The sequence below is a fragment of the Lonchura striata genome, chromosome 27, assembly GCF_050655825.1.
Source record: "Lonchura striata isolate lonStrDom1 chromosome 27, ASM5065582v1, whole genome shotgun sequence".
Classification (NCBI taxonomy): domain Eukaryota; kingdom Metazoa; phylum Chordata; class Aves; order Passeriformes; family Estrildidae; genus Lonchura; species Lonchura striata.
The window spans coordinates 4,424,867-4,496,955 of record NC_140729.1 but is presented as its reverse complement, the minus strand read 5'-3'; positions in this window follow the sequence as shown (position 1 = coordinate 4,496,955).

Here is a 72,089-nt window from a genome sequence, read left to right as displayed (position 1 = left end):
GGTGCTCTAGGGTTAGTAGGAAACTGATCCTGACAAACTTTATTAATTTTCACCTTTTACATTCCACCTTCCTTCTTGTAGGTAATTGCTCAGAAACTTCAGTTGAATTATCTTAATTCTATTACATTTTACTCCTATTTAAATTATTTTTATGTGTGAAACAGGTATGACAAGATTTCAGTCACTGCTCTGTTGAAAGCATGCAGCTGAATTACCTGAGTCTTCTGAAAGCACTGGCATGGCTTTGTTCTTACTCTTAGAGACAAATGTTCAACTTCAACCAAGAAGATTTTTCTTCTTTCTGGACTGTGGTTCAGAAGCACTCCTGAAATGAGCAAACATAATACCTAAGCTCAAATATGCAAGAAAAATGTCAGGCATGTAAAAATAGCATTTTTTTTAGTTTTCAGTATAACCTGGATCGAGCAGAGTTCTGCAGTTATTCTGCTGTGCAAGTAACAATGTAAAATACTAGGTTATGTAATGAAATGTAAGTAAAATGAAAAAATACTAGGTTATATAATAACCATATTGTATCTTGGATAAAGCTGAGGCTGAAGAGAGTAGCTCTCAAGATAGGTCTAAATAACCATCTGAAAAAACAGAAGGGAAGGGATGTTTGAAAGCACTGGAAAACATCACGTGCAGAAACAGAGCATGCAGGAAGATGTCACACCACCAGATGTTCTGGGGCTTCCTAAAAGCTCATCTCAAAGAAATGTCCACATCCCTGGGATTCTGAGGAAACGAGGGTACACTTACATGCAGCTCCTTAAAGCTGGCAGGACTGGCACTCTACCAACCCTGGTCACAGGTACTAAGAATGTTATAAAAAATAAAGCTACTTCCACTGCCCAGAAATTGGTTTGGATATTTCTCTTGCAGATAACTCTTGTTACCGAGAGCAAATTACTCCAGAGAAATATTTTTATTTTTATTTTAAAGAAAATCAAAACTGAATCCATGTATGTAATTGCCAGTCCAAGAATAAACATGTTTCAGGGCACTTACAATCTTTTACATGCTTATAAAATTCATTGGAGTAGTTTATAAAAATAAACCTCCGTAACAGCACAACATACTCCAGCTCTTTGCTGAGTACAAAAAAGGATGCTCCTTGTGTTTCTATTTGTAGATAAGTCTCTCAGAGTTTTATTGTATGAAACAAGTTTGACGGTCTTCCAATTCAAATTTTCTTGATTAGCTGCCTGAAAATACCATAGTACTGCATGACAAATTAGCATTTACTTATTTAGAATTTTCTTGATTCTAGAGTTTCTCTACAACATAGTGATATACTAAGCTCAACAGTCAGCTGTGTTTTACACCCTGTATTTTCTACCACTACAATTAATTAATCCATCTGGGCATAGGTGGACTTCTCTAAGTAAAGGAACTGAGTGTTGAAATTTCACTCTAATCCATAGATTGTGCTCCAGTGCATTATATATACTATACCTTTATTTAAACACTCTTATGACCTATTGCTTAGAAGAAATAAACATTTCACTCAACACGCTTCATGCCAAAGGAATTTATAGGCAATTCATTCGACTGCTTTGGTTCCTTGACTATGGCATTTCATTTGACATATATTTAAATCATCTCAAATTATTAGAAAGAACTTTAATTGCATGCTTCATCTTTGCAACAATGTGGTTCTGTTAGAGGGAAAATGCCGCGGGAGACAAGACTCATGATATCATGATCATCAAGTCTCAGTTTATTGTGACAGATTACACAGTTTATATATGTTCGTTAATTAGCTCATACATATTGCAAAAGCCAAGCTCATGATTGGTTGCTATGTGACTTGTACTATTATCTTAAAAGTATCTTTATGATCGATACATGCCTGTCCAGCTGGCCTTGCAGTTAGAACAGCTTAGTACTCTTTTGTTCTTCTCTATCTACTTCTACATACCAAGCAGTTTCAATATCCTGTTTTCTGCACACTATCTACTCTTCAGGGCCATGCAAACTTTGCAGCAGTCACGTAGCCCTCCCTATTTGGATTAATTTTACAGTATCATGTCCCTTGTCGTTCAACCATTCCTCTGTCAGGCTCTCTTCATCTCTCCCGTTTTCCTTTTGTACAAGAAGGTGTGCATTCAGCATTTTCTGCAAAAGCTGCTGCATCAAGCCTTGCAAGCAAGTAAACACACAGGGCAAAACAAGCAAAAGTATCACAATTATGCTTAGAACTATTATGCCGTATTTGATAATGTCTCTTAACTATGGTCCGATCCCCAATCCTTTTAGCTATCTTTTTAAACCTAATCTATCCTCTACCTTTAACTGTTGAGTTAGCTCGGTCAATTTTCGTATTTGCTTATGGATAGATGTAGCGTGATCAGATAAGTTCATACAGCACATTCTTTCAAATTCTTCACAACTATGACCTTGGGCTAGAAGAAGTAAATTAGTGGCAGCTGCTCTGTTTTGCAGAACTGCATGACAGATACTACCTATATTTGTGGCAAGCTCACTTAACATTTTAGATGAAATATTAATTTATTTTTCTGTCCAGTAGGCTAGGATTTTTAATTGTGTGAGAGCTTGCACTGAAGCAACTCGTGGGGTGAAAAATGAGGTTAGTATTACAGAAGTGCACCCCACTTCATATTTCTCATGGTTTTGATTGTTCTGTTTAACATGAAAGGAACAAACTTAATTCTAAATACAAACTATATTTATGATAAACTTAATGTTATGCTTTTGATTATTTAATTGATTGTCCCTCTTTTTCTTTTGCCATTGAAAAGCAATGGTAAAATGAACAGAAAAATCACAGGCATTACTAAAACTCATTAAAACTTAGTAAAAAAAGTCTATAACATAATTAAAAACACACTTATGAAAAAACCTAAAGTCTACAATTTTCTGTGGGTGAAACACAAATCTTTGCACAATCCACTTTTGCTGTGCATCCTCTGATTTACTTGTGGAGAGATTAGTGTTCTCTTGAAATTGATAAGTTTAACATTCTTCAATGAAATCTATCCAGATTCTGCACCTGCTAAAACACAAACAAACTCAACACTCCCCACAGGGACTGGAGGGTCCTCTCTCAATTCTGTTTCCTAAAATTTGCATGAAGAAATGGAAATATCAACATCTTTATAATAAACATGAAAAAACATCAAGAACAAAACAATGCATATAGTAAAGAAACTAACAACAAATAAAAATCAATCAGATAATACACAATTAATATTACATATAAAATCACAGTTACCAAGTGCTACACTATCAAATTGTCATCCCAGAGTCTGCAGCAGCTGATAAACCTTAAAACAACAGAGATTTGGATAAAACATGTCCGGATCATGTCTCTCCAAAACTCCCTTTGAGGCTCAGCTGCCCTACATGGTCAAATTGTCAAGCCAAAAGGACTTGAATACTTTTTGATGCAGAAAACACCTGGGTCAATCACACCATCCACGTAGAGCCAGAGCTTGGCCAGAGCTCAAACTCTAATTGGAGGATATGTTTTAACACATTATAAAACAAAAGTCCTAGAAATAACAGTTATAAGTAAAAAACCTTATTATTAAAACTTTATCAAACTATCAAATAATTGAACCTGTCTAAAATCTCTTTCAAGACAAAAATTCTCTAAATACAACAAACCCTTTCTTCAGAAATCTGAAAATTTGAAGTCTGAAATCTTGAACTAAAATTCGGACAATGAATTTTTAAAGGAAGATGAATTGCAGCTGCATAAAATATTGGATAAAGAAAACACATGAGTAGTTAAAAAATCAAAAACACAGGATCCTGAAAAAATATCTTGTAATCAATCACCTAAAGAGACAATAAAACATATGAAAACTGACTGTAAATACTATAACAACACCTTAATACCTTAATACCTTAATAATAATTCTTATCACAAAAATCAGACAACTCGCATTTTATGATCAACCTATTAACAAGAAATGTTTAAAATAGTTTAAGACAATCCTTTTAAAGCACTCATATAACATTAGTAACAATCACTACTTATCATTACTTACAAAAACTTAACAATCACTATTTATCGTATTATCTATAAAACTTAAAAATTACTATTACTTATATTATTATCTATAAAAACCCAAAGACGGAGATTACAAACTCAATACTAAAATTCCATCAGATGACATTTTCTTAACTCTTTGTTTTCAGAGACATTTTTGGTAATTAAATAATTACTAAAATTTCTATCTTTATACAGTGATTTTTATCTATATCATATTTGAAATAACATTGATTCACATAATGTTCATCCTTCTTGGTATCTTGGAAAACACTCGGTATTGCTGTACTTTTTCATTACGTCTCTGACTCTTGTAAGAAATTGGGAAGATGCTGTTGAAATTTTTGCTGTAGTGTTGCGATCCCGCCACCGGTGGCGCTGCTGCTCTCGGCGTTGTCGCTGCCATGGCAACCAGGACTGTGCCGCCATCTCCGCCGCCATTGCTGGGCGCTGCGGGGAGATGAGGGGCGGCGCCGCCTCGCTCCCGTCCTTGTTGTGTCACCTTGTGGATGGGAGAAGAGACACCCCCGCCACGGCCGCGCCCCGCCTGCTCCGGCTCCAGCGCGGCTGAGCCCCAGGAACGCCCCTCTCCCCCCTTGCGCTGCTGCTCGGCAGCAAGGAGCCTTCCGTCTCTCGGCTGATGTCCGCTCCGCCCCGGGCTCGCCTCCGGCTCGGTGCTGGCCGGCCCCGCTCTGTCTGGCCCCGCGCCCGCTCCGTTCTACCTGATTCCCGTTCACAAAAAGTGAATTTGGGATCCCAGTCCCGTTGCCATAAAGCAATTTGGATCTCAATTTCCAGCACCTCAATGCTACTAGTGTCTATGGGAGGTACAGGCATTTCAGAAGCAGAGATGGGAATGGGAAAATTTGTGAGAACCGGAGGGTTTGGCTCACTGGAGAGAAGCGAGGGTTTACATTCCTTATTTTTCTCCAGAGCTGTCCGTATCACTTCCACCGCCCTCTTTTCTGCCTGACACATTAACAATTCGTTATCAACCACTCTCCAAAGTTTACTCATTTTCTTGCCCGGTTTATCCTCATCTAACACTAATTCCCACAACTTATCCCTATATCTTCTCCATTTTGAAAGTTTATGAACACTATGGGGGTTAACGAAAAAGCCGTAAGACTCAGCATGATGCAATAGCGAAGGGAGATCCTTATCTAAGTCAATCCCCCTAATCTGCCTTTTTCTAAGAGAAGCACTAAATAAATCATATGCTGCTTGCCTTTCCATGATTACGTCCGTACCGTTGCTGGCTCCTTCAGGCTTCGGCAGCACGTATCGGCTGAGCCCGCTTCTACGGTCACTCAGGGCGCGGAGCAGAGCGTTTCGCCTCTTCTCTTTATTTTCGCCGTCCTTCCAGCCGCAGGACCCGCACTCCAACGCAGCACCCCTCTCGCCTTAGGCTCGGATCAGGTCCCTGCTTTCGGGCGCCAGTTGTTAGAGGGAAAATGCCGCGGGAGACAAGACTCATGATATCATGATCATCAAGTCTCAGTTTATTGTGACAGATTACACAGTTTATATATGTTCGTTAATTAGCTCATACATATTGCAAAAGCCAAGCTCATGATTGGTTGCTATGTGACTTGTACTATTATCTTAAAAGTATCTTTATGATCGATACATGCCTGTCCAGCTGGCCTTGCAGTTAGAACAGCTTAGTACTCTTTTGTTCTTCTCTATCTACTTCTACATACCAAGCAGTTTCAATATCCTGTTTTCTGCACACTATCTACTCTTCAGGGCCATGCAAACTTTGCAGCAGTCACGTAGCCCTCCCTATTTGGATTAATTTTACAGTATCATGTCCCTTGTCGTTCAACCATTCCTCTGTCAGGCTCTCTTCATGGTTCCTACAGTCAAACCTATTTTGCACTAAACCCCACGAAAAGCCAAGATATTTTCTAGATTCTTAGTGAAAAATAGCCCACACAGGAACCTGGAAAACACACATTTCAGCATCGTAAAAACCTGACAGCAAACTCAGGAGTATCAGAATTAGTCTAGGCACAGCAATCAAAATGGAGACTTCCCCTAGAGGCATCTTCCATGCTCTGTAAAGATCTCGTTACACAGAACTGCCTGGAATGAACACTCCAAAGAATGAAAAGCATTCCATACCCAGGGCTGGCTTCAGAGCTATGACAATCAGCCTCAGCATGTGGTATTTTGCAAGATGGGTCTCAAAACCACAAATCACTGCAGCATCAATAGGCACAAATACATTTTTCCTCTTTAAAAATATCTACCTAAAAGTTAATTCATTTTTCACACAAAATGTGAAAAATGCTAAGAGCTAAATAAAGGGCTAATAAAGAGCTAAATAAACCCAACTGATGCTTGCCATAGGGTCAAAACAGAAGATAAAACAGAAGTGTAACATGATCTGGCATATCCCTATTAACTTGTAGAATAAACCTATTGTGGTTCACAGCCTAACACTACATAAAGCTTCTGTAATCCAGATTGTACCATTCAAAGCACTAGTTGCTTTCAGAAAGCATCTGCAGTTTAACATTTTACACGACCCTAGCGAATAGGTCAGAAAATCCATCAGTATCCTGACCGGGCCATAGGTGATAGCTGACGGCCACACAGATTTCTCCTCCTGTCAAACCTGAGCGATGCTCTTTCGCGGGGTAGCGTAGGTACTGTAGCAGGGAAAAACTCTACTCTGGTGCTGCCCGAGCACAGACAGAACCGCGCATCCCTGCTGGGCACCGCGGGCCGGACTCTGCCCCAGAGCCCCACGTCAGGGGCGGCCCCGGGCTCAGCCGGGCAACCCTCGGCCGGCCCGGGGCCCGCCCGACACCCCACGGGCAAGGGCTGTCCCGCCCCAGGGAGAGCTTCGTGTGAGCTCCACCGAGCCGCTGATTCTGCCGGAGGCGACACCCGAGGGCCCAGACCGCCTCACGGCCGCGTCCGGAGGAGGCTGCGCTCCGCACGGAGCGGACAGCGGCGGCCCTGCCCGAGCTGCTCGCCGAGCCGCGAGGCCGCCCTCAGCAGCGAGCACATTCCCGCACCACTGCGAGGGTGGTGGAGGGCCGTACGTGTCTGGCAGGGCGGCTCTGAGGCGCTGGTGTTCCCCTGGCCGCTGCAGACCCTCACGCTGAAGTTTCCTTCTCTCGTGCCCTCAGGGCTCCCAGAGCCGCCCTGGGCTCTGGTGGAGCAGGCCGGGGCTGCTCCATCCCGGGGCACTGGGCAAAGCCATTCCTTGGTGTGGGTTTGATGTTCCCCACACAGACAGCGCCGGGCTGTTTTGGGGGCTGTTTTGGGGAATTGGGGCTGTTCTGAAGACTCGGCTGCAGCCCTGCTCAGAGGGACCGGGAGAGGCCCAGCAGCACGGAGCCAGCCTGTCTGGAGCACTGGGGCACCGAGCAGGACGCAAAACCTGCTACAGAGAGGTGCCACTGGCCACAGCAGCAAATGAGGAAATCTTCCTCTGGCTGCAGGTCAGGGAGCAGCGGGTGTGATCAGCGGCGTTCCATGCCCCTGTAAGGTGGAGGTGGAGATTGGAAGAGCCTCTGGAGGGACTGGCTGGACGCTGCAGTGGTCAGTGTGACACGGAGCTGTGGCCGGCCTGGTCAGTGCAGGTCACTCTGGCCCCTCTGTTTGGAGGCACAGGTCACCTCGGGGCTGGAGCCCAGCTGGAGTCAGGAGAGGCTGCGCTCAGCAGTGCCTCTGGAGTTGATAATCTCTCTCTGATTCCCGTGTGGTTCATGTGCCACTTCCCAAACAGCACGGAGAAGCCCACCTCTGCCTTTAGTGTGCTTTGAGAAAGCCCAGCTCAAACCTGCTTAGTTTTCTAGTGAGGGAATTTGTCTTTCTCCACAGGCTGCAGAACCCAGGAGTAGGTTGCCAAGTGTGGACAGTTGGATGTTTTCCTTTCACTGACCACTGGGGCTTTGGGGTCCTGTGTAAATCCATGGGGCAGAGGGATGCTGGGATCAGGTGGCAGTGCTGGCTGCTGGAACGTGCCAGGATCCTTGTCTGCAAGCTGCAGTTGAGTGCATTCTGTAATTCCTGAACCAGAGGTGCTCACCTGCCTCTCCCATCGAGTGGGTTTGTTTTTTGGGGTCCTGTATTTCTTTCTTGTTGTCTTCCACAAATCCAGGGAAAAACACGCATTTTATTTCAGTTCTTCTCCTCACCTAATCCTCTAGCTGCTCATCTAGAGGTCTCTTGCAGCCCCTGATACTGAAGGAGTCTTTTCAGGGTTACCTAGGGGCTCTGTGGGGTGAGAGCTCATGGATGAAGTGCTGCTTGTGGCCAGGGAGCAATGGAATGGCAAGCAGCTGGCTCTCTGGGTAGAGAGGTCTCATTTCTAGCTAAGGGAACCTATTTCTGGCTCTGATCCACAAACTGGGTCAGGTCCAGGCAGTTCTCTCTGGACTGCCCACACTGGTAAATGCAGCTGCCTCAACTTCTAATTTTTCTTTTTTTCAGACTCCATTGATGATGTGTCTTATGACCTCCTGGAATGCCATGGCAAAAGGAACCTTCTTTTCAGCTGCAGGGGTGGCACCTTCATCATGTGCTGCCCTTCTGGAGCAGGAGCTGCTGGCACATCAGCCATTGATCTGAGGGAATGAAGCAGGGTGCACAGGAGAGCATTTCTCAGAGCCAGAGGCCATGGAACAGGGTGGATGCAAGCTTGGGGAGTTCACCTCATATTAAAATCCTCTGTGGCCTATGGGGAAACAGCAAATCTCTCTCTGCAAAGCCTAAGACTGGAATATGCCAGCACCCATCATGCCAATATGTCCCTGTCTTGTTTCCAGACAAACCTCCTGTTAAACCTGCCAGAGTTGCCAAGATGACCAGAAAAGTGAGGGCCTTTCAGACAAATCCTCTTCCCCTTGAAGACCTCTCTGAGCTCCCCAGCTCCTTCTGATCTCTGCCCCATCCTTGGCTTTCCACCCCTCTCCCTGCCTCAGGAGCCATTGCTGGGAAGGATTTACCAGCTTTGGGAACTGGGAGCTTCAAGATTGAAGACTTCCAGCAGGAGCCCCAGTTCCCAGATGTACCCAGTACATCTGTAAATCTCCCCCACAACTGTTATTTGCTAAATGGAGCAGTCCCAGCAGTGCTGTATTTCATCCCAGCATTTATTTAGCTTTATTTTTTGTGCTGTACAATGTGGCTGCTTCAGTGAGGCCGTGGTCCCCCCACCTTCCCCTGCCTGGCCTGGCTGTCCCCAGGGCACCTTGCTGAACTCTCCCATGGTGCTGCTTACTCCTGGGCTTGTGTCACATGTCCTTTCTAGAGGATGATTTTATTCAGCAAACTCCTGGTGCAGGACAGCAAAGCTGCAGAGATGAGCACAGACGCCAACAGAGAACCTGGGTGTGCTGAGGCAGGACATGGAACTGATGCAGGCCAAAACTGCCCCAGGGTCACCCCATTCCAGTCAGGAGTGTGGTATCAGGGCTACCAAACCGTGAAGTGTGGTAGCCCCTCTGTGCATCCCTGTGGGATGAGGAGGACAAGGCAGGGGAGTGTGTGAATGGGGAGGGAAGAGCTTCCAGGTGTTCTGGATGAGGTGTGGTAGAGCCAGGGCAGCCTTCCTGTGCACCTCAGGTGAAGTGCTGAGGGAGTGACCTTCACACAAAGCCTTGGGTTTTCCCACTGCATTCCCCAGGTGCAGCAGAATGTCAGAGAAGGAATCAAAGCACGGAGGATTTCCAGTGAAGGAGATACTGGGAGGAGTTGGACATGTGTTCTTCCATTCCATAAAACAAGGAAAACCAGGGGCCAGAGAGAGGGATAAGGAGTTTCCAACGTCTGCCAATCCCTGGTGACTGCCCTCCCTGCCCTGCCAGACCTTCTGGCACAGATTCCAAAGCTGTGGGGCAGATCATGAGGGTGAATGTCCTGGTTCTGGCCAGGATGGGGTAAATTTTTGCCATAACCAGGACAGGGCATGGCCAGGACGTGGAGGTTGTTCTGAACCACTCCACAACATTTTCCAGGGACAGGGGAAGAAATCTCCGCTGGATAACATGCATGACAGCCTGGTTGGGTACTGCCAGGCTCTATGGGGTGGATGGTTGCATGTGAATTGTCCCAGTCCATTATTAATATTGTTGCGGTTACTGCTCATTTTCTTGTTTCATTGCTGTTTCCATTATATTGTTCTTGTCTCAACCCACAGTCTTTAACTTTTGTGCTTCCAGTTCTATTCTCAAGCCCACCAGAGAAGGGAGGGGAGAGGGAGAAGGGAGTGAGGAGCAGTGGTTTGCAGTGTTCCAGTGGAAACACCAGACTGGGGAATGCCATTCCCAAACCACAAAAGTGAGTGCATGAGCACTCTCCATCTCAGTCCCTTGTTTTCTGCAGCCATGACCTCCAGCACCAGTCTCCAAAGCAAGAGGCAGCACTGAGGCATTTGCAGTACTCACCCTGCTCCAGACATGGAGAATGTATAAACAGACTCAGAAGGGCTTCCTCATGGCATTGAAACTCCTGTCAGCTTCTCGCACTCTGCCATGGTCAGCAATTCCTCTTGCAACACTCAGGAGTTTCCAGGTTTGTTCCATCAGCTAAGGCTTATGTGCCTTGAAGCATCCCCCCAAGTAGTTTGCACATGGCATTGTTCCTTCCTGTCCTCTTTCTAGCTTTGATGTGCTAGTTTTCTCCATCGTGTGGTGGCTCTGAGCACCCTCTCTGACCAAACACTGCCTTTGGAGTGACTTTCCCTCTGTGCCAGATTTGTCTGCCCATGGTGTCGTTTTGCATGTGCGAGGCAAGGGACCCCTTTTGCCTTTCACAACCTTCAAGGTCCCTTCCAGCCCAAACCATTCTGTGGTTCTGTGAGGCTGTGGCCTTTCCCTGCCCTCTGAGGACACTGTGCCCAGAACCTGGAACCACCCACTCTGTGACATCAGCCCCAGGTGCCATGGACAGTGCAGTTGCTGCAGCACTCGTCAGAGACTGCACTGGAAGAGACAAGCTTTTGTCTCTTTCAGCTGACAGATGCTGCTGACAGCGATGAATCTTCTGTACCTGTACCTCTTCATCCTGCTGGCTGTGTACAGACCTGCACATGGTACCTGGGGCAACTGCAGGTATGGCCCCAGGCTCTAGGAGGGTGCTTGTCCCCCATTGCCACACCCCAAACCCCATGTGGGAGCCTCCTTGCCAGCACCCAGGTACTGGAACAGAAGGGCAGTAATGATTTTGTGCTTCCAGAGGGACCTGTGGGCTCCGGCCCATGGCTTCTGACTACAACTCCATAGATGCTGACTACCGAATTGTGACTGGCACAGGTGCCCTGCCAGGGGCCTGGCCCTGGATTGTCAGCATCCAGGACCCCAGGAAAATAGGCACCGGCCATACATGTGGAGGGTCCCTCATCAGCCCACAGTGGGTCCTCACAGCAGCCCATTGCTTCCTCCAGGCCAGGTAAGGAGGAGCAAGGAATGAGGGTATCCTCACCACACAAACAGTTGCCCAGCCTGCAGCACCTCAATACTACGGGGCCCAACTGAGGGACTGCTCAGAAGGCTGGGCTCGTGCCACTGCTGCCCAGCAGCCTCCAGTGTGGCATTCCTGGAGCCTAAGGCATGCTAGGGCAGTCACACTCCTCATTGCCCTGCTTTCCTCTCTGCCTTGAGAAGCAGAAGGAAGGGAAGTGCTGAGCTGCCACAGTGATGCCTTTTCAGGACTACCTAAAAACAGGCCAGACAAGGAATAAAAAGTGATTATATTTATTGAAGGGCCTCCAGGTCCATTTTAGGCAAAACAAAAGACCCCCCCAAGTGCTACAACCCAAAATTGACCACGGGTCAAAGGTTTTCACACCTATAAATTTGGTCCATTTGCATATTTAGGGTTAATCTTCTAATTACAGCTTCAGGTAATGAAGTCATTTACCCCCAGTTTGCTCCCCTCAACTCACTTTTGTTTCCATCTCTCGAGGCCTGAGGCAGTGAGGTATCCTTGATTGCCAGGCCTGGAGAGGAATTTTTGTGACCAGAATGGGAAAGCAGCAGCAGCTCACACTGTGTGCAGAATTTAGTTATACAGTAAAAAACTGCAGGATTACAAATGGATGAAAAATACAAAAGCTAAAATCCTAAGGCATCAACAGCACACGGCTCTGCTCTTCCTCAGACCCCTCTCTGCCTTGCAGGAATGTCACCATGTGGCGTGTGCTGATCGGGGCCACCAAGCTGACCCATCTGGGCCCTGAAACTCAGGTGCGCCACATCAAGCGGCTCCTGGCCCACCAGGAGTACACGGCTGATTCCCAGCAGAACGACATCGCCCTGCTGGAGCTGGACAAGCCCGTGGAGTGCAGTGACTACGTCCAGCTTGCCTGCGTGCCCAACGCCTCGCTCACAGTGTCAGAGCTGAAAACCTGCTACATTGCTGGCTGGGGTTCTGCCACTGCAAAAGGTGAGTTCCCAAAAAGGGCCCTGAGGGTGAGCTGGGCACACCAGCAAGATGGGTTTGGCTTCCTGACAGCACAAACCAAAGTCAGGCTGTAGGATGTATGCCTCTGGAGAGCTGGGCCTGGCCTGCTCCCCAAAGGCAGACAGAAAGGACACAGCGCTTCAACAACTGCTCCAGAGGCAAAGCCAAGCCCTAGGGAATGAGTTCACCCCCAGACAGGGGAGTGGAACTGGCAAAGAGCTGCTGGGTGCCCATTCCTTCCTGTGCTTGCAGCTCAGGGTCCGAGTGATGTCCTGCAGGAAGCCAAGGTCCGTCTCCTGGATATCCGGCTGGTTAACAGCAGCCGTCGGTACGCTGGGGCCATCCACACCCACAACCTGTGTGCTGGCTACCCACGGGGTGGCATGGACACCTGCCAGGTATGAGTGCTGGGAGCCAGCAGCGAAGGTACCCCGTCACCATGGGCTTTGTCTGGCAAACCACTTTTCCTCCACTGCTGGAGTTTCCTTGCCAAGTGACCGTGTTCCCCAGGCCTGCCCCTCTGCCCAGAAAGCCCATCCAGTGTTCTCAGCAGCCCACAGATCCAGATTCTGGATGATCTATGCTCTGCCCATCCAGGATCACTGTGCAGATACAAAAGGGGGCCTTCACAGACACCCACCCTGTTCCCAGCTAAGGTTCTTGAGACTCCAGCACCTGAGCAAAGCCTTTTTGTACCATGAATACAGCTGTGGCAGGGGCTGCAAGAGAGAAACAGGCCTCTAGTGCTGACAGCAGCCACCCAACAGCACCCTAATCCTCTTTCCTCTGTTGCAGGGTGACAGTGGAGGGCCTCTGGTGTGCAAAGATAACCATGCTGGCTACTTTTGGCTTGTTGGAGTGACCAGCTGGGGAAAAGGCTGTGTCAGAACAAAACGCCCGGGAGTCTACACCTCCACTCAGTACTTCTACAACTGGATCCTGATTCAGATGGGCATGCGTCCACCTGGAACAGACACTCTAGCACCAGAGACAACCTACATCTCAACCCCTCTTGAGCAGCCAGAGCCAACACTGACAGAGTCAAACTGCTCTACTCCCACTCCATATCCTGAGTCAGCTGAAACAGCTACTCCAAGACCAGAGCCAACCTTCAGCTCAGCCCCCTTGGAGCAGCCAGAGTCAGCACCAACAGAGTCAGGCTGCTCTACTCCCACTCCATGTCCAGAGTCAGCTGAAACAGCCACTCCAGCACCAGAGCCAACCTTCAGCTCAACCTCTTTTGAGCAGCCAGAGCCAACACCAACAGAGTCAAACTGCTCTACTCCCACTCCATGTCCAGAGTCAGCTGAAACAGCCACTCCAGCACCAGAGCCAACCTTCAGCTCAACCCCTTTTGAGCAGCCAGAGCCAACACCAACAGAGTCAGGCTGCTCCACTCCCACTCCATGTCCAGAGTCAGCTGAAACAGCCACTCCAGCACCAGAGCCAACCTTCAGCTCAACCCCTTTTGAGCAGCCAGAGCCAACACCAACAGAGTCAGGCTGCTCTACTCCCACTCCATATCCTGAGTCAGCTGAAACAGCTACTCCAGCACCAGAGCCAACCTTCAGCTCAGCCCCCTTGGAGCAGCCAGAGTCAGCACCAACAGAGTCAGGCTGCTGTACTCCCACTCCTGATCACTCAACTGCAACAGCCACACCAGAGCCAGAGTCGACCTCAAACCCCTCTGAGGAGCCAATGTCAAGGCAACCTCTCTTGCCTGCTCCACATCCATACCAGATAGTGGTGAAATTCTTAACTCGGGTGCACCAGATACTGCTGGGCCTCATGAGAAAAAAGACATGGGCAGCAGGATGAACAGGATCCACTGCAGGCTGCAGTGGACCATGACCATTACATACTGGGGCAGTGCCTGCTCGTCCAAAGGCAGCCTCAGGTCAAAGGCGTCCTCTGTCCTGCCAATCTTCCTCCTCTGCATGCACAAATGCTGAAATTTATTTAGTTGTGTAAATAAAGTTGCCTGTTACCACTGTTAGCATGTGTTTGTAGTCCAGTCCAGTCTCCTGTGCAAGGCAAGGACTCCCAAGCCAGGCACCAGCAAAACAAAGCTCTGATGGGAGAAGGGACACAGGTCACAGGGGGCTACAGCTCTTGAGGACAGCAGTTGGGAACACTGTTTTATGCTGCCCAGCAGTGGAATCCCTGGGTGCGGGACTTGAAACTCAACTCTCATGACTCAGGGAACACCGTTCTAGAAAGTCTCAAGGCTGAAGATTGGCCGGACACAGGCTGAGGAGGAGTTCCACAGCCAGAAGTTCCACAGCCAGGAGCAAGGATTTCTGAGCAGTGGGCAGACCAGAAGAGCTTTGTGCCACCCCCAGTGTTGTGATAGATGAACTGTCCACAGCTCCCCTGCAGACACTGCTGGCACTCAGACTGACTCCACATCTGTCAAAGACATAAGGAATATTTTGGCAAAGTGCCTCATGTTCCCCTACTGAGCATCCTTACCACCCTCTCTGAGGAAGCCACATCCCTGTGCTAAGGCTGGAAAGCAAACACCCAAACCCAAACCCTTTACTTCTTCCCTAGCACACCCACCCCAAAGAAACTCAGAACCAAAATTAAAACAAAACACCCCCACCAAATAACACCCCCAAAAAAACCCACCTCCACATTAAAAAATTAAAACTGGACTATTGAATTAATTTCCCATACATTCATAAACTAGATTATCTCTGTGAAGAGGCATCATCTGGCTTTTGCATAACCAATACTTGGCAACTAAAGTTATATTAGGGGATTTTATTATAGGTTGGGTGTTAGGTTTTCTATCCCATATGCAATGGAATGTGAGGTTTTCTATCCCATATGTGAGGGTTTCTGTCCCATATTCAATGGCATGTGAGGTTTTCTATCCCATATATGAAGTTTTCTATCCCATACTCAATGGGATATTAGGTTTTCTATCCCATCTGCATATTTTCCCCATTCCCTGGAGCCTCTTGCACTTTTTGGAACCTCTGCCAGCAACATTCTACTCCTTGATCTCGGTTTTAATATGTTCAACATATTAATTGTCAAACATTATTAGTGTTTGTTCTTAAGCACACATATGCTTTGGTCAGTACAGAATTCTTAAAAAAAAGGTTTGGCAAAGTAAATGGTTGATAAATCAAGGGAACAGAGAAAAAGTAAACTGTAAGGAGAATGTACATAAATAAATACAAACTTTTACCTTCATCAGGTAGCTGAGACTTCTTTCACTGAAGACATCCCTAAGGAATCCCATTTCCTCTTTATGATTTGAATCAGGTCTTAGCTGAGATGTCAAAAGGGCCAAAGTTTCATGCAACCCTAAATTTAGATTCAGGACAGAACAAAAACATTCTACACAGCATTTCTCACAGGACCTTCTACTGCAGTCTTAACAGTCACTACATTTATTTGGGTATCACATTGATGATCATCACATTTGCAGAGACTTGTGATTATCTCGTGTTTATCCACAGCTCATTTTGCAACACTCCCCTCATAAGTGTCAAGCACACCATCATATTAAGGCAAAATCTAACAAAGCAATATATATTTCTTAAGAAATTATCTTTCACATTTAACACTTCATGTTTATTACTCCTTGTTTCCAGAACCCTTTGTTTCCCCTCTTACAAATTTGAAATTTTAGTACCACAGCAGACTCTCAAACTGATTGAATGACCTTTTTTTGCACAGGTAGCAGCTCTACCTCCCCAGCAGCTTTGCTTACAAGTGTTATCCTGCCCCTTCCACTCTGAGGCACCTATAAAAAGCCAGGCCTGACCAGAGGAAGAAAGGATAAAGTGTAGATTTCCATTGTGGTGGAATCAAAGCTTGTGGCTAGTTTTCTAAAAAAATATTTAAATATCCCAATTTTGCAACACACAGAGCCAGACAAAGGCCAGATTTTTCCCGGTGAACCATGTCTGGGAACACAGGACCAAAACAAAACAGGAAATATAAAAAGGTGGAGGGGGTTCAAATCTATTCCTGTGGCTATTCTCTCCACGAACCTTAGAGTGGATTTTGATCCAGGAGACTCAAACTCACTCCTGCTTTAATCCTAAGCATCATTTATTATCTGTGACTTCTCCTGGGCAGCATACTGGAGAAGCTAGTAAAGTAGCCTTGAACAAAGACACTTATTTTAAGTTAAAAGGAAGGATATTTACAATGTTTATCAACCCCTGTTCAGAAAATATTAAGAAATGACACAGCAAGCAGCAGAGATATATGGGCTGATCTTTAGTAAGCACATGTAGAAGGCACTGTTACACTGAGGGGTCCAATTCTGCCTATCAGAATATATTCAGGTCTATCAGAATATATTCAGATCTATCAGAATATATTCAAGTCTATCAGAGTATATTCAGGTCTATCAGAGTATATTTGGGTGCTCTAGGGTTAGTAGGAAACTGATCCTGACAAACTTTATTAATTTTCACCTTTTACATTCCACCTTCCTTCTTGTAGGTAATTGCTCAGAAACTTCAGTTGAATTATCTTAATTCTATTACATTTTACTCCTATTTAAATTATTTTTATGTGTGAAACAGGTATGACAAGATTTCAGTCACTGCTCTGTTGAAAGCATGCAGCTGAATTACCTGAGTCTTCTGAAAGCACTGGCATGGCTTTGTTCTTACTCTTAGAGACAAATGTTCAACTTCAACCAAGAAGATTTTTCTTCTTTCTGGACTGTGGTTCAGAAGCACTCCTGAAATGAGCAAACATAATACCTAAGCTCAAATATGCAAGAAAAATGTCAGGCATGTAAAAATAGCATTTTTTTTAGTTTTCAGTATAACCTGGATCGAGCAGAGTTCTGCAGTTATTCTGCTGTGCAAGTAACAATGTAAAATACTAGGTTATGTAATGAAATGTAAGTAAAATGAAAAAATACTAGGTTATATAATAACCATATTGTATCTTGGATAAAGCTGAGGCTGAAGAGAGTAGCTCTCAAGATAGGTCTAAATAACCATCTGAAAAAACAGAAGGGAAGGGATGTTTGAAAGCACTGGAAAACATCACGTGCAGAAACAGAGCATGCAGGAAGATGTCACACCACCAGATGTTCTGGGGCTTCCTAAAAGCTCATCTCAAAGAAATGTCCACATCCCTGGGATTCTGAGGAAACGAGGGTACACTTACATGCAGCTCCTTAAAGCTGGCAGGACTGGCACTCTACCAACCCTGGTCACAGGTACTAAGAATGTTATAAAAAATAAAGCTACTTCCACTGCCCAGAAATTGGTTTGGATATTTCTCTTGCAGATGACTCTTGTTACCGAGAGCAAATTACTCCAGAGAAATATTTTTATTTTTATTTTAAAGAAAATCAAAACTGAATCCATGTATGTAATTGCCAGTCCAAGAATAAACATGTTTCAGGGCACTTACAATCTTTTGCATGCTTATAAAATTCATTGGAGTAGTTTATAAAAATAAACCTCCGTAACAGCACAACATACTCCAGCTCTTTGCTGAGTACAAAAAAGGATGCTCCTTGTGTTTCTATTTGTAGATAAGTCTCTCAGAGTTTTATTGTATGAAACAAGTTTGACGGTCTTCCAATTCAAATTTTCTTGATTAGCTGCCTGAAAATACCATAGTACTGCATGACAAATTAGCATTTACTTATTTAGAATTTTCTTGATTCTTGAGTTTCTCTACAACATAGTGATATACTAAGCTCAACAGTCAGCTGTGTTTTACACCCTGTATTTTCTACCACTACAATTAATTAATCCATCTGGGCATAGGTGGACTTCTCTAAGTAAAGGAACTGAGTGTTGAAATTTCACTCTAATCCATGGATTGTGCTCCAGTGCATTATATATACTATACCTTTATTTAAACACTCTTATGACCTATTGCTTAGAAGAAATAAACATTTCACTCAACACGCTTCATGCCAAAGGAATTTATAGGCAATTCATTCGACTGCTTTGGTTCCTTGACTATGGCATTTCATTTGACATATATTTAAATCATCTCAAATTATTAGAAAGAACTTTAATTGCATGCTTCATCTTTGCAACAATGTGGTTCCTACAGTCAAACCTATTTTGCACTAAACCCCACGAAAAGCCAAGATATTTTCTAGATTCTTAGTGAAAAATAGCCCACACAGGAACCTGGAAAACACACATTTCAGCATCGTAAAAACCTGACAGCAAACTCAGGAGTATCAGAATTAGTCTAGGCACAGCAATCAAAATGGAGACTTCCCCTAGAGGCATCTTCCATGCTCTGTAAAGATCTCGTTACACAGAACTGCCTGGAATGAACACTCCAAAGAATGAAAAGCATTCCATACCCAGGGCTGGCTTCAGAGCTATGACAATCAGCCTCAGCATGTGGTATTTTGCAAGATGGGTCTCAAAACCACAAATCACTGCAGCATCAATAGGCACAAATACATTTTTCCTCTTTAAAAATATCTACCTAAAAGTTAATTCATTTTTCACACAAAATGTGAAAAATGCTAAGAGCTAAATAAAGGGCTAATAAAGAGCTAAATAAACCCAACTGATGCTTGCCATAGGGTCAAAACAGAAGATAAAACAGAAGTGTAACATGATCTGGCATATCCCTATTAACTTGTAGAATAAACCTATTGTGGTTCACAGCCTAACACTACATAAAGCTTCTGTAATCCAGATTGTACCATTCAAAGCACTAGTTGCTTTCAGAAAGCATCTGCAGTTTAACATTTTACACGACCCTAGCGAATAGGTCAGAAAATCCATCAGTATCCTGACCGGGCCATAGGTGATAGCTGACGGCCACACAGATTTCTCCTCCTGTCAAACCTGAGCGATGCTCTTTCGCGGGGTAGCGTAGGTACTGTAGCAGGGAAAAACTCTACTCTGGTGCTGCCCGAGCACAGACAGAACCGCGCATCCCTGCTGGGCACCGCGGGCCGGACTCTGCCCCAGAGCCCCACGTCAGGGGCGGCCCCGGGCTCAGCCGGGCAACCCTCGGCCGGCCCGGGGCCCGCCCGACACCCCACGGGCAAGGGCTGTCCCGCCCCAGGGAGAGCTTCGTGTGAGCTCCACCGAGCCGCTGATTCTGCCGGAGGCGACACCCGAGGGCCCAGACCGCCTCACGGCCGCGTCCGGAGGAGGCTGCGCTCCGCACGGAGCGGACAGCGGCGGCCCTGCCCGAGCTGCTCGCCGAGCCGCGAGGCCGCCCTCAGCAGCGAGCACATTCCCGCACCACTGCGAGGGTGGTGGAGGGCCGTACGTGTCTGGCAGGGCGGCTCGGAGGCGCTGGTGTTCCCCTGGCCGCTGCAGACCCTCACGCTGAAGTTTCCTTCTCTCGTGCCCTCAGGGCTCCCAGAGCCGCCCTGGGCTCTGGTGGAGCAGGCCGGGGCTGCTCCATCCCGGGGCACTGGGCAAAGCCATTCCTTGGTGTGGGTTTGATGTTCCCCACACAGACAGCGCCGGGCTGTTTTGGGGGCTGTTTTGGGGAATTGGGGCTGTTCTGAAGACTCGGCTGCAGCCCTGCTCAGAGGGACCGGGAGAGGCCCAGCAGCACGGAGCCAGCCTGTCTGGAGCACTGGGGCACCGAGCAGGACGCAAAACCTGCTACAGAGAGGTGCCACTGGCCACAGCAGCAAATGAGGAAATCTTCCTCTGGCTGCAGGTCAGGGAGCAGCGGGTGTGATCAGCGGCGTTCCATGCCCCTGTAAGGTGGAGGTGGAGATTGGAAGAGCCTCTGGAGGGACTGGCTGGACGCTGCAGTGGTCAGTGTGACACGGAGCTGTGGCCGGCCTGGTCAGTGCAGGTCACTCTGGCCCCTCTGTTTGGAGGCACAGGTCACCTCGGGGCTGGAGCCCAGCTGGAGTCAGGAGAGGCTGCGCTCAGCAGTGCCTCTGGAGTTGATAATCTCTCTCTGATTCCCGTGTGGTTCATGTGCCACTTCCCAAACAGCACGGAGAAGCCCACCTCTGCCTTTAGTGTGCTTTGAGAAAGCCCAGCTCAAACCTGCTTAGTTTTCTAGTGAGGGAATTTGTCTTTCTCCACAGGCTGCAGAACCCAGGAGTAGGTTGCCAAGTGTGGACAGTTGGATGTTTTCCTTTCACTGACCACTGGGGCTTTGGGGTCCTGTGTAAATCCATGGGGCAGAGGGATGCTGGGATCAGGTGGCAGTGCTGGCTGCTGGAACGTGCCAGGATCCTTGTCTGCAAGCTGCAGTTGAGTGCATTCTGTAATTCCTGAACCAGAGGTGCTCACCTGCCTCTCCCATCGAGTGGGTTTGTTTTTTGGGGTCCTGTATTTCTTTCTTGTTGTCTTCCACAAATCCAGGGAAAAACACGCATTTTATTTCAGTTCTTCTCCTCACCTAATCCTCTAGCTGCTCATCTAGAGGTCTCTTGCAGCCCCTGATACTGAAGGAGTCTTTTCAGGGTTACCTAGGGGCTCTGTGGGGTGAGAGCTCATGGATGAAGTGCTGCTTGTGGCCAGGGAGCAATGGAATGGCAAGCAGCTGGCTCTCTGGGTAGAGAGGTCTCATTTCTAGCTAAGGGAACCTATTTCTGGCTCTGATCCACAAACTGGGTCAGGTCCAGGCAGTTCTCTCTGGACTGCCCACACTGGTAAATGCAGCTGCCTCAACTTCTAATTTTTCTTTTTTTCAGACTCCATTGATGATGTGTCTTATGACCTCCTGGAATGCCATGGCAAAAGGAACCTTCTTTTCAGCTGCAGGGGTGGCACCTTCATCATGTGCTGCCCTTCTGGAGCAGGAGCTGCTGGCACATCAGCCATTGATCTGAGGGAATGAAGCAGGGTGCACAGGAGAGCATTTCTCAGAGCCAGAGGCCATGGAACAGGGTGGATGCAAGCTTGGGGAGTTCACCTCATATTAAAATCCTCTGTGGCCTATGGGGAAACAGCAAATCTCTCTCTGCAAAGCCTAAGACTGGAATATGCCAGCACCCATCATGCCAATATGTCCCTGTCTTGTTTCCAGACAAACCTCCTGTTAAACCTGCCAGAGTTGCCAAGATGACCAGAAAAGTGAGGGCCTTTCAGACAAATCCTCTTCCCCTTGAAGACCTCTCTGAGCTCCCCAGCTCCTTCTGATCTCTGCCCCATCCTTGGCTTTCCACCCCTCTCCCTGCCTCAGGAGCCATTGCTGGGAAGGATTTACCAGCTTTGGGAACTGGGAGCTTCAAGATTGAAGACTTCCAGCAGGAGCCCCAGTTCCCAGATGTACCCAGTACATCTGTAAATCTCCCCCACAACTGTTATTTGCTAAATGGAGCAGTCCCAGCAGTGCTGTATTTCATCCCAGCATTTATTTAGCTTTATTTTTTGTGCTGTACAATGTGGCTGCTTCAGTGAGGCCGTGGTCCCCCCACCTTCCCCTGCCTGGCCTGGCTGTCCCCAGGGCACCTTGCTGAACTCTCCCATGGTGCTGCTTACTCCTGGGCTTGTGTCACATGTCCTTTCTAGAGGATGATTTTATTCAGCAAACTCCTGGTGCAGGACAGCAAAGCTGCAGAGATGAGCACAGACGCCAACAGAGAGCCTGGGTGTGCTGAGGCAGGACATGGAACTGATGCAGGCCAAAACTGCCCCAGGGTCACCCCATTCCAGTCAGGAGTGTGGTATCAGGGCTACCAAACCGTGAAGTGTGGTAGCCCCTCTGTGCATCCCTGTGGGATGAGGAGGACAAGGCAGGGGAGTGTGTGAATGGGGAGGGAAGAGCTTCCAGGTGTTCTGGATGAGGTGTGGTAGAGCCAGGGCAGCCTTCCTGTGCACCTCAGGTGAAGTGCTGAGGGAGTGACCTTCACACAAAGCCTTGGGTTTTCCCACTGCATTCCCCAGGTGCAGCAGAATGTCAGAGAAGGAATCAAAGCACGGAGGATTTCCAGTGAAGGAGATACTGGGAGGAGTTGGACATGTGTTCTTCCATTCCATAAAACAAGGAAAACCAGGGGCCAGAGAGAGGGATAAGGAGTTTCCAACGTCTGCCAATCCCTGGTGACTGCCCTCCCTGCCCTGCCAGACCCTCTGGCACAGATTCCAAAGCTGTGGGGCAGATCATGAGGGTGAATGTCCTGGTTCTGGCCAGGATGGGGTAAATTTTTGCCATAACCAGGACAGGGCATGGCCAGGACGTGGAGGTTGTTCTGAACCACTCCACAACATTTTCCAGGGACAGGGGAAGAAATCTCCGCTGGATAACATGCATGACAGCCTGGTTGGGTACTGCCAGGCTCTATGGGGTGGATGGTTGCATGTGAATTGTCCCAGTCCATTATTAATATTGTTGCGGTTACTGCTCATTTTCTTGTTTCATTGCTGTTTCCATTATATTGTTCTTGTCTCAACCCACAGTCTTTAACTTTTGTGCTTCCAGTTCTATTCTCAAGCCCACCAGAGAAGGGAGGGGAGAGGGAGAAGGGAGTGAGGAGCAGTGGTTTGCAGTGTTCCAGTGGAAACACCAGACTGGGGAATGCCATTCCCAAACCACAAAAGTGAGTGCATGAGCACTCTCCATCTCAGTCCCTTGTTTTCTGCAGCCATGACCTCCAGCACCAGTCTCCAAAGCAAGAGGCAGCACTGAGGCATTTGCAGTACTCACCCTGCTCCAGACATGGAGAATGTATAAACAGACTCAGAAGGGCTTCCTCATGGCATTGAAACTCCTGTCAGCTTCTCGCACTCTGCCATGGTCAGCAATTCCTCTTGCAACACTCAGGAGTTTCCAGGTTTGTTCCATCAGCTAAGGCTTATGTGCCTTGAAGCATCCCCCCAAGTAGTTTGCACATGGCATTGTTCCTTCCTGTCCTCTTTCTAGCTTTGATGTGCTAGTTTTCTCCATCGTGTGGTGGCTCTGAGCACCCTCTCTGACCAAACACTGCCTTTGGAGTGACTTTCCCTCTGTGCCAGATTTGTCTGCCCATGGTGTCGTTTTGCATGTGCGAGGCAAGGGACCCCTTTTGCCTTTCACAACCTTCAAGGTCCCTTCCAGCCCAAACCATTCTGTGGTTCTGTGAGGCTGTGGCCTTTCCCTGCCCTCTGAGGACACTGTGCCCAGAACCTGGAACCACCCACTCTGTGACATCAGCCCCAGGTGCCATGGACAGTGCAGTTGCTGCAGCACTCGTCAGAGACTGCACTGGAAGAGACAAGCTTTTGTCTCTTTCAGCTGACAGATGCTGCTGACAGCGATGAATCTTCTGTACCTGTACCTCTTCATCCTGCTGGCTGTGTACAGACCTGCACATGGTACCTGGGGCAACTGCAGGTATGGCCCCAGGCTCTAGGAGGGTGCTTGTCCCCCATTGCCACACCCCAAACCCCATGTGGGAGCCTCCTTGCCAGCACCCAGGTACTGGAACAGAAGGGCAGTAATGATTTTGTGCTTCCAGAGGGACCTGTGGGCTCCGGCCCATGGCTTCTGACTACAACTCCATAGATGCTGACTACCGAATTGTGACTGGCACAGGTGCCCTGCCAGGGGCCTGGCCCTGGATTGTCAGCATCCAGGACCCCAGGAAAATAGGCACCGGCCATACATGTGGAGGGTCCCTCATCAGCCCACAGTGGGTCCTCACAGCAGCCCATTGCTTCCTCCAGGCCAGGTAAGGAGGAGCAGGGAATGAGGGTATCCTCACCACACAAACAGTTGCCCAGCCTGCAGCACCTCAATACTACGGGGCCCAACTGAGGGACTGCTCAGAAGGCTGGGCTCGTGCCACTGCTGCCCAGCAGCCTCCAGTGTGGCATTCCTGGAGCCTAAGGCATGCTAGGGCAGTCACACTCCTCATTGCCCTGCTTTCCTCTCTGCCTTGAGAAGCAGAAGGAAGGGAAGTGCTGAGCTGCCACAGTGATGCCTTTTCAGGACTACCTAAAAACAGGCCAGACAAGGAATAAAAAGTGATTATATTTATTGAAGGGCCTCCAGGTCCATTTTAGGCAAAACAAAAGACCCCCCCAAGTGCTACAACCCAAAATTGACCACGGGTCAAAGGTTTTCACACCTATAAATTTGGTCCATTTGCATATTTAGGGTTAATCTTCTAATTACAGCTTCAGGTAATGAAGTCATTTACCCCCAGTTTGCTCCCCTCAACTCACTTTTGTTTCCATCTCTCGAGGCCTGAGGCAGTGAGGTATCCTTGATTGCCAGGCCTGGAGAGGAATTTTTGTGACCAGAATGGGAAAGCAGCAGCAGCTCACACTGTGTGCAGAATTTAGTTATACAGTAAAAAACTGCAGGATTACAAATGGATGAAAAATACAAAAGCTAAAATCCTAAGGCATCAACAGCACACGGCTCTGCTCTTCCTCAGACCCCTCTCTGCCTTGCAGGAATGTCACCATGTGGCGTGTGCTGATCGGGGCCACCAAGCTGACCCATCTGGGCCCTGAAACTCAGGTGCGCCACATCAAGCGGCTCCTGGCCCACCAGGAGTACACGGCTGATTCCCAGCAGAACGACATCGCCCTGCTGGAGCTGGACAAGCCCGTGGAGTGCAGTGACTACGTCCAGCTTGCCTGCGTGCCCAACGCCTCGCTCACAGTGTCAGAGCTGAAAACCTGCTACATTGCTGGCTGGGGTTCTGCCACTGCAAAAGGTGAGTTCCCAAAAAGGGCCCTGAGGGTGAGCTGGGCACACCAGCAAGATGGGTTTGGCTTCCTGACAGCACAAACCAAAGTCAGGCTGTAGGATGTATGCCTCTGGAGAGCTGGGCCTGGCCTGCTCCCCAAAGGCAGACAGAAAGGACACAGCGCTTCAACAACTGCTCCAGAGGCAAAGCCAAGCCCTAGGGAATGAGTTCACCCCCAGACAGGGGAGTGGAACTGGCAAAGAGCTGCTGGGTGCCCATTCCTTCCTGTGCTTGCAGCTCAGGGTCCGAGTGATGTCCTGCAGGAAGCCAAGGTCCGTCTCCTGGATATCCGGCTGGTTAACAGCAGCCGTCGGTACGCTGGGGCCATCCACACCCACAACCTGTGTGCTGGCTACCCACGGGGTGGCATGGACACCTGCCAGGTATGAGTGCTGGGAGCCAGCAGCGAAGGTACCCCGTCACCATGGGCTTTGTCTGGCAAACCACTTTTCCTCCACTGCTGGAGTTTCCTTGCCAAGTGACCGTGTTCCCCAGGCCTGCCCCTCTGCCCAGAAAGCCCATCCAGTGTTCTCAGCAGCCCACAGATCCAGATTCTGGATGATCTATGCTCTGCCCATCCAGGATCACTGTGCAGATACAAAAGGGGGCCTTCACAGACACCCACCCTGTTCCCAGCTAAGGTTCTTGAGACTCCAGCACCTGAGCAAAGCCTTTTTGTACCATGAATACAGCTGTGGCAGGGGCTGCAAGAGAGAAACAGGCCTCTAGTGCTGACAGCAGCCACCCAACAGCACCCTAATCCTCTTTCCTCTGTTGCAGGGTGACAGTGGAGGGCCTCTGGTGTGCAAAGATAACCATGCTGGCTACTTTTGGCTTGTTGGAGTGACCAGCTGGGGAAAAGGCTGTGTCAGAACAAAACGCCCGGGAGTCTACACCTCCACTCAGTACTTCTACAACTGGATCCTGATTCAGATGGGCATGCGTCCACCTGGAACAGACACTCTAGCACCAGAGACAACCTACATCTCAACCCCTCTTGAGCAGCCAGAGCCAACACTGACAGAGTCAAACTGCTCTACTCCCACTCCATATCCTGAGTCAGCTGAAACAGCTACTCCAAGACCAGAGCCAACCTTCAGCTCAGCCCCCTTGGAGCAGCCAGAGTCAGCACCAACAGAGTCAGGCTGCTCTACTCCCACTCCATGTCCAGAGTCAGCTGAAACAGCCACTCCAGCACCAGAGCCAACCTTCAGCTCAACCTCTTTTGAGCAGCCAGAGCCAACACCAACAGAGTCAAACTGCTCTACTCCCACTCCATGTCCAGAGTCAGCTGAAACAGCCACTCCAGCACCAGAGCCAACCTTCAGCTCAACCCCTTTTGAGCAGCCAGAGCCAACACCAACAGAGTCAGGCTGCTCCACTCCCACTCCATGTCCAGAGTCAGCTGAAACAGCCACTCCAGCACCAGAGCCAACCTTCAGCTCAACCCCTTTTGAGCAGCCAGAGCCAACACCAACAGAGTCAGGCTGCTCTACTCCCACTCCATGTCCAGAGTCAGCTGAAACAGCTACTCCAGCACCAGAGCCAACCTTCAGCTCAACCTCTTTTGAGCAGCCAGAGCCAACACCAACAGAGTCAGACTGCTCTACTGTGGTGGTGCGTTTTTATTTATTTTATGTACGGTTTTACAATTTTGTATTTCCCCAATGGTTTGTTCCTGTCTTCCCCTATTTGCTGTATTGGTACATCCTTTTGTTCTGTTTTCCCGCCTGGTCCCCCTTTCCCGCCTTCCCAACACCTGTCCGTCATCCCCAAAACTGCCAAGTCATCCCCCTGTCCCCTCCCAGGTACCTTGTCTGTCACTCGGTGTTCCTTCCCCTCTGTCCAGAAACTTCTCCACAGGGCACCGAGTGATTGGACGAGGGCCTGGGGCCACTCCCCTGTCCCCTTCCCATTGGACCAGGCGGAATCACCCCACCGTGGAGCCACTCCCTTCCCCGTCTCCCATTGGTTTTCCCTCCCTGGTTTCCACTCCCATTCCCTTCCCAAATCCTATAATTGCCTGCCCCGAACCCCACTCGGGGTTCCAGCTTGGGGGGGTTTCCTGTTGGTGTATCTTCTTTGCGTTGGCCACGTTGGCTCCAGATTAAAGAAGACTTTTACCCCAGCTGGTTCCGGCTTTTCCTTGCCGCCTTAGGGTAGCCGCTGCTGATTCAGGACCCACGGGGACACCTCTCAAACCCCATCAGGGTGCAGCGAGAGGTGCCTCATTGCCCGTCCTCACCCCAGGTGCCGAGCTAGCCGGGGTTGAGCGCAACATCAGAGGGCACTTGGGGCTGGGGAGCGCGGCAAGTTGGCGCCCAACGTGGGGCCCTGGAATCGCAGCTAGGACCCCGTGGCAGAGGAGTTTGAGGTCCCCCAGACCTCGGGAATTACCCCTCGTGGCCGTCAACTGCCCCTGGTTAGAGCGCGCTCCGTTTTAGAGAGCTGCGCTCCCAGGGGACGGAGCCGGTAGCGCCGGAGGCACCAGCGGCGTCGGTCTCCACCGCGGCGGTTTGGTAAGTTCTGTTTTTTCGTTTCTACCCTCCCCTGGTGGACCCTCACCGTGTAGACGGTGTAGGGGCGGTCCGGCTCTCCCCTAGCCCTCACCGGGTTTGCCTCCCTTCCCGGGCGGGAGTGCGTCGAGGGTGGGGACAGAGCGGGGAGCGGCAGTCTTCTTCGTTCTTTTGGGATTTTCAGAACTTACCTCGCGGGGCACCAATTAACAGCGAGCTATGGGTGCTAAGCTCTCGGTGCCCCAGAAAAGCCTCTATACCCAAGTTGTGGGCATCCTTTTAGTGGGTGGGGTGAAAATTAAGAAAAATGAAGTTAAAAAATTTGTCAGATGGTTGTCGCAGGCTTTTCCCGACGTTTCGGCAGCTAAATTGTACCAGGTCCCCTTTTGGGACCAAGTCGGGAGGGAGATTCTGCGTAAGTCAGATCTTTCTCTCGCAAAATTCACTTTATTGGCTCTCCAAATTCGCGATATTGTTAAAAATAACTACGGAAACCTGCCACAGCCAACTGACAAACAAATCCCCAGTTCAGCGGGTGGGTTTAGCAACCCTAAACCTCTTTCCTCTCCCTCTGCTCCTAATTCTCCCCCAGGCGAGACAGGCGCCGTCTCTGCCTCTCCCCGTTCCCCTGCTTCTCCCAAATGTACAGCCCTGCCCTGTAGAGGGTCTGTTCGTGTTAAGTTATCCCCCGAACCCAAAACCTCTCCCTCGGCCACTCTCCCTGGGCTGCCACAAAATGGCCGCCCATCTCCCTCAGTCTCCCGGGCACAAGATGGCGGAGCCCGCGCGGCTTTTCCCGCCACTTGTGCTCCCCCCTCCCGCAACCCCTTTCTTCCCGCCTCCTGAAGTTCCGCCCCTTCCCCGGATCTCCCCGCCCATGTCCCTCCTCCACCCTATCCCGACCACGCCCCTGCTGACGCGGGGTTTTCCCCGCCCCCTGACTCCGCCTCCGGGGAGGGGAGTTCCCATCCTGCCACTCCCCCCGCTCCTGGCCACGCCCCTTCCGCCCCGCCCCCTGGTTCCCACGCTCTAACTTCCGGTTCCCACGCTATCGGTTCCGGAAGGGAGGGGCGTGGGAACCCGGAACCCTCTCCAACCCTTCCGGCCTTCTCTGCCGCGCCAGTCGTCTACACACCGCGGCAGGGGGCCGGGCCCCTTGCACAGTGGTCACCCATCCCACAGCATGTCATCAAGGAGCTGTGCAAGGCTCAGAGGGAGTTTGGCCGCGAAAGCGAATATTTTCGGGGGTTGCTGAAAGCAACCTTTTCTGCGGCCGAATATGTCCCCGCAGACATTCGGACGCTCATATCATGTCTCATCTCACATGGTGAGTTCCTGATATGGGAGTCGGAATGGAAGCGGGAGATCAGGGATGTTCTCCCTGACCTCTGGGCCTCTGCAGAGACCTCCCGGGATGGGGATGGGGCAGTGATATCCCTCGACCACTTGTGCGGGGAGGGGGATTGGAAGGAGGGGGCAAAGCAGGCGGAAAAAATCCCACGGGGCGCACTGCAGGTCAGTGCGAGAGCGGCGGAAAAGGCACTGGTCACCTTGCGATCGCGCGGGGCGGCCATTGATTTCTTATCTATTAAGCAGGGACCAATCGAGCCATTCGTGACCTTCGTGGACCGCCTGCACAGGGCGATGGAGGCTCAGGTTCCGGACGAGCGCCTGAGGGAGGGGATGCTTGCCACAGTGGCAAAGCAGAACGCAAACGAGCCCTGTCGGCAAGCGATCCTCAGCCTCCCTCTTGAACCTGAGCCCACCCTGCAGGCAATGTTGCAGGTTTGCGCTCGGAAGGTCACGGTCCCTGCGGAGGATCCGCGGAGGACCCCTCAACCGCCATCAAGGAGGGTGTCCTTCGCCGCCGCCCGGACGCCGCCGGCCACACCATCAGCCAACCGTCGTCCGCCAGGAGCATCCCCAAGAGGACCCCCGCAGACGGAAAAGTGCCACCTCTGCGGGCAGGGGGGACACTGTGTCCCCTCAGGGAGGAGTTCTTAAATTACAGGCAACACCAGGGGAGGTCTACCCCCAACTTGGGGGCTAGACCAAAAAACTGATCTATGAGCGCAGTCCCTCCCTGCGCTCAGACAGAAATAAGGTGGGGAGATTAACACCGGAGGAGGGGAGGGACAACACCAGCTTTCGCACCCCGCCTGAGGACCTTTCTTTACAGGACATGACCAAGCACCGGACGAACGAACCAGCCTATATGAGGGAGGACGTGGAATTCATTTCCACTGCTTGGCTGGGTCGAGACCCAACCCAGCCCAAGCCAATACTTAACACCACCTCTAATTTCTCCCCATATAGGTTGGCCCTGACCGACGCTCTGCATCTGCGAGACGATCATTGGCATTTCGTCACTGTCAACGCTGACGACCCAGGGACCTGGAGGAACATCCGTAGTAAGTACATCGTCCTTGGGGACACAAAATACACGCCTTTAGACATTACCATCGCTCCCTGTGTAACATCAAGGGATCCGGACCAGGTGGTTTTGTGGCTGCACTGCTCCCACCCTCCGGCTTTCCTTCCCAAGGGCCAAATCATCGCCCAAGCAATTCCGATATCTGGGCCACCGGTACACCCTGAAGATTTGTGGCGCAAGTCTGCCAAACAGGATTACCAGGTGTGCCGGGCCCAGGTCATTGGGAAGGAAAGGCCGAAGTTGGGTTGTTACATGTGGAAGGGCCAGGAGTTCAAGCACATCAATGGACTCCTGGACACAGGGGCAGACGTCACGGTCATTCCCGAACGGGATTGGCCGTCGCGTTGGGAGTTGCAAAACGTAGCGGGAAAAATTTCAGGAGTAGGAGGCACCCAATTGGCAAAACAATCGAAAAACATCGTCAAAATTGAGGGGCCGAATGGGCAATCGGCGTATTTACGCCCATTCGTTTTAGACTATACGGAGCCCTTGTGGGGGAGAGACCTGATGGCCCAATGGGGGGTCACAATTGACATACCGACCCCCCAGGTTTTTCGGGCAGCGACCATTGAGGAGCGTCCCACCCAGAAACTGAATTGGCTGACAGATACTCCAGTGTGGGTGGAGCAATGGCCGCTGAATAAACAAAAATTAAAAGCGCTCCGGGAGCTCGTGGAGGAGCAGTTAGCCAAAGGGAATATCCAAGAAACTACATCTCCTTGGAATTCCCCCGTCTTTGTCCTCAAAAAACCGGGCAAAGACGAGTGGCGGCTCCTTCACGACCTCCGTGCAATCAATGCAGTAATTGAAAATATGGGCTCTCCCCAACCTGGGATGCCGTCCCCGGCGATGTTGCCTCAAAATTGGAATCTGGCCATAATTGATATTAAGAATTGCTTCTTCCAAATTCCCCTACATCCTGATGACGCGCCGCGGTTTGCCTTCTCGGTTCCCTCCATCAACCGAGAAGCCCCAATGAAGAGGTACCATTGGAGAGTACTTCCTCAGGGCATGAAAAACAGCCCAAGTATTTGCCAGTGGTACGTTTCTTCATTGTTGTCCCCTGTGCGTGCAGCCACAACTGGCGTGATCATCCACCATTACATGGATGACATTTTAATTTGTGCCCCCAATGACGATCTGCTTACCCACGCGCTTGAACTGACAACCAGTGCGTTGGTTGCTGCAGGGTTCGAGCTGCGCAAGGACAAAATTCAGAAGATGCCGCCCTGGAAATACCTGGGTTTGGAAATTACTAAGCGGACCATTGCTCCGCAGAAATTGGCCATCAAAAATACAATTCGGAACCTAGCAGATGTCCAGCAGCTGTGTGGGTCTTTAAATTGGGTGAGACCCTGGTTAGGTATTTCCAACGAGGACCTAGCCCCTCTTTTCAATTTATTGAAAGGGGGGGATGAGCCTAGTTCTCCCAGGGAGCTCACCCCAGAGGCCAAAGCTGCTTTAGAGAGGGTCCAGGAGGCCATGTCTGCCAGGCAGGCCCACAGGTGCGATCCGGGCCTGCCCTTCAAATTCATCATCATGGGCAGACTGCCACACCTCCATGGCATCATCTTTCAGTGGATGGAGACCCTGGGAAAGGGCACGGACCAAGGCAAAAAGGACCCCCTCTTAATCATAGAGTGGGTGTTCCTGAGCCACAGTCGGTCCAAAAGGCTGACCAAACCACAAGAACTGGTGGCGGAACTCATCCGCAAAGCGCGGATGAGGATCCGGGAGTTGGCAGGTGAGGACTTTAAGTGCATTTACATACCTTTAAAATTGGAATCGGGCCAATTCACCAAGGCCATGTTGGAACACCTACTGCGAGAAAACGAATCCTTGCAGTTTGCTCTGGATAGCTACACGGGCGAAATTTCTGTTTTGAGACCAGCCCACAAAATTTTTGATTCGGACGTCCAATTCGAGCTAAAAGTAACACGGATTCAGAGCAAAAAACCCCTAAAGGCTCTGACAGTTTTTACTGACGCGTCCGGAGGGTCCCACAAGTCCGTAGTGACTTGGAGGGATCCTCAGACTCAGCGGTGGGAGTCTGATGTCGCTGTGGTGGAGGGATCCCCACAGCTAGCTGAGTTGGCCGCAGTCGTCAGGGCTTTTGAGAAGTTCTCTGAACCCTTCAATTTGGTCACAGATTCGGCCTATGTAGCGGGTGTAGTATCTAGGGCACAGGATGCAATCCTGCAGGGTGTTCCCAACGAGGCCCTCAATGAGTTGCTCTCAAAGCTGGTTAGGCTAATCTCCCACCGAGAGCAACCGTTTTATGTAATGCACATAAGGTCCCACACCGACTTGCCGGGGTTCTTGGCCGAAGGTAATCGGCGTGCCGATGCCCTTGCGGCCGCCCCCGTGCAGCTGGCGCCACTCCCGGAGAAGTTCCAGCAAGCTAAGATCAGCCACCAGTTCCATCATCAGAATGCGCCTGGTCTGGTCCGGGAATTCCACCTGACCCGGGACCAGACCAAGGCCATCGTGGCGACTTGCCCGTCCTGTAAGTCGCTCCCCTTGCCATCGGTGAGCGCAGGGGCTAATCCCAGGGGACTCCAATCCTGTGAGGTGTGGCAAATGGACGTTACTCACGTCCCTTCCTTCGGGAAGCAGAAGTACGTCCATGTCTCTGTGGACACCTTCTCTGGGGCAGTTTTCGCCTCTGCCCACACCGGGGAGAGGGCAAAGGACGTTCAGAAACATCTAGTCCAAGCCTTCTCCATGCTGGGCGTCCCCAAATTGATCAAAACCGACAACGCCCCCGGGTATACCTCCAGGGAATTTGCCGGCTTCCTGCAGCAATGGGGAATAGAACACAAGACCGGCATCGCCTATTCCCCCTCAGGTCAAGCCGTGGTGGAAAGGACTCACCAAAACATCAAACGGATGCTGAAACAACAACTCTCAGCATCCAAGCATGAGTCCCCCCAAGTCCAGTTGGCGAGAGCCCTGTTTACTTTGAACTTTCTAAATTGTTCATTTGAGTGTCTCAATCCCCCCATCGTGAGACACTTCGGGGCATCAGAGCAGAGCAAGGTCAGGGAGAGGCCGCCAGTTCTCATCAAAGATCCAGAGACCTGGCGACAGGAGGGACCCTATGACTTAGTCACCTGGGGACGGGGATACGCTTGCGTATCCACGCCCTCAGGCCTGAGATGGGTCCCTTCCAAGTTCGTCCGGCCCTACGTCCCTAAGAACTCGGACAAAAGACCGTCAAGTCCTCAGGTGGGGCACGCGGCCCTCCGCAGGCGGAGGAGGTCCCTTTCCCCCAACTCCGAACCATTTTGTTATGACCTTCCTTTCCCCTTCCTAGGCTCCACGGAGTCCCTTTTCCTTTGGAGGATGGACCTCCCTATTAATTTTAAGTATTAATTTTCGTGTCAGTTTATTTTACAGAGCCGTATCCACCACCACCGGTCCACCCAGCATGTTCCCACCAATCTACCTCATCCTTCTGGGCCTCTCCATCGCCCCACATCTCCTGCATTCGTGGATTGTTCCTCAGCCTTTGGAGTTCGCTGGCGTGTGCTGTGTAAAATCGAGTTCAAGGGCTGAGGACGTCCGGACGTCCATCTCAAGGATGCAGGAGATGATCCATCACATCCAAAAGGAGTCCACAGGATGGCTGGATTCCCTCTTCGAAGGATGGGGCCTCGCTGGGTGGATCCGTTCCCTGATTCAGACGGGCATCGTGCTGCTGCTGGGGCTCATCGCCTTCGCCGGGGGCTTCGGGGTGGTCAAGCGGCTGTTGCTGAAGGCCCTCAGCAACAACATCAACATCAACCACGCTACAGTAGCCGACCCGGGTGAGCTCCAGCCACTTAACATCAGTGAGCAGCCAAAAGAAGACCCAAACGATGTCTGGTTTGACGAGGATGCCAAGGACTCTGTCTCCCCAGTTTAAGGACTTGTGTTTACCTCCCTCTCCTTCTTTTTCTTTTAAACACAAAAGGGGGAGATGTGGTGGTGCGTTTTTATTTATTTTATGTACGGTTTTACAATTTTGTATTTCCCCAATGGTTTGTTCCTGTCTTCCCCTATTTGCTGTATTGGTACATCCTTTTGTTCTGTTTTCCCGCCTGGTCCCCCTTTCCCGCCTTCCCAACACCTGTCCGTCATCCCCAAAACTGCCAAGTCATCCCCCTGTCCCCTCCCAGGTACCTTGTCTGTCACTCGGTGTTCCTTCCCCTCTGTCCAGAAACTTCTCCACAGGGCACCGAGTGATTGGACGAGGGCCTGGGGCCACTCCCCTGTCCCCTTCCCATTGGACCAGGCGGAATCACCCCACCGTGGAGCCACTCCCTTCCCCGTCTCCCATTGGTTTTCCCTCCCTGGTTTCCACTCCCATTCCCTTCCCAAATCCTATAATTGCCTGCCCCGAACCCCACTCGGGGTTCCAGCTTGGGGGGGTTTCCTGTTGGTGTATCTTCTTTGCGTTGGCCACGTTGGCTCCAGATTAAAGAAGACTTTTACCCCAGCTGGTTCCGGCTTTTCCTTGCCGCCTTAGGGTAGCCGCTGCTGATTCAGGACCCACGGGGACACCTCTCAAACCCCATCAGGGCGCAGCGAGAGGTGCCTCATTGCCCGTCCTCACCCCAGGTGCCGAGCTAGCCGGGGTTGAGCGCAACATCAGAGGGCACTTGGGGCTGGGGAGCGCGGCACTCTACTCCCACTCCATGTCCAGAGTCAGCTGAAACAGCCACTCCAGCACCAGAGCCAACCTTCAGCTCAACCCCTTTTGAGCAGCCAGAGCCAACACCAACAGAGTCAGGCTGCTCTACTCCCACTCCATGTCCAGAGTCAGCTGAAACAGCTACTCCAGCACCAGAGCCAACCTTCAGCTCAACCTCTTTTGAGCAGCCAGAGCCAACACCAACAGAGTCAGGCTGCTCTACTCCCACTCCTGATCACTCAACTGCAACAGCCACACCAGAGCCAGAGTCGACCTCAAACCCCTCTGAGGAGCCAATGTCAATGCAACCTCTCTTGCCTGCTCCACATCCATACCAGATAGTGGTGAAATTCTTAACTCGGGTGCACCAGATACTGCTGGGCCTCATGAGAAAAAAGACATGGGCAGCAGGATGAACAGGATCCACTGCAGGCTGCAGTGGACCATGACCATTACATACTGGGGCAGTGCCTGCTCGTCCAAAGGCAGCCTCAGGTCAAAGGCGTCCTCTGTCCTGCCAATCTTCCTCCTCTGCATGCACAAATGCTGAAATTTATTTAGTTGTGTAAATAAAGTTGCCTGTTACCACTGTTAGCATGTGTTTGTAGTCCAGTCCAGTCTCCTGTGCAAGGCAAGGACTCCCAAGCCAGGCACCAGCAAAACAAAGCTCTGATGGGAGAAGGGACACAGGTCACAGGGGGCTACAGCTCTTGAGGACAGCAGTTGGGAACACTGTTTTATGCTGCCCAGCAGTGGAATCCCTGGGTGCGGGACTTGAAACTCAACTCTCATGACTCAGGGAACACCGTTCTAGAAAGTCTCAAGGCTGAAGATTGGCCGGACACAGGCTGAGGAGGAGTTCCACAGCCAGAAGTTCCACAGCCAGGAGCAAGGATTTCTGAGCAGTGGGCAGACCAGAAGAGCTTTGTGCCACCCCCAGTGTTGTGATAGATGAACTGTCCACAGCTCCCCTGCAGACACTGCTGGCACTCAGACTGACTCCACATCTGTCAAAGACATAAGGAATATTTTGGCAAAGTGCCTCATGTTCCCCTACTGAGCATCCTTACCACCCTCTCTGAGGAAGCCACATCCCTGTGCTAAGGCTGGAAAGCAAACACCCAAACCCAAACCCTTTACTTCTTCCCTAGCACACCCACCCCAAAGAAACTCAGAACCAAAATTAAAACAAAACACCCCCACCAAATAACACCCCCAAAAAAACCCACCTCCACATTAAAAAATTAAAACTGGACTATTGAATTAATTTCCCATACATTCATAAACTAGATTATCTCTGTGAAGAGGCATCATCTGGCTTTTGCATAACCAATACTTGGCAACTAAAGTTATATTAGGGGATTTTATTATAGGTTGGGTGTTAGGTTTTCTATCCCATATGCAATGGAATGTGAGGTTTTCTATCCCATATGTGAGGGTTTCTGTCCCATATTCAATGGCATGTGAGGTTTTCTATCCCATATATGAAGTTTTCTATCCCATACTCAATGGGATATTAGGTTTTCTATCCCATCTGCATATTTTCCCCATTCCCTGGAGCCTCTTGCACTTTTTGGAACCTCTGCCAGCAACATTCTACTCCTTGATCTCGGTTTTAATATGTTCAACATATTAATTGTCAAACATTATTAGTGTTTGTTCTTAAGCACACATATGCTTTGGTCAGTACAGAATTCTTAAAAAAAAGGTTTGGCAAAGTAAATGGTTGATAAATCAAGGGAACAGAGAAAAAGTAAACTGTAAGGAGAATGTACATAAATAAATACAAACTTTTACCTTCATCAGGTAGCTGAGACTTCTTTCACTGAAGACATCCCTAAGGAATCCCATTTCCTCTTTATGATTTGAATCAGGTCTTAGCTGAGATGTCAAAAGGGCCAAAGTTTCATGCAACCCTAAATTTAGATTCAGGACAGAACAAAAACATTCTACACAGCATTTCTCACAGGACCTTCTACTGCAGTCTTAACAGTCACTACATTTATTTGGGTATCACATTGATGATCATCACATTTGCAGAGACTTGTGATTATCTCGTGTTTATCCACAGCTCATTTTGCAACACTCCCCTCATAAGTGTCAAGCACACCATCATATTAAGGCAAAATCTAACAAAGCAATATATATTTCTTAAGAAATTATCTTTCACATTTAACACTTCATGTTTATTACTCCTTGTTTCCAGAACCCTTTGTTTCCCCTCTTACAAATTTGAAATTTTAGTACCACAGCAGACTCTCAAACTGATTGAATGACCTTTTTTTGCACAGGTAGCAGCTCTACCTCCCCAGCAGCTTTGCTTACAAGTGTTATCCTGCCCCTTCCACTCTGAGGCACCTATAAAAAGCCAGGCCTGACCAGAGGAAGAAAGGATAAAGTGTAGATTTCCATTGTGGTGGAATCAAAGCTTGTGGCTAGTTTTCTAAAAAAATATTTAAATATCCCAATTTTGCAACACACAGAGCCAGACAAAGGCCAGATTTTTCCCGGTGAACCATGTCTGGGAACACAGGACCAAAACAAAACAGGAAATATAAAAAGGTGGAGGGGGTTCAAATCTATTCCTGTGGCTATTCTCTCCACGAACCTTAGAGTGGCTTTTGATCCAGGAGACTCAAACTCACTCCTGCTTTAATCCTAAGCATCATTTATTATCTGTGACTTCTCCTGGGCAGCATACTGGAGAAGCTAGTAAAGTAGCCTTGAACAAAGACACTTATTTTAAGTTAAAAGGAAGGATATTTACAATGTTTATCAACCCCTGTTCAGAAAATATTAAGAAATGACACAGCAAGCAGCAGAGATATATGGGCTGATCTTTAGTAAGCACATGTAGAAGGCACTGTTACACTGAGGGGTCCAATTCTGCCTATCAGAATATATTCAGGTCTATCAGAATATATTCAGATCTATCAGAATATATTCAAGTCTATCAGAGTATATTCAGGTCTATCAGAGTATATTTGGGTGCTCTAGGGTTAGTAGGAAACTGATCCTGACAAACTTTATTAATTTTCACCTTTTACATTCCACCTTCCTTCTTGTAGGTAATTGCTCAGAAACTTCAGTTGAATTATCTTAATTCTATTACATTTTACTCCTATTTAAATTATTTTTATGTGTGAAACAGGTATGACAAGATTTCAGTCACTGCTCTGTTGAAAGCATGCAGCTGAATTACCTGAGTCTTCTGAAAGCACTGGCATGGCTTTGTTCTTACTCTTAGAGACAAATGTTCAACTTCAACCAAGAAGATTTTTCTTCTTTCTGGACTGTGGTTCAGAAGCACTCCTGAAATGAGCAAACATAATACCTAAGCTCAAATATGCAAGAAAAATGTCAGGCATGTAAAAATAGCATTTTTTTTAGTTTTCAGTATAACCTGGATCGAGCAGAGTTCTGCAGTTATTCTGCTGTGCAAGTAACAATGTAAAATACTAGGTTATGTAATGAAATGGAAGTAAAATGAAAAAATACTAGGTTATATAATAACCATATTGTATCTTGGATAAAGCTGAGGCTGAAGAGAGTAGCTCTCAAGATAGGTCTAAATAACCATCTGAAAAAACAGAAGGGAAGGGATGTTTGAAAGCACTGGAAAACATCACGTGCAGAAACAGAGCATGCAGGAAGATGTCACACCACCAGATGTTCTGGGGCTTCCTAAAAGCTCATCTCAAAGAAATGTCCACATCCCTGGGATTCTGAGGAAACGAGGGTACACTTACATGCAGCTCCTTAAAGCTGGCAGGACTGGCACTCTACCAACCCTGGTCACAGGTACTAAGAATGTTATAAAAAATAAAGCTACTTCCACTGCCCAGAAATTGGTTTGGATATTTCTCTTGCAGATGACTCTTGTTACCGAGAGCAAATTACTCCAGAGAAATATTTTTATTTTTATTTTAAAGAAAATCAAAACTGAATCCATGTATGTAATTGCCAGTCCAAGAATAAACATGTTTCGGGGCACTTACAATCTTTTACATGCTTATAAAATTCATTGGAGTAGTTTATAAAAATAAACCTCCGTAACAGCACAACATACTCCAGCTCTTTGCTGAGTACAAAAAAGGATGCTCCTTGTGTTTCTATTTGTAGATAAGTCTCTCAGAGTTTTATTGTATGAAACAAGTTTGACGGTCTTCCAATTCAAATTTTCTTGATTAGCTGCCTGAAAATACCATAGTACTGCATGACAAATTAGCATTTACTTATTTAGAATTTTCTTGATTCTTGAGTTTCTCTACAACATAGTGATATACTAAGCTCAACAGTCAGCTGTGTTTTACACCCTGTATTTTCTACCACTACAATTAATTAATCCATCTGGGCATAGGTGGACTTCTCTAAGTAAAGGAACTGAGTGTTGAAATTTCACTCTAATCCATGGATTGTGCTCCAGTGCATTATATATACTATACCTTTATTTAAACACTCTTATGACCTATTGCTTAGAAGAAATAAACATTTCACTCAACACGCTTCATGCCAAAGGAATTTATAGGCAATTCATTCGACTGCTTTGGTTCCTTGACTATGGCATTTCATTTGACATATATTTAAATCATCTCAAATTATTAGAAAGAACTTTAATTGCATGCTTCATCTTTGCAACAATGTGGTTCCTACAGTCAAACCTATTTTGCACTAAACCCCACGAAAAGCCAAGATATTTTCTAGATTCTTAGTGAAAAATAGCCCACACAGGAACCTGGAAAACACACATTTCAGCATCGTAAAAACCTGACAGCAAACTCAGGAGTATCAGAATTAGTCTAGGCACAGCAATCAAAATGGAGACTTCCCCTAGAGGCATCTTCCATGCTCTGTAAAGATCTCGTTACACAGAACTGCCTGGAATGAACACTCCAAAGAATGAAAAGCATTCCATACCCAGGGCTGGCTTCAGAGCTATGACAATCAGCCTCAGCATGTGGTATTTTGCAAGATGGGTCTCAAAACCACAAATCACTGCAGCATCAATAGGCACAAATACATTTTTCCTCTTTAAAAATATCTACCTAAAAGTTAATTCATTTTTCACACAAAATGTGAAAAATGCTAAGAGCTAAATAAAGGGCTAATAAAGAGCTAAATAAACCCAACTGATGCTTGCCATAGGGTCAAAACAGAAGATAAAACAGAAGTGTAACATGATCTGGCATATCCCTATTAACTTGTAGAATAAACCTATTGTGGTTCACAGCCTAACACTACATAAAGCTTCTGTAATCCAGATTGTACCATTCAAAGCACTAGTTGCTTTCAGAAAGCATCTGCAGTTTAACATTTTACACGACCCTAGCGAATAGGTCAGAAAATCCATCAGTATCCTGACCGGGCCATAGGTGATAGCTGACGGCCACACAGATTTCTCCTCCTGTCAAACCTGAGCGATGCTCTTTCGCGGGGTAGCGTAGGTACTGTAGCAGGGAAAAACTCTACTCTGGTGCTGCCCGAGCACAGACAGAATCGCGCATCCCTGCTGGGCACCGCGGGCCGGACTCTGCCCCAGAGCCCCACGTCAGGGGCGGCCCCGGGCTCAGCCGGGCAACCCTCGGCCGGCCCGGGGCCCGCCCGACACCCCACGGGCAAGGGCTGTCCCGCCCCAGGGAGAGCTTCGTGTGAGCTCCACCGAGCCGCTGATTCTGCCGGAGGCGACACCCGAGGGCCCAGACCGCCTCACGGCCGCGTCCGGAGGAGGCTGCGCTCCGCACGGAGCGGACAGCGGCGGCCCTGCCCGAGCTGCTCGCCGAGCCGCGAGGCCGCCCTCAGCAGCGAGCACATTCCCGCACCACTGCGAGGGTGGTGGAGGGCCGTACGTGTCTGGCAGGGCGGCTCGGAGGCGCTGGTGTTCCCCTGGCCGCTGCAGACCCTCACGCTGAAGTTTCCTTCTCTCGTGCCCTCAGGGCTCCCAGAGCCGCCCTGGGCTCTGGTGGAGCAGGCCGGGGCTGCTCCATCCCGGGGCACTGGGCAAAGCCATTCCTTGGTGTGGGTTTGATGTTCCCCACACAGACAGCGCCGGGCTGTTTTGGGGGCTGTTTTGGGGAATTGGGGCTGTTCTGAAGACTCGGCTGCAGCCCTGCTCAGAGGGACCGGGAGAGGCCCAGCAGCACGGAGCCAGCCTGTCTGGAGCACTGGGGCACCGAGCAGGACGCAAAACCTGCTACAGAGAGGTGCCACTGGCCACAGCAGCAAATGAGGAAATCTTCCTCTGGCTGCAGGTCAGGGAGCAGCGGGTGTGATCAGCGGCGTTCCATGCCCCTGTAAGGTGGAGGTGGAGATTGGAAGAGCCTCTGGAGGGACTGGCTGGACGCTGCAGTGGTCAGTGTGACACGGAGCTGTGGCCGGCCTGGTCAGTGCAGGTCACTCTGGCCCCTCTGTTTGGAGGCACAGGTCACCTCGGGGCTGGAGCCCAGCTGGAGTCAGGAGAGGCTGCGCTCAGCAGTGCCTCTGGAGTTGATAATCTCTCTCTGATTCCCGTGTGGTTCATGTGCCACTTCCCAAACAGCACGGAGAAGCCCACCTCTGCCTTTAGTGTGCTTTGAGAAAGCCCAGCTCAAACCTGCTTAGTTTTCTAGTGAGGGAATTTGTCTTTCTCCACAGGCTGCAGAACCCAGGAGTAGGTTGCCAAGTGTGGACAGTTGGATGTTTTCCTTTCACTGACCACTGGGGCTTTGGGGTCCTGTGTAAATCCATGGGGCAGAGGGATGCTGGGATCAGGTGGCAGTGCTGGCTGCTGGAACGTGCCAGGATCCTTGTCTGCAAGCTGCAGTTGAGTGCATTCTGTAATTCCTGAACCAGAGGTGCTCACCTGCCTCTCCCATCGAGTGGGTTTGTTTTTTGGGGTCCTGTATTTCTTTCTTGTTGTCTTCCACAAATCCAGGGAAAAACACGCATTTTATTTCAGTTCTTCTCCTCACCTAATCCTCTAGCTGCTCATCTAGAGGTCTCTTGCAGCCCCTGATACTGAAGGAGTCTTTTCAGGGTTACCTAGGGGCTCTGTGGGGTGAGAGCTCATGGATGAAGTGCTGCTTGTGGCCAGGGAGCAATGGAATGGCAAGCAGCTGGCTCTCTGGGTAGAGAGGTCTCATTTCTAGCTAAGGGAACCTATTTCTGGCTCTGATCCACAAACTGGGTCAGGTCCAGGCAGTTCTCTCTGGACTGCCCACACTGGTAAATGCAGCTGCCTCAACTTCTAATTTTTCTTTTTTTCAGACTCCATTGATGATGTGTCTTATGACCTCCTGGAATGCCATGGCAAAAGGAACCTTCTTTTCAGCTGCAGGGGTGGCACCTTCATCATGTGCTGCCCTTCTGGAGCAGGAGCTGCTGGCACATCAGCCATTGATCTGAGGGAATGAAGCAGGGTGCACAGGAGAGCATTTCTCAGAGCCAGAGGCCATGGAACAGGGTGGATGCAAGCTTGGGGAGTTCACCTCATATTAAAATCCTCTGTGGCCTATGGGGAAACAGCAAATCTCTCTCTGCAAAGCCTAAGACTGGAATATGCCAGCACCCATCATGCCAATATGTCCCTGTCTTGTTTCCAGACAAACCTCCTGTTAAACCTGCCAGAGTTGCCAAGATGACCAGAAAAGTGAGGGCCTTTCAGACAAATCCTCTTCCCCTTGAAGACCTCTCTGAGCTCCCCAGCTCCTTCTGATCTCTGCCCCATCCTTGGCTTTCCACCCCTCTCCCTGCCTCAGGAGCCATTGCTGGGAAGGATTTACCAGCTTTGGGAACTGGGAGCTTCAAGATTGAAGACTTCCAGCAGGAGCCCCAGTTCCCAGATGTACCCAGTACATCTGTAAATCTCCCCCACAACTGTTATTTGCTAAATGGAGCAGTCCCAGCAGTGCTGTATTTCATCCCAGCATTTATTTAGCTTTATTTTTTGTGCTGTACAATGTGGCTGCTTCAGTGAGGCCGTGGTCCCCCCACCTTCCCCTGCCTGGCCTGGCTGTCCCCAGGGCACCTTGCTGAACTCTCCCATGGTGCTGCTTACTCCTGGGCTTGTGTCACATGTCCTTTCTAGAGGATGATTTTATTCAGCAAACTCCTGGTGCAGGACAGCAAAGCTGCAGAGATGAGCACAGACGCCAACAGAGAACCTGGGTGTGCTGAGGCAGGACATGGAACTGATGCAGGCCAAAACTGCCCCAGGGTCACCCCATTCCAGTCAGGAGTGTGGTATCAGGGCTACCAAACCGTGAAGTGTGGTAGCCCCTCTGTGCATCCCTGTGGGATGAGGAGGACAAGGCAGGGGAGTGTGTGAATGGGGAGGGAAGAGCTTCCAGGTGTTCTGGATGAGGTGTGGTAGAGCCAGGGCAGCCTTCCTGTGCACCTCAGGTGAAGTGCTGAGGGAGTGACCTTCACACAAAGCCTTGGGTTTTCCCACTGCATTCCCCAGGTGCAGCAGAATGTCAGAGAAGGAATCAAAACACGGAGGATTTCCAGTGAAGGAGATACTGGGAGGAGTTGGACATGTGTTCTTCCATTCCATAAAACAAGGAAAACCAGGGGCCAGAGAGAGGGATAAGGAGTTTCCAACGTCTGCCAATCCCTGGTGACTGCCCTCCCTGCCCTGCCAGACCCTCTGGCACAGATTCCAAAGCTGTGGGGCAGATCATGAGGGTGAATGTCCTGGTTCTGGCCAGGATGGGGTAAATTTTTGCCATAACCAGGACAGGGCATGGCCAGGACGTGGAGGTTGTTCTGAACCACTCCACAACATTTTCCAGGGACAGGGGAAGAAATCTCCGCTGGATAACATGCATGACAGCCTGGTTGGGTACTGCCAGGCTCTATGGGGTGGATGGTTGCATGTGAATTGTCCCAGTCCATTATTAATATTGTTGCGGTTACTGCTCATTTTCTTGTTTCATTGCTGTTTCCATTATATTGTTCTTGTCTCAACCCACAGTCTTTAACTTTTGTGCTTCCAGTTCTATTCTCAAGCCCACCAGAGAAGGGAGGGGAGAGGGAGAAGGGAGTGAGGAGCAGTGGTTTGCAGTGTTCCAGTGGAAACACCAGACTGGGGAATGCCATTCCCAAACCACAAAAGTGAGTGCATGAGCACTCTCCATCTCAGTCCCTTGTTTTCTGCAGCCATGACCTCCAGCACCAGTCTCCAAAGCAAGAGGCAGCACTGAGGCATTTGCAGTACTCACCCTGCTCCAGACATGGAGAATGTATAAACAGACTCAGAAGGGCTTCCTCATGGCATTGAAACTCCTGTCAGCTTCTCGCACTCTGCCATGGTCAGCAATTCCTCTTGCAACACTCAGGAGTTTCCAGGTTTGTTCCATCAGCTAAGGCTTATGTGCCTTGAAGCATCCCCCCAAGTAGTTTGCACATGGCATTGTTCCTTCCTGTCCTCTTTCTAGCTTTGATGTGCTAGTTTTCTCCATCGTGTGGTGGCTCTGAGCACCCTCTCTGACCAAACACTGCCTTTGGAGTGACTTTCCCTCTGTGCCAGATTTGTCTGCCCATGGTGTCGTTTTGCATGTGCGAGGCAAGGGACCCCTTTTGCCTTTCACAACCTTCAAGGTCCCTTCCAGCCCAAACCATTCTGTGGTTCTGTGAGGCTGTGGCCTTTCCCTGCCCTCTGAGGACACTGTGCCCAGAACCTGGAACCACCCACTCTGTGACATCAGCCCCAGGTGCCATGGACAGTGCAGTTGCTGCAGCACTCGTCAGAGACTGCACTGGAAGAGACAAGCTTTTGTCTCTTTCAGCTGACAGATGCTGCTGACAGCGATGAATCTTCTGTACCTGTACCTCTTCATCCTGCTGGCTGTGTACAGACCTGCACATGGTACCTGGGGCAACTGCAGGTATGGCCCCAGGCTCTAGGAGGGTGCTTGTCCCCCATTGCCATACCCCAAACCCCATGTGGGAGCCTCCTTGCCAGCACCCAGGTACTGGAACAGAAGGGCAGTAATGATTTTGTGCTTCCAGAGGGACCTGTGGGCTCCGGCCCATGGCTTCTGACTACAACTCCATAGATGCTGACTACCGAATTGTGACTGGCACAGGTGCCCTGCCAGGGGCCTGGCCCTGGATTGTCAGCATCCAGGACCCCAGGAAAATAGGCACCGGCCATACATGTGGAGGGTCCCTCATCAGCCCACAGTGGGTCCTCACAGCAGCCCATTGCTTCCTCCAGGCCAGGTAAGGAGGAGCAGGGAATGAGGGTATCCTCACCACACAAACAGTTGCCCAGCCTGCAGCACCTCAATACTACGGGGCCCAACTGAGGGACTGCTCAGAAGGCTGGGCTCGTGCCACTGCTGCCCAGCAGCCTCCAGTGTGGCATTCCTGGAGCCTAAGGCATGCTAGGGCAGTCACACTCCTCATTGCCCTGCTTTCCTCTCTGCCTTGAGAAGCAGAAGGAAGGGAAGTGCTGAGCTGCCACAGTGATGCCTTTTCAGGACTACCTAAAAACAGGCCAGACAAGGAATAAAAAGTGATTATATTTATTGAAGGGCCTCCAGGTCCATTTTAGGCAAAACAAAAGACCCCCCCAAGTGCTACAACCCAAAATTGACCACGGGTCAAAGGTTTTCACACCTATAAATTTGGTCCATTTGCATATTTAGGGTTAATCTTCTAATTACAGCTTCAGGTAATGAAGTCATTTACCCCCAGTTTGCTCCCCTCAACTCACTTTTGTTTCCATCTCTCGAGGCCTGAGGCAGTGAGGTATCCTTGATTGCCAGGCCTGGAGAGGAATTTTTGTGACCAGAATGGGAAAGCAGCAGCAGCTCACACTGTGTGCAGAATTTAGTTATACAGTAAAAAACTGCAGGATTACAAATGGATGAAAAATACAAAAGCTAAAATCCTAAGGCATCAACAGCACACGGCTCTGCTCTTCCTCAGACCCCTCTCTGCCTTGCAGGAATGTCACCATGTGGCGTGTGCTGATCGGGGCCACCAAGCTGACCCATCTGGGCCCTGAAACTCAGGTGCGCCACATCAAGCGGCTCCTGGCCCACCAGGAGTACACGGCTGATTCCCAGCAGAACGACATCGCCCTGCTGGAGCTGGACAAGCCCGTGGAGTGCAGTGACTACGTCCAGCTTGCCTGCGTGCCCAACGCCTCGCTCACAGTGTCAGAGCTGAAAACCTGCTACATTGCTGGCTGGGGTTCTGCCACTGCAAAAGGTGAGTTCCCAAAAAGGGCCCTGAGGGTGAGCTGGGCACACCAGCAAGATGGGTTTGGCTTCCTGACAGCACAAACCAAAGTCAGGCTGTAGGATGTATGCCTCTGGAGAGCTGGGCCTGGCCTGCTCCCCAAAGGCAGACAGAAAGGACACAGCGCTTCAACAACTGCTCCAGAGGCAAAGCCAAGCCCTAGGGAATGAGTTCACCCCCAGACAGGGGAGTGGAACTGGCAAAGAGCTGCTGGGTGCCCATTCCTTCCTGTGCTTGCAGCTCAGGGTCCGAGTGATGTCCTGCAGGAAGCCAAGGTCCGTCTCCTGGATATCCGGCTGGTTAACAGCAGCCGTCGGTACGCTGGGGCCATCCACACCCACAACCTGTGTGCTGGCTACCCACGGGGTGGCATGGACACCTGCCAGGTATGAGTGCTGGGAGCCAGCAGCGAAGGTACCCCGTCACCATGGGCTTTGTCTGGCAAACCACTTTTCCTCCACTGCTGGAGTTTCCTTGCCAAGTGACCGTGTTCCCCAGGCCTGCCCCTCTGCCCAGAAAGCCCATCCAGTGTTCTCAGCAGCCCACAGATCCAGATTCTGGATGATCTATGCTCTGCCCATCCAGGATCACTGTGCAGATACAAAAGGGGGCCTTCACAGACACCCACCCTGTTCCCAGCTAAGGTTCTTGAGACTCCAGCACCTGAGCAAAGCCTTTTTGTACCATGAATACAGCTGTGGCAGGGGCTGCAAGAGAGAAACAGGCCTCTAGTGCTGACAGCAGCCACCCAACAGCACCCTAATCCTCTTTCCTCTGTTGCAGGGTGACAGTGGAGGGCCTCTGGTGTGCAAAGATAACCATGCTGGCTACTTTTGGCTTGTTGGAGTGACCAGCTGGGGAAAAGGCTGTGTCAGAACAAAACGCCCGGGAGTCTACACCTCCACTCAGTACTTCTACAACTGGATCCTGATTCAGATGGGCATGCGTCCACCTGGAACAGACACTCTAGCACCAGAGACAACCTACATCTCAACCCCTCTTGAGCAGCCAGAGCCAACACTGACAGAGTCAAACTGCTCTACTCCCACTCCATATCCTGAGTCAGCTGAAACAGCTACTCCAAGACCAGAGCCAACCTTCAGCTCAGCCCCCTTGGAGCAGCCAGAGTCAGCACCAACAGAGTCAGGCTGCTCTACTCCCACTCCATGTCCAGAGTCAGCTGAAACAGCTACTCCAAGACCAGAGCCAACCTTCAGCTCAGCCCCCTTGGAGCAGCCAGAGTCAGCACCAACAGAGTCAGGCTGCTGTACTCCCACTCCTGATCACTCAACTGCAACAGCCACACCAGAGCCAGAGTCGACCTCAAACCCCTCTGAGGAGCCAATGTCAATGCAACCTCTCTTGCCTGCTCCACATCCATACCAGATAGTGGTGAAATTCTTAACTCGGGTGCACCAGATACTGCTGGGCCTCATGAGAAAAAAGACATGGGCAGCAGGATGAACAGGATCCACTGCAGGCTGCAGTGGACCATGACCATTACATACTGGGGCAGTGCCTGCTCGTCCAAAGGCAGCCTCAGGTCAAAGGCGTCCTCTGTCCTGCCAATCTTCCTCCTCTGCATGCACAAATGCTGAAATTTATTTAGTTGTGTAAATAAAGTTGCCTGTTACCACTGTTAGCATGTGTTTGTAGTCCAGTCCAGTCTCCTGTGCAAGGCAAGGACTCCCAAGCCAGGCACCAGCAAAACAAAGCTCTGATGGGAGAAGGGACACAGGTCACAGGGGGCTACAGCTCTTGAGGACAGCAGTTGGGAACACTGTTTTATGCTGCCCAGCAGTGGAATCCCTGGGTGCGGGACTTGAAACTCAACTCTCATGACTCAGGGAACACCGTTCTAGAAAGTCTCAAGGCTGAAGATTGGCCGGACACAGGCTGAGGAGGAGTTCCACAGCCAGAAGTTCCACAGCCAGGAGCAAGGATTTCTGAGCAGTGGGCAGACCAGAAGAGCTTTGTGCCACCCCCAGTGTTGTGATAGATGAACTGTCCACAGCTCCCCTGCAGACACTGCTGGCACTCAGACTGACTCCACATCTGTCAAAGACATAAGGAATATTTTGGCAAAGTGCCTCATGTTCCCCTACTGAGCATCCTTACCACCCTCTCTGAGGAAGCCACATCCCTGTGCTAAGGCTGGAAAGCAAACACCCAAACCCAAACCCTTTACTTCTTCCCTAGCACACCCACCCCAAAGAAACTCAGAACCAAAATTAAAACAAAACACCCCCACCAAATAACACCCCCAAAAAAACCCACCTCCACATTAAAAAATTAAAACTGGACTATTGAATTAATTTCCCATACATTCATAAACTAGATTATCTCTGTGAAGAGGCATCATCTGGCTTTTGCATAACCAATACTTGGCAACTAAAGTTATATTAGGGGATTTTATTATAGGTTGGGTGTTAGGTTTTCTATCCCATATGCAATGGAATGTGAGGTTTTCTATCCCATATGTGAGGGTTTCTGTCCCATATTCAATGGCATGTGAGGTTTTCTATCCCATATATGAAGTTTTCTATCCCATACTCAATGGGATATTAGGTTTTCTATCCCATCTGCATATTTTCCCCATTCCCTGGAGCCTCTTGCACTTTTTGGAACCTCTGCCAGCAACATTCTACTCCTTGATCTCGGTTTTAATATGTTCAACATATTAATTGTCAAACATTATTAGTGTTTGTTCTTAAGCACACATATGCTTTGGTCAGTACAGAATTCTTAAAAAAAAGGTTTGGCAAAGTAAATGGTTGATAAATCAAGGGAACAGAGAAAAAGTAAACTGTAAGGAGAATGTACATAAATAAATACAAACTTTTACCTTCATCAGGTAGCTGAGACTTCTTTCACTGAAGACATCCCTAAGGAATCCCATTTCCTCTTTGTGATTTGAATCAGGTCTTAGCTGAGATGTCAAAAGGGCCAAAGTTTCATGCAACCCTAAATTTAGATTCAGGACAGAACAAAAACATTCTACACAGCATTTCTCACAGGACCTTCTACTGCAGTCTTAACAGTCACTACATTTATTTGGGTATCACATTGATGATCATCACATTTGCAGAGACTTGTGATTATCTCGTGTTTATCCACAGCTCATTTTGCAACACTCCCCTCATAAGTGTCAAGCACACCATCATATTAAGGCAAAATCTAACAAAGCAATATATATTTCTTAAGAAATTATCTTTCACATTTAACACTTCATGTTTATTACTCCTTGTTTCCAGAACCCTTTGTTTCCCCTCTTACAAATTTGAAATTTTAGTACCACAGCAGACTCTCAAACTGATTGAATGACCTTTTTTTGCACAGGTAGCAGCTCTACCTCCCCAGCAGCTTTGCTTACAAGTGTTATCCTGCCCCTTCCACTCTGAGGCACCTATAAAAAGCCAGGCCTGACCAGAGGAAGAAAGGATAAAGTGTAGATTTCCATTGTGGTGGAATCAAAGCTTGTGGCTAGTTTTCTAAAAAAATATTTAAATATCCCAATTTTGCAACACACAGAGCCAGACAAAGGCCAGATTTTTCCCGGTGAACCATGTCTGGGAACACAGGACCAAAACAAAACAGGAAATATAAAAAGGTGGAGGGGGTTCAAATCTATTCCTGTGGCTATTCTCTCCACGAACCTTAGAGTGGATTTTGATCCAGGAGACTCAAACTCACTCCTGCTTTAATCCTAAGCATCATTTATTATCTGTGACTTCTCCTGGGCAGCATACTGGAGAAGCTAGTAAAGTAGCCTTGAACAAAGACACTTATTTTAAGTTAAAAGGAAGGATATTTACAATGTTTATCAACCCCTGTTCAGAAAATATTAAGAAATGACACAGCAAGCAGCAGAGATATATGGGCTGATCTTTAGTAAGCACATGTAGAAGGCACTGTTACACTGAGGGGTCCAATTCTGCCTATCAGAATATATTCAGGTCTATCAGAATATATTCAGATCTATCAGAATATATTCAAGTCTATCAGAGTATATTCAGGTCTATCAGAGTATATTTGGGTGCTCTAGGGTTAGTAGGAAACTGATCCTGACAAACTTTATTAATTTTCACCTTTTACATTCCACCTTCCTTCTTGTAGGTAATTGCTCAGAAACTTCAGTTGAATTATCTTAATTCTATTACATTTTACTCCTATTTAAATTATTTTTATGTGTGAAACAGGTATGACAAGATTTCAGTCACTGCTCTGTTGAAAGCATGCAGCTGAATTACCTGAGTCTTCTGAAAGCACTGGCATGGCTTTGTTCTTACTCTTAGAGACAAATGTTCAACTTCAACCAAGAAGATTTTTCTTCTTTCTGGACTGTGGTTCAGAAGCACTCCTGAAATGAGCAAACATAATACCTAAGCTCACATATGCAAGAAAAATGTCAGGCATGTAAAAATAGCATTTTTTTTAGTTTTCAGTATAACCTGGATCGAGCAGAGTTCTGCAGTTATTCTGCTGTGCAAGTAACAATGTAAAATACTAGGTTATGTAATGAAATGTAAGTAAAATGAAAAAATACTAGGTTATATAATAACCATATTGTATCTTGGATAAAGCTGAGGCTGAAGAGAGTAGCTCTCAAGATAGGTCTAAATAACCATCTGAAAAAACAGAAGGGAAGGGATGTTTGAAAGCACTGGAAAACATCACGTGCAGAAACAGAGCATGCAGGAAGATGTCACACCACCAGATGTTCTGGGGCTTCCTAAAAGCTCATCTCAAAGAAATGTCCACATCCCTGGGATTCTGAGGAAACGAGGGTACACTTACATGCAGCTCCTTAAAGCTGGCAGGACTGGCACTCTACCAACCCTGGTCACAGGTACTAAGAATGTTATAAAAAATAAAGCTACTTCCACTGCCCAGAAATTGGTTTGGATATTTCTCTTGCAGATGACTCTTGTTACCGAGAGCAAATTACTCCAGAGAAATATTTTTATTTTTATTTTAAAGAAAATCAAAACTGAATCCATGTATGTAATTGCCAGTCCAAGAATAAACATGTTTCGGGGCACTTACAATCTTTTACATGCTTATAAAATTCATTGGAGTAGTTTATAAAAATAAACCTCCGTAACAGCACAACATACTCCAGCTCTTTGCTGAGTACAAAAAAGGATGCTCCTTGTGTTTCTATTTGTAGATAAGTCTCTCAGAGTTTTATTGTATGAAACAAGTTTGACGGTCTTCCAATTCAAATTTTCTTGATTAGCTGCCTGAAAATACCATAGTACTGCATGACAAATTAGCATTTACTTATTTAGAATTTTCTTGATTCTTGAGTTTCTCTACAACATAGTGATATACTAAGCTCAACAGTCAGCTGTGTTTTACACCCTGTATTTTCTACCACTACAATTAATTAATCCATCTGGGCATAGGTGGACTTCTCTAAGTAAAGGAACTGAGTGTTGAAATTTCACTCTAATCCATGGATTGTGCTCCAGTGCATTATATATACTATACCTTTATTTAAACACTCTTATGACCTATTGCTTAGAAGAAATAAACATTTCACTCAACACGCTTCATGCCAAAGGAATTTATAGGCAATTCATTCGACTGCTTTGGTTCCTTGACTATGGCATTTCATTTGACATATATTTAAATCATCTCAAATTATTAGAAAGAACTTTAATTGCATGCTTCATCTTTGCAACAATGTGGTTCCTACAGTCAAACCTATTTTGCACTAAACCCCACGAAAAGCCAAGATATTTTCTAGATTCTTAGTGAAAAATAGCCCACACAGGAACCTGGAAAACACACATTTCAGCATCGTAAAAACCTGACAGCAAACTCAGGAGTATCAGAATTAGTCTAGGCACAGCAATCAAAATGGAGACTTCCCCTAGAGGCATCTTCCATGCTCTGTAAAGATCTCGTTACACAGAACTGCCTGGAATGAACACTCCAAAGAATGAAAAGCATTCCATACCCAGGGCTGGCTTCAGAGCTATGACAATCAGCCTCAGCATGTGGTATTTTGCAAGATGGGTCTCAAAACCACAAATCACTGCAGCATCAATAGGCACAAATACATTTTTCCTCTTTAAAAATATCTACCTAAAAGTTAATTCATTTTTCACACAAAATGTGAAAAATGCTAAGAGCTAAATAAAGGGCTAATAAAGAGCTAAATAAACCCAACTGATGCTTGCCATAGGGTCAAAACAGAAGATAAAACAGAAGTGTAACATGATCTGGCATATCCCTATTAACTTGTAGAATAAACCTATTGTGGTTCACAGCCTAACACTACATAAAGCTTCTGTAATCCAGATTGTACCATTCAAAGCACTAGTTGCTTTCAGAAAGCATCTGCAGTTTAACATTTTACACGACCCTAGCGAATAGGTCAGAAAATCCATCAGTATCCTGACCGGGCCATAGGTGATAGCTGACGGCCACACAGATTTCTCCTCCTGTCAAACCTGAGCGATGCTCTTTCGCGGGGTAGCGTAGGTACTGTAGCAGGGAAAAACTCTACTCTGGTGCTGCCCGAGCACAGACAGAACCGCGCATCCCTGCTGGGCACCGCGGGCCGGACTCTGCCCCAGAGCCCCACGTCAGGGGCGGCCCCGGGCTCAGCCGGGCAACCCTCGGCCGGCCCGGGGCCCGCCCGACACCCCACGGGCAAGGGCTGTCCCGCCCCAGGGAGAGCTTCGTGTGAGCTCCACCGAGCCGCTGATTCTGCCGGAGGCGACACCCGAGGGCCCAGACCGCCTCACGGCCGCGTCCGGAGGAGGCTGCGCTCCGCACGGAGCGGACAGCGGCGGCCCTGCCCGAGCTGCTCGCCGAGCCGCGAGGCCGCCCTCAGCAGCGAGCACATTCCCGCACCACTGCGAGGGTGGTGGAGGGCCGTACGTGTCTGGCAGGGCGGCTCGGAGGCGCTGGTGTTCCCCTGGCCGCTGCAGACCCTCACGCTGAAGTTTCCTTCTCTCGTGCCCTCAGGGCTCCCAGAGCCGCCCTGGGCTCTGGTGGAGCAGGCCGGGGCTGCTCCATCCCGGGGCACTGGGCAAAGCCATTCCTTGGTGTGGGTTTGATGTTCCCCACACAGACAGCGCCGGGCTGTTTTGGGGGCTGTTTTGGGGAATTGGGGCTGTTCTGAAGACTCGGCTGCAGCCCTGCTCAGAGGGACCGGGAGAGGCCCAGCAGCACGGAGCCAGCCTGTCTGGAGCACTGGGGCACCGAGCAGGACGCAAAACCTGCTACAGAGAGGTGCCACTGGCCACAGCAGCAAATGAGGAAATCTTCCTCTGGCTGCAGGTCAGGGAGCAGCGGGTGTGATCAGCGGCGTTCCATGCCCCTGTAAGGTGGAGGTGGAGATTGGAAGAGCCTCTGGAGGGACTGGCTGGACGCTGCAGTGGTCAGTGTGACACGGAGCTGTGGCCGGCCTGGTCAGTGCAGGTCACTCTGGCCCCTCTGTTTGGAGGCACAGGTCACCTCGGGGCTGGAGCCCAGCTGGAGTCAGGAGAGGCTGCGCTCAGCAGTGCCTCTGGAGTTGATAATCTCTCTCTGATTCCCGTGTGGTTCATGTGCCACTTCCCAAACAGCACGGAGAAGCCCACCTCTGCCTTTAGTGTGCTTTGAGAAAGCCCAGCTCAAACCTGCTTAGTTTTCTAGTGAGGGAATTTGTCTTTCTCCACAGGCTGCAGAACCCAGGAGTAGGTTGCCAAGTGTGGACAGTTGGATGTTTTCCTTTCACTGACCACTGGGGCTTTGGGGTCCTGTGTAAATCCATGGGGCAGAGGGATGCTGGGATCAGGTGGCAGTGCTGGCTGCTGGAACGTGCCAGGATCCTTGTCTGCAAGCTGCAGTTGAGTGCATTCTGTAATTCCTGAACCAGAGGTGCTCACCTGCCTCTCCCATCGAGTGGGTTTGTTTTTTGGGGTCCTGTATTTCTTTCTTGTTGTCTTCCACAAATCCAGGGAAAAACACGCATTTTATTTCAGTTCTTCTCCTCACCTAATCCTCTAGCTGCTCATCTAGAGGTCTCTTGCAGCCCCTGATACTGAAGGAGTCTTTTCAGGGTTACCTAGGGGCTCTGTGGGGTGAGAGCTCATGGATGAAGTGCTGCTTGTGGCCAGGGAGCAATGGAATGGCAAGCAGCTGGCTCTCTGGGTAGAGAGGTCTCATTTCTAGCTAAGGGAACCTATTTCTGGCTCTGATCCACAAACTGGGTCAGGTCCAGGCAGTTCTCTCTGGACTGCCCACACTGGTAAATGCAGCTGCCTCAACTTCTAATTTTTCTTTTTTTCAGACTCCATTGATGATGTGTCTTATGACCTCCTGGAATGCCATGGCAAAAGGAACCTTCTTTTCAGCTGCAGGGGTGGCACCTTCATCATGTGCTGCCCTTCTGGAGCAGGAGCTGCTGGCACATCAGCCATTGATCTGAGGGAATGAAGCAGGGTGCACAGGAGAGCATTTCTCAGAGCCAGAGGCCATGGAACAGGGTGGATGCAAGCTTGGGGAGTTCACCTCATATTAAAATCCTCTGTGGCCTATGGGGAAACAGCAAATCTCTCTCTGCAAAGCCTAAGACTGGAATATGCCAGCACCCATCATGCCAATATGTCCCTGTCTTGTTTCCAGACAAACCTCCTGTTAAACCTGCCAGAGTTGCCAAGATGACCAGAAAAGTGAGGGCCTTTCAGACAAATCCTCTTCCCCTTGAAGACCTCTCTGAGCTCCCCAGCTCCTTCTGATCTCTGCCCCATCCTTGGCTTTCCACCCCTCTCCCTGCCTCAGGAGCCATTGCTGGGAAGGATTTACCAGCTTTGGGAACTGGGAGCTTCAAGATTGAAGACTTCCAGCAGGAGCCCCAGTTCCCAGATGTACCCAGTACATCTGTAAATCTCCCCCACAACTGTTATTTGCTAAATGGAGCAGTCCCAGCAGTGCTGTATTTCATCCCAGCATTTATTTAGCTTTATTTTTTGTGCTGTACAATGTGGCTGCTTCAGTGAGGCCGTGGTCCCCCCACCTTCCCCTGCCTGGCCTGGCTGTCCCCAGGGCACCTTGCTGAACTCTCCCATGGTGCTGCTTACTCCTGGGCTTGTGTCACATGTCCTTTCTAGAGGATGATTTTATTCAGCAAACTCCTGGTGCAGGACAGCAAAGCTGCAGAGATGAGCACAGACGCCAACAGAGAACCTGGGTGTGCTGAGGCAGGACATGGAACTGATGCAGGCCAAAACTGCCCCAGGGTCACCCCATTCCAGTCAGGAGTGTGGTATCAGGGCTACCAAACCGTGAAGTGTGGTAGCCCCTCTGTGCATCCCTGTGGGATGAGGAGGACAAGGCAGGGGAGTGTGTGAATGGGGAGGGAAGAGCTTCCAGGTGTTCTGGATGAGGTGTGGTAGAGCCAGGGCAGCCTTCCTGTGCACCTCAGGTGAAGTGCTGAGGGAGTGACCTTCACACAAAGCCTTGGGTTTTCCCACTGCATTCCCCAGGTGCAGCAGAATGTCAGAGAAGGAATCAAAGCACGGAGGATTTCCAGTGAAGGAGATACTGGGAGGAGTTGGACATGTGTTCTTCCATTCCATAAAACAAGGAAAACCAGGGGCCAGAGAGAGGGATAAGGAGTTTCCAACGTCTGCCAATCCCTGGTGACTGCCCTCCCTGCCCTGCCAGACCCTCTGGCACAGATTCCAAAGCTGTGGGGCAGATCATGAGGGTGAATGTCCTGGTTCTGGCCAGGATGGGGTAAATTTTTGCCATAACCAGGACAGGGCATGGCCAGGACGTGGAGGTTGTTCTGAACCACTCCACAACATTTTCCAGGGACAGGGGAAGAAATCTCCGCTGGATAACATGCATGACAGCCTGGTTGGGTACTGCCAGGCTCTATGGGGTGGATGGTTGCATGTGAATTGTCCCAGTCCATTATTAATATTGTTGCGGTTACTGCTCATTTTCTTGTTTCATTGCTGTTTCCATTATATTGTTCTTGTCTCAACCCACAGTCTTTAACTTTTGTGCTTCCAGTTCTATTCTCAAGCCCACCAGAGAAGGGAGGGGAGAGGGAGAAGGGAGTGAGGAGCAGTGGTTTGCAGTGTTCCAGTGGAAACACCAGACTGGGGAATGCCATTCCCAAACCACAAAAGTGAGTGCATGAGCACTCTCCATCTCAGTCCCTTGTTTTCTGCAGCCATGACCTCCAGCACCAGTCTCCAAAGCAAGAGGCAGCACTGAGGCATTTGCAGTACTCACCCTGCTCCAGACATGGAGAATGTATAAACAGACTCAGAAGGGCTTCCTCATGGCATTGAAACTCCTGTCAGCTTCTCGCACTCTGCCATGGTCAGCAATTCCTCTTGCAACACTCAGGAGTTTCCAGGTTTGTTCCATCAGCTAAGGCTTATGTGCCTTGAAGCATCCCCCCAAGTAGTTTGCACATGGCATTGTTCCTTCCTGTCCTCTTTCTAGCTTTGATGTGCTAGTTTTCTCCATCGTGTGGTGGCTCTGAGCACCCTCTCTGACCAAACACTGCCTTTGGAGTGACTTTCCCTCTGTGCCAGATTTGTCTGCCCATGGTGTCGTTTTGCATGTGCGAGGCAAGGGACCCCTTTTGCCTTTCACAACCTTCAAGGTCCCTTCCAGCCCAAACCATTCTGTGGTTCTGTGAGGCTGTGGCCTTTCCCTGCCCTCTGAGGACACTGTGCCCAGAACCTGGAACCACCCACTCTGTGACATCAGCCCCAGGTGCCATGGACAGTGCAGTTGCTGCAGCACTCGTCAGAGACTGCACTGGAAGAGACAAGCTTTTGTCTCTTTCAGCTGACAGATGCTGCTGACAGCGATGAATCTTCTGTACCTGTACCTCTTCATCCTGCTGGCTGTGTACAGACCTGCACATGGTACCTGGGGCAACTGCAGGTATGGCCCCAGGCTCTAGGAGGGTGCTTGTCCCCCATTGCCATACCCCAAACCCCATGTGGGAGCCTCCTTGCCAGCACCCAGGTACTGGAACAGAAGGGCAGTAATGATTTTGTGCTTCCAGAGGGACCTGTGGGCTCCGGCCCATGGCTTCTGACTACAACTCCATAGATGCTGACTACCGAATTGTGACTGGCACAGGTGCCCTGCCAGGGGCCTGGCCCTGGATTGTCAGCATCCAGGACCCCAGGAAAATAGGCACCGGCCATACATGTGGAGGGTCCCTCATCAGCCCACAGTGGGTCCTCACAGCAGCCCATTGCTTCCTCCAGGCCAGGTAAGGAGGAGCAGGGAATGAGGGTATCCTCACCACACAAACAGTTGCCCAGCCTGCAGCACCTCAATACTACGGGGCCCAACTGAGGGACTGCTCAGAAGGCTGGGCTCGTGCCACTGCTGCCCAGCAGCCTCCAGTGTGGCATTCCTGGAGCCTAAGGCATGCTAGGGCAGTCACACTCCTCATTGCCCTGCTTTCCTCTCTGCCTTGAGAAGCAGAAGGAAGGGAAGTGCTGAGCTGCCACAGTGATGCCTTTTCAGGACTACCTAAAAACAGGCCAGACAAGGAATAAAAAGTGATTATATTTATTGAAGGGCCTCCAGGTCCATTTTAGGCAAAACAAAAGACCCCCCCAAGTGCTACAACCCAAAATTGACCACGGGTCAAAGGTTTTCACACCTATAAATTTGGTCCATTTGCATATTTAGGGTTAATCTTCTAATTACAGCTTCAGGTAATGAAGTCATTTACCCCCAGTTTGCTCCCCTCAACTCACTTTTGTTTCCATCTCTCGAGGCCTGAGGCAGTGAGGTATCCTTGATTGCCAGGCCTGGAGAGGAATTTTTGTGACCAGAATGGGAAAGCAGCAGCAGCTCACACTGTGTGCAGAATTTAGTTATACAGTAAAAAACTGCAGGATTACAAATGGATGAAAAATACAAAAGCTAAAATCCTAAGGCATCAACAGCACACGGCTCTGCTCTTCCTCAGACCCCTCTCTGCCTTGCAGGAATGTCACCATGTGGCGTGTGCTGATCGGGGCCACCAAGCTGACCCATCTGGGCCCTGAAACTCAGGTGCGCCACATCAAGCGGCTCCTGGCCCACCAGGAGTACACGGCTGATTCCCAGCAGAACGACATCGCCCTGCTGGAGCTGGACAAGCCCGTGGAGTGCAGTGACTACGTCCAGCTTGCCTGCGTGCCCAACGCCTCGCTCACAGTGTCAGAGCTGAAAACCTGCTACATTGCTGGCTGGGGTTCTGCCACTGCAAAAGGTGAGTTCCCAAAAAGGGCCCTGAGGGTGAGCTGGGCACACCAGCAAGATGGGTTTGGCTTCCTGACAGCACAAACCAAAGTCAGGCTGTAGGATGTATGCCTCTGGAGAGCTGGGCCTGGCCTGCTCCCCAAAGGCAGACAGAAAGGACACAGCGCTTCAACAACTGCTCCAGAGGCAAAGCCAAGCCCTAGGGAATGAGTTCACCCCCAGACAGGGGAGTGGAACTGGCAAAGAGCTGCTGGGTGCCCATTCCTTCCTGTGCTTGCAGCTCAGGGTCCGAGTGATGTCCTGCAGGAAGCCAAGGTCCGTCTCCTGGATATCCGGCTGGTTAACAGCAGCCGTCGGTACGCTGGGGCCATCCACACCCACAACCTGTGTGCTGGCTACCCACGGGGTGGCATGGACACCTGCCAGGTATGAGTGCTGGGAGCCAGCAGCGAAGGTACCCCGTCACCATGGGCTTTGTCTGGCAAACCACTTTTCCTCCACTGCTGGAGTTTCCTTGCCAAGTGACCGTGTTCCCCAGGCCTGCCCCTCTGCCCAGAAAGCCCATCCAGTGTTCTCAGCAGCCCACAGATCCAGATTCTGGATGATCTATGCTCTGCCCATCCAGGATCACTGTGCAGATACAAAAGGGGGCCTTCACAGACACCCACCCTGTTCCCAGCTAAGGTTCTTGAGACTCCAGCACCTGAGCAAAGCCTTTTTGTACCATGAATACAGCTGTGGCAGGGGCTGCAAGAGAGAAACAGGCCTCTAGTGCTGACAGCAGCCACCCAACAGCACCCTAATCCTCTTTCCTCTGTTGCAGGGTGACAGTGGAGGGCCTCTGGTGTGCAAAGATAACCATGCTGGCTACTTTTGGCTTGTTGGAGTGACCAGCTGGGGAAAAGGCTGTGTCAGAACAAAACGCCCGGGAGTCTACACCTCCACTCAGTACTTCTACAACTGGATCCTGATTCAGATGGGCATGCGTCCACCTGGAACAGACACTCTAGCACCAGAGACAACCTACATCTCAACCCCTCTTGAGCAGCCAGAGCCAACACTGACAGAGTCAAACTGCTCTACTCCCACTCCATATCCTGAGTCAGCTGAAACAGCTACTCCAAGACCAGAGCCAACCTTCAGCTCAGCCCCCTTGGAGCAGCCAGAGTCAGCACCAACAGAGTCAGGCTGCTCTACTCCCACTCCATGTCCAGAGTCAGCTGAAACAGCTACTCCAAGACCAGAGCCAACCTTCAGCTCAGCCCCCTTGGAGCAGCCAGAGTCAGCACCAACAGAGTCAGGCTGCTGTACTCCCACTCCTGATCACTCAACTGCAACAGCCACACCAGAGCCAGAGTCGACCTCAAACCCCTCTGAGGAGCCAATGTCAATGCAACCTCTCTTGCCTGCTCCACATCCATACCAGATAGTGGTGAAATTCTTAACTCGGGTGCACCAGATACTGCTGGGCCTCATGAGAAAAAAGACATGGGCAGCAGGATGAACAGGATCCACTGCAGGCTGCAGTGGACCATGACCATTACATACTGGGGCAGTGCCTGCTCGTCCAAAGGCAGCCTCAGGTCAAAGGCGTCCTCTGTCCTGCCAATCTTCCTCCTCTGCATGCACAAATGCTGAAATTTATTTAGTTGTGTAAATAAAGTTGCCTGTTACCACTGTTAGCATGTGTTTGTAGTCCAGTCCAGTCTCCTGTGCAAGGCAAGGACTCCCAAGCCAGGCACCAGCAAAACAAAGCTCTGATGGGAGAAGGGACACAGGTCACAGGGGGCTACAGCTCTTGAGGACAGCAGTTGGGAACACTGTTTTATGCTGCCCAGCAGTGGAATCCCTGGGTGCGGGACTTGAAACTCAACTCTCATGACTCAGGGAACACCGTTCTAGAAAGTCTCAAGGCTGAAGATTGGCCGGACACAGGCTGAGGAGGAGTTCCACAGCCAGAAGTTCCACAGCCAGGAGCAAGGATTTCTGAGCAGTGGGCAGACCAGAAGAGCTTTGTGCCACCCCCAGTGTTGTGATAGATGAACTGTCCACAGCTCCCCTGCAGACACTGCTGGCACTCAGACTGACTCCACATCTGTCAAAGACATAAGGAATATTTTGGCAAAGTGCCTCATGTTCCCCTACTGAGCATCCTTACCACCCTCTCTGAGGAAGCCACATCCCTGTGCTAAGGCTGGAAAGCAAACACCCAAACCCAAACCCTTTACTTCTTCCCTAGCACACCCACCCCAAAGAAACTCAGAACCAAAATTAAAACAAAACACCCCCACCAAATAACACCCCCAAAAAAACCCACCTCCACATTAAAAAATTAAAACTGGACTATTGAATTAATTTCCCATACATTCATAAACTAGATTATCTCTGTGAAGAGGCATCATCTGGCTTTTGCATAACCAATACTTGGCAACTAAAGTTATATTAGGGGATTTTATTATAGGTTGGGTGTTAGGTTTTCTATCCCATATGCAATGGAATGTGAGGTTTTCTATCCCATATGTGAGGGTTTCTGTCCCATATTCAATGGCATGTGAGGTTTTCTATCCCATATATGAAGTTTTCTATCCCATACTCAATGGGATATTAGGTTTTCTATCCCATCTGCATATTTTCCCCATTCCCTGGAGCCTCTTGCACTTTTTGGAACCTCTGCCAGCAACATTCTACTCCTTGATCTCGGTTTTAATAGGTTCAACATATTAATTGTCAAACATTATTAGTGTTTGTTCTTAAGCACACATATGCTTTGGTCAGTACAGAATTCTTAAAAAAAAGGTTTGGCAAAGTAAATGGTTGATAAATCAAGGGAACAGAGAAAAAGTAAACTGTAAGGAGAATGTACATAAATAAATACAAACTTTTACCTTCATCAGGTAGCTGAGACTTCTTTCACTGAAGACATCCCTAAGGAATCCCATTTCCTCTTTATGATTTGAATCAGGTCTTAGCTGAGATGTCAAAAGGGCCAAAGTTTCATGCAACCCTAAATTTAGATTCAGGACAGAACAAAAACATTCTACACAGCATTTCTCACAGGACCTTCTACTGCAGTCTTAACAGTCACTACATTTATTTGGGTATCACATTGATGATCATCACATTTGCAGAGACTTGTGATTATCTCGTGTTTATCCACAGCTCATTTTGCAACACTCCCCTCATAAGTGTCAAGCACACCATCATATTAAGGCAAAATCTAACAAAGCAATATATATTTCTTAAGAAATTATCTTTCACATTTAACACTTCATGTTTATTACTCCTTGTTTCCAGAACCCTTTGTTTCCCCTCTTACAAATTTGAAATTTTAGTACCACAGCAGACTCTCAAACTGATTGAATGACCTTTTTTTGCACAGGTAGCAGCTCTACCTCCCCAGCAGCTTTGCTTACAAGTGTTATCCTGCCCCTTCCACTCTGAGGCACCTATAAAAAGCCAGGCCTGACCAGAGGAAGAAAGGATAAAGTGTAGATTTCCATTGTGGTGGAATCAAAGCTTGTGGCTAGTTTTCTAAAAAAATATTTAAATATCCCAATTTTGCAACACACAGAGCCAGACAAAGGCCAGATTTTTCCCGGTGAACCATGTCTGGGAACACAGGACCAAAACAAAACAGGAAATATAAAAAGGTGGAGGGGGTTCAAATCTATTCCTGTGGCTATTCTCTCCACGAACCTTAGAGTGGATTTTGATCCAGGAGACTCAAACTCACTCCTGCTTTAATCCTAAGCATCATTTATTATCTGTGACTTCTCCTGGGCAGCATACTGGAGAAGCTAGTAAAGTAGCCTCGAACAAAGACACTTATTTTAAGTTAAAAGGAAGGATATTTACAATGTTTATCAACCCCTGTTCAGAAAATATTAAGAAATGACACAGCAAGCAGCAGAGATATATGGGCTGATCTTTAGTAAGCACATGTAGAAGGCACTGTTACACTGAGGGGTCCAATTCTGCCTATCAGAATATATTCAGGTCTATCAGAATATATTCAGATCTATCAGAATATATTCAAGTCTATCAGAGTATATTCAGGTCTATCAGAGTATATTTGGGTGCTCTAGGGTTAGTAGGAAACTGATCCTGACAAACTTTATTAATTTTCACCTTTTACATTCCACCTTCCTTCTTGTAGGTAATTGCTCAGAAACTTCAGTTGAATTATCTTAATTCTATTACATTTTACTCCTATTTAAATTATTTTTATGTGTGAAACAGGTATGACAAGATTTCAGTCACTGCTCTGTTGAAAGCATGCAGCTGAATTACCTGAGTCTTCTGAAAGCACTGGCATGGCTTTGTTCTTACTCTTAGAGACAAATGTTCAACTTCAACCAAGAAGATTTTTCTTCTTTCTGGACTGTGGTTCAGAAGCACTCCTGAAATGAGCAAACATAATACCTAAGCTCAAATATGCAAGAAAAATGTCAGGCATGTAAAAATAGCATTTTTTTTAGTTTTCAGTATAACCTGGATCGAGCAGAGTTCTGCAGTTATTCTGCTGTGCAAGTAACAATGTAAAATACTAGGTTATGTAATGAAATGTAAGTAAAATGAAAAAATACTAGGTTATATAATAACCATATTGTATCTTGGATAAAGCTGAGGCTGAAGAGAGTAGCTCTCAAGATAGGTCTAAATAACCATCTGAAAAAACAGAAGGGAAGGGATGTTTGAAAGCACTGGAAAACATCACGTGCAGAAACAGAGCATGCAGGAAGATGTCACACCACCAGATGTTCTGGGGCTTCCTAAAAGCTCATCTCAAAGAAATGTCCACATCCCTGGGATTCTGAGGAAACGAGGGTACACTTACATGCAGCTCCTTAAAGCTGGCAGGACTGGCACTCTACCAACCCTGGTCACAGGTACTAAGAATGTTATAAAAAATAAAGCTACTTCCACTGCCCAGAAATTGGTTTGGATATTTCTCTTGCAGATGACTCTTGTTACCGAGAGCAAATTACTCCAGAGAAATATTTTTATTTTTATTTTAAAGAAAATCAAAACTGAATCCATGTATGTAATTGCCAGTCCAAGAATAAACATGTTTCAGGGCACTTACAATCTTTTACATGCTTATAAAATTCATTGGAGTAGTTTATAAAAATAAACCTCCGTAACAGCACAACATACTCCAGCTCTTTGCTGAGTACAAAAAAGGATGCTCCTTGTGTTTCTATTTGTAGATAAGTCTCTCAGAGTTTTATTGTATGAAACAAGTTTGACGGTCTTCCAATTCAAATTTTCTTGATTAGCTGCCTGAAAATACCATAGTACTGCATGACAAATTAGCATTTACTTATTTAGAATTTTCTTGATTCTTGAGTTTCTCTACAACATAGTGATATACTAAGCTCAACAGTCAGCTGTGTTTTACACCCTGTATTTTCTACCACTACAATTAATTAATCCATCTGGGCATAGGTGGACTTCTCTAAGTAAAGGAACTGAGTGTTGAAATTTCACTCTAATCCATGGATTGTGCTCCAGTGCATTATATATACTATACCTTTATTTAAACACTCTTATGACCTATTGCTTAGAAGAAATAAACATTTCACTCAACACGCTTCATGCCAAAGGAATTTATAGGCAATTCATTCGACTGCTTTGGTTCCTTGACTATGGCATTTCATTTGACATATATTTAAATCATCTCAAATTATTAGAAAGAACTTTAATTGCATGCTTCATCTTTGCAACAATGTGGTTCCTACAGTCAAACCTATTTTGCACTAAACCCCACGAAAAGCCAAGATATTTTCTAGATTCTTAGTGAAAAATAGCCCACACAGGAACCTGGAAAACACACATTTCAGCATCGTAAAAACCTGACAGCAAACTCAGGAGTATCAGAATTAGTCTAGGCACAGCAATCAAAATGGAGACTTCCCCTAGAGGCATCTTCCATGCTCTGTAAAGATCTCGTTACACAGAACTGCCTGGAATGAACACTCCAAAGAATGAAAAGCATTCCATACCCAGGGCTGGCTTCAGAGCTATGACAATCAGCCTCAGCATGTGGTATTTTGCAAGATGGGTCTCAAAACCACAAATCACTGCAGCATCAATAGGCACAAATACATTTTTCCTCTTTAAAAATATCTACCTAAAAGTTAATTCATTTTTCACACAAAATGTGAAAAATGCTAAGAGCTAAATAAAGGGCTAATAAAGAGCTAAATAAACCCAACTGATGCTTGCCGTAGGGTCAAAACAGAAGATAAAACAGAAGTGTAACATGATCTGGCATATCCCTATTAACTTGTAGAATAAACCTATTGTGGTTCACAGCCTAACACTACATAAAGCTTCTGTAATCCAGATTGTACCATTCAAAGCACTAGTTGCTTTCAGAAAGCATCTGCAGTTTAACATTTTACACGACCCTAGCGAATAGGTCAGAAAATCCATCAGTATCCTGACCGGGCCATAGGTGATAGCTGACGGCCACACAGATTTCTCCTCCTGTCAAACCTGAGCGATGCTCTTTCGCGGGGTAGCGTAGGTACTGTAGCAGGGAAAAACTCTACTCTGGTGCTGCCCGAGCACAGACAGAATCGCGCATCCCTGCTGGGCACCGCGGGCCGGACTCTGCCCCAGAGCCCCACGTCAGGGGCGGCCCCGGGCTCAGCCGGGCAACCCTCGGCCGGCCCGGGGCCCGCCCGACACCCCACGGGCAAGGGCTGTCCCGCCCCAGGGAGAGCTTCGTGTGAGCTCCACCGAGCCGCTGATTCTGCCGGAGGCGACACCCGAGGGCCCAGACCGCCTCACGGCCGCGTCCAGAGGAGGCTGCGCTCCGCACGGAGCGGACAGCGGCGGCCCTGCCCGAGCTGCTCGCCGAGCCGCGAGGCCGCCCTCAGCAGCGAGCACATTCCCGCACCACTGCGAGGGTGGTGGAGGGCCGTACGTGTCTGGCAGGGCGGCTCGGAGGCGCTGGTGTTCCCCTGGCCGCTGCAGACCCTCACGCTGAAGTTTCCTTCTCTCGTGCCCTCAGGGCTCCCAGAGCCGCCCTGGGCTCTGGTGGAGCAGGCCGGGGCTGCTCCATCCCGGGGCACTGGGCAAAGCCATTCCTTGGTGTGGGTTTGATGTTCCCCACACAGACAGCGCCGGGCTGTTTTGGGGGCTGTTTTGGGGAATTGGGGCTGTTCTGAAGACTCGGCTGCAGCCCTGCTCAGAGGGACCGGGAGAGGCCCAGCAGCACGGAGCCAGCCTGTCTGGAGCACTGGGGCACCGAGCAGGACGCAAAACCTGCTACAGAGAGGTGCCACTGGCCACAGCAGCAAATGAGGAAATCTTCCTCTGGCTGCAGGTCAGGGAGCAGCGGGTGTGATCAGCGGCGTTCCATGCCCCTGTAAGGTGGAGGTGGAGATTGGAAGAGCCTCTGGAGGGACTGGCTGGACGCTGCAGTGGTCAGTGTGACACGGAGCTGTGGCCGGCCTGGTCAGTGCAGGTCACTCTGGCCCCTCTGTTTGGAGGCACAGGTCACCTCGGGGCTGGAGCCCAGCTGGAGTCAGGAGAGGCTGCGCTCAGCAGTGCCTCTGGAGTTGATAATCTCTCTCTGATTCCCGTGTGGTTCATGTGCCACTTCCCAAACAGCACGGAGAAGCCCACCTCTGCCTTTAGTGTGCTTTGAGAAAGCCCAGCTCAAACCTGCTTAGTTTTCTAGTGAGGGAATTTGTCTTTCTCCACAGGCTGCAGAACCCAGGAGTAGGTTGCCAAGTGTGGACAGTTGGATGTTTTCCTTTCACTGACCACTGGGGCTTTGGGGTCCTGTGTAAATCCATGGGGCAGAGGGATGCTGGGATCAGGTGGCAGTGCTGGCTGCTGGAACGTGCCAGGATCCTTGTCTGCAAGCTGCAGTTGAGTGCATTCTGTAATTCCTGAACCAGAGGTGCTCACCTGCCTCTCCCATCGAGTGGGTTTGTTTTTTGGGGTCCTGTATTTCTTTCTTGTTGTCTTCCACAAATCCAGGGAAAAACACGCATTTTATTTCAGTTCTTCTCCTCACCTAATCCTCTAGCTGCTCATCTAGAGGTCTCTTGCAGCCCCTGATACTGAAGGAGTCTTTTCAGGGTTACCTAGGGGCTCTGTGGGGTGAGAGCTCATGGATGAAGTGCTGCTTGTGGCCAGGGAGCAATGGAATGGCAAGCAGCTGGCTCTCTGGGTAGAGAGGTCTCATTTCTAGCTAAGGGAACCTATTTCTGGCTCTGATCCACAAACTGGGTCAGGTCCAGGCAGTTCTCTCTGGACTGCCCACACTGGTAAATGCAGCTGCCTCAACTTCTAATTTTTCTTTTTTTCAGACTCCATTGATGATGTGTCTTATGACCTCCTGGAATGCCATGGCAAAAGGAACCTTCTTTTCAGCTGCAGGGGTGGCACCTTCATCATGTGCTGCCCTTCTGGAGCAGGAGCTGCTGGCACATCAGCCATTGATCTGAGGGAATGAAGCAGGGTGCACAGGAGAGCATTTCTCAGAGCCAGAGGCCATGGAACAGGGTGGATGCAAGCTTGGGGAGTTCACCTCATATTAAAATCCTCTGTGGCCTATGGGGAAACAGCAAATCTCTCTCTGCAAAGCCTAAGACTGGAATATGCCAGCACCCATCATGCCAATATGTCCCTGTCTTGTTTCCAGACAAACCTCCTGTTAAACCTGCCAGAGTTGCCAAGATGACCAGAAAAGTGAGGGCCTTTCAGACAAATCCTCTTCCCCTTGAAGACCTCTCTGAGCTCCCCAGCTCCTTCTGATCTCTGCCCCATCCTTGGCTTTCCACCCCTCTCCCTGCCTCAGGAGCCATTGCTGGGAAGGATTTACCAGCTTTGGGAACTGGGAGCTTCAAGATTGAAGACTTCCAGCAGGAGCCCCAGTTCCCAGATGTACCCAGTACATCTGTAAATCTCCCCCACAACTGTTATTTGCTAAATGGAGCAGTCCCAGCAGTGCTGTATTTCATCCCAGCATTTATTTAGCTTTATTTTTTGTGCTGTACAATGTGGCTGCTTCAGTGAGGCCGTGGTCCCCCCACCTTCCCCTGCCTGGCCTGGCTGTCCCCAGGGCACCTTGCTGAACTCTCCCATGGTGCTGCTTACTCCTGGGCTTGTGTCACATGTCCTTTCTAGAGGATGATTTTATTCAGCAAACTCCTGGTGCAGGACAGCAAAGCTGCAGAGATGAGCACAGACGCCAACAGAGAACCTGGGTGTGCTGAGGCAGGACATGGAACTGATGCAGGCCAAAACTGCCCCAGGGTCACCCCATTCCAGTCAGGAGTGTGGTATCAGGGCTACCAAACCGTGAAGTGTGGTAGCCCCTCTGTGCATCCCTGTGGGATGAGGAGGACAAGGCAGGGGAGTGTGTGAATGGGGAGGGAAGAGCTTCCAGGTGTTCTGGATGAGGTGTGGTAGAGCCAGGGCAGCCTTCCTGTGCACCTCAGGTGAAGTGCTGAGGGAGTGACCTTCACACAAAGCCTTGGGTTTTCCCACTGCATTCCCCAGGTGCAGCAGAATGTCAGAGAAGGAATCAAAACACGGAGGATTTCCAGTGAAGGAGATACTGGGAGGAGTTGGACATGTGTTCTTCCATTCCATAAAACAAGGAAAACCAGGGGCCAGAGAGAGGGATAAGGAGTTTCCAACGTCTGCCAATCCCTGGTGACTGCCCTCCCTGCCCTGCCAGACCCTCTGGCACAGATTCCAAAGCTGTGGGGCAGATCATGAGGGTGAATGTCCTGGTTCTGGCCAGGATGGGGTAAATTTTTGCCATAACCAGGACAGGGCATGGCCAGGACGTGGAGGTTGTTCTGAACCACTCCACAACATTTTCCAGGGACAGGGGAAGAAATCTCCGCTGGATAACATGCATGACAGCCTGGTTGGGTACTGCCAGGCTCTATGGGGTGGATGGTTGCATGTGAATTGTCCCAGTCCATTATTAATATTGTTGCGGTTACTGCTCATTTTCTTGTTTCATTGCTGTTTCCATTATATTGTTCTTGTCTCAACCCACAGTCTTTAACTTTTGTGCTTCCAGTTCTATTCTCAAGCCCACCAGAGAAGGGAGGGGAGAGGGAGAAGGGAGTGAGGAGCAGTGGTTTGCAGTGTTCCAGTGGAAACACCAGACTGGGGAATGCCATTCCCAAACCACAAAAGTGAGTGCATGAGCACTCTCCATCTCAGTCCCTTGTTTTCTGCAGCCATGACCTCCAGCACCAGTCTCCAAAGCAAGAGGCAGCACTGAGGCATTTGCAGTACTCACCCTGCTCCAGACATGGAGAATGTATAAACAGACTCAGAAGGGCTTCCTCATGGCATTGAAACTCCTGTCAGCTTCTCGCACTCTGCCATGGTCAGCAATTCCTCTTGCAACACTCAGGAGTTTCCAGGTTTGTTCCATCAGCTAAGGCTTATGTGCCTTGAAGCATCCCCCCAAGTAGTTTGCACATGGCATTGTTCCTTCCTGTCCTCTTTCTAGCTTTGATGTGCTAGTTTTCTCCATCGTGTGGTGGCTCTGAGCACCCTCTCTGACCAAACACTGCCTTTGGAGTGACTTTCCCTCTGTGCCAGATTTGTCTGCCCATGGTGTCGTTTTGCATGTGCGAGGCAAGGGACCCCTTTTGCCTTTCACAACCTTCAAGGTCCCTTCCAGCCCAAACCATTCTGTGGTTCTGTGAGGCTGTGGCCTTTCCCTGCCCTCTGAGGACACTGTGCCCAGAACCTGGAACCACCCACTCTGTGACATCAGCCCCAGGTGCCATGGACAGTGCAGTTGCTGCAGCACTCGTCAGAGACTGCACTGGAAGAGACAAGCTTTTGTCTCTTTCAGCTGACAGATGCTGCTGACAGCGATGAATCTTCTGTACCTGTACCTCTTCATCCTGCTGGCTGTGTACAGACCTGCACATGGTACCTGGGGCAACTGCAGGTATGGCCCCAGGCTCTAGGAGGGTGCTTGTCCCCCATTGCCATACCCCAAACCCCATGTGGGAGCCTCCTTGCCAGCACCCAGGTACTGGAACAGAAGGGCAGTAATGATTTTGTGCTTCCAGAGGGACCTGTGGGCTCCGGCCCATGGCTTCTGACTACAACTCCATAGATGCTGACTACCGAATTGTGACTGGCACAGGTGCCCTGCCAGGGGCCTGGCCCTGGATTGTCAGCATCCAGGACCCCAGGAAAATAGGCACCGGCCATACATGTGGAGGGTCCCTCATCAGCCCACAGTGGGTCCTCACAGCAGCCCATTGCTTCCTCCAGGCCAGGTAAGGAGGAGCAGGGAATGAGGGTATCCTCACCACACAAACAGTTGCCCAGCCTGCAGCACCTCAATACTACGGGGCCCAACTGAGGGACTGCTCAGAAGGCTGGGCTCGTGCCACTGCTGCCCAGCAGCCTCCAGTGTGGCATTCCTGGAGCCTAAGGCATGCTAGGGCAGTCACACTCCTCATTGCCCTGCTTTCCTCTCTGCCTTGAGAAGCAGAAGGAAGGGAAGTGCTGAGCTGCCACAGTGATGCCTTTTCAGGACTACCTAAAAACAGGCCAGACAAGGAATAAAAAGTGATTATATTTATTGAAGGGCCTCCAGGTCCATTTTAGGCAAAACAAAAGACCCCCCCAAGTGCTACAACCCAAAATTGACCACGGGTCAAAGGTTTTCACACCTATAAATTTGGTCCATTTGCATATTTAGGGTTAATCTTCTAATTACAGCTTCAGGTAATGAAGTCATTTACCCCCAGTTTGCTCCCCTCAACTCACTTTTGTTTCCATCTCTCGAGGCCTGAGGCAGTGAGGTATCCTTGATTGCCAGGCCTGGAGAGGAATTTTTGTGACCAGAATGGGAAAGCAGCAGCAGCTCACACTGTGTGCAGAATTTAGTTATACAGTAAAAAACTGCAGGATTACAAATGGATGAAAAATACAAAAGCTAAAATCCTAAGGCATCAACAGCACACGGCTCTGCTCTTCCTCAGACCCCTCTCTGCCTTGCAGGAATGTCACCATGTGGCGTGTGCTGATCGGGGCCACCAAGCTGACCCATCTGGGCCCTGAAACTCAGGTGCGCCACATCAAGCGGCTCCTGGCCCACCAGGAGTACACGGCTGATTCCCAGCAGAACGACATCGCCCTGCTGGAGCTGGACAAGCCCGTGGAGTGCAGTGACTACGTCCAGCTTGCCTGCGTGCCCAACGCCTCGCTCACAGTGTCAGAGCTGAAAACCTGCTACATTGCTGGCTGGGGTTCTGCCACTGCAAAAGGTGAGTTCCCAAAAAGGGCCCTGAGGGTGAGCTGGGCACACCAGCAAGATGGGTTTGGCTTCCTGACAGCACAAACCAAAGTCAGGCTGTAGGATGTATGCCTCTGGAGAGCTGGGCCTGGCCTGCTCCCCAAAGGCAGACAGAAAGGACACAGCGCTTCAACAACTGCTCCAGAGGCAAAGCCAAGCCCTAGGGAATGAGTTCACCCCCAGACAGGGGAGTGGAACTGGCAAAGAGCTGCTGGGTGCCCATTCCTTCCTGTGCTTGCAGCTCAGGGTCCGAGTGATGTCCTGCAGGAAGCCAAGGTCCGTCTCCTGGATATCCGGCTGGTTAACAGCAGCCGTCGGTACGCTGGGGCCATCCACACCCACAACCTGTGTGCTGGCTACCCACGGGGTGGCATGGACACCTGCCAGGTATGAGTGCTGGGAGCCAGCAGCGAAGGTACCCCGTCACCATGGGCTTTGTCTGGCAAACCACTTTTCCTCCACTGCTGGAGTTTCCTTGCCAAGTGACCGTGTTCCCCAGGCCTGCCCCTCTGCCCAGAAAGCCCATCCAGTGTTCTCAGCAGCCCACAGATCCAGATTCTGGATGATCTATGCTCTGCCCATCCAGGATCACTGTGCAGATACAAAAGGGGGCCTTCACAGACACCCACCCTGTTCCCAGCTAAGGTTCTTGAGACTCCAGCACCTGAGCAAAGCCTTTTTGTACCATGAATACAGCTGTGGCAGGGGCTGCAAGAGAGAAACAGGCCTCTAGTGCTGACAGCAGCCACCCAACAGCACCCTAATCCTCTTTCCTCTGTTGCAGGGTGACAGTGGAGGGCCTCTGGTGTGCAAAGATAACCATGCTGGCTACTTTTGGCTTGTTGGAGTGACCAGCTGGGGAAAAGGCTGTGTCAGAACAAAACGCCCGGGAGTCTACACCTCCACTCAGTACTTCTACAACTGGATCCTGATTCAGATGGGCATGCGTCCACCTGGAACAGACACTCTAGCACCAGAGACAACCTACATCTCAACCCCTCTTGAGCAGCCAGAGCCAACACTGACAGAGTCAAACTGCTCTACTCCCACTCCATATCCTGAGTCAGCTGAAACAGCTACTCCAAGACCAGAGCCAACCTTCAGCTCAGCCCCCTTGGAGCAGCCAGAGTCAGCACCAACAGAGTCAGGCTGCTCTACTCCCACTCCATGTCCAGAGTCAGCTGAAACAGCTACTCCAAGACCAGAGCCAACCTTCAGCTCAGCCCCCTTGGAGCAGCCAGAGTCAGCACCAACAGAGTCAGGCTGCTGTACTCCCACTCCTGATCACTCAACTGCAACAGCCACACCAGAGCCAGAGTCGACCTCAAACCCCTCTGAGGAGCCAATGTCAATGCAACCTCTCTTGCCTGCTCCACATCCATACCAGATAGTGGTGAAATTCTTAACTCGGGTGCACCAGATACTGCTGGGCCTCATGAGAAAAAAGACATGGGCAGCAGGATGAACAGGATCCACTGCAGGCTGCAGTGGACCATGACCATTACATACTGGGGCAGTGCCTGCTCGTCCAAAGGCAGCCTCAGGTCAAAGGCGTCCTCTGTCCTGCCAATCTTCCTCCTCTGCATGCACAAATGCTGAAATTTATTTAGTTGTG